The sequence below is a fragment of the Notamacropus eugenii genome, chromosome 1, assembly GCF_028372415.1.
Source record: "Notamacropus eugenii isolate mMacEug1 chromosome 1, mMacEug1.pri_v2, whole genome shotgun sequence".
Lineage (NCBI taxonomy): Eukaryota > Metazoa > Chordata > Mammalia > Diprotodontia > Macropodidae > Notamacropus > Notamacropus eugenii.
Window position 1 is genome coordinate 574,993,201 of NC_092872.1, and position 72,089 is coordinate 575,065,289.

Here is a 72,089-nt window from a genome sequence, read left to right on the forward strand (position 1 = left end):
GTCTTCCTTATTTTTCAGATGAAGAGACTGAAGTACAGAGAGGTTAAATTATTTGCTCAGTATTACATTGTTGTTGTGTTTGTCCTTCATTCTCGAAAGGGACCATGACATCAAGATGATGGCATGACTTGCAGTTGACTTTGATTTGAGTGAGGGAGGGTTGTGCAAGGTCACCAGACTCACTTTCTTCTCCTAAGCCATCTGGGTTCAGTGGCCTGATATTCATCAGGACAACTGGAGATGGCCCAGGATGCAATGTGAGACCCTGGCCCTTTCAGGCTAAGATCTTCTCACATTTTCACTTTGAGTGAGATATATCCATTCATGAATAGGCTTCTTTAAGTAGTTTACTCAAGGGATGGCCCCTTCAATCAAAAAAAAAAAAAAAAAACAAACTGGGAGGGGAAGACCCTCAGGGTTCCTGGATAAAATAGAAACAATTACCATTTAGTAATTTCATTCCCTCTGTGCTAGGTGGGTGGGGACTTGCTGTCCAGTCTATGAGCACCAGAGTAAACTCAGTTTAAGGTTTGATCTTTGAGCAACAAATGTAGCCAGTAAACTCAAAGGAAAAATGGCAGCTATTGGCCTTGGAATATACCTTCCCCTGGGCAGAAAACCAGAGGAGAGGAATGGAGAGGAGAGGAGAGGAGAGAAGAGGAGAGGACAGGTGAGGAGAGAAGAGGAGCTGCTACTCACTCACAGGTTGTGTTTGTCCTTCTTTCTGGAAGAGGACCATGACATCAAGATGATGGCATGACTTGCAGTTGACCTTGATTTGAGCAAGGGAGGGGTGTGCAAGGTCACTAGCCTCATTTTCTTCTCACCCAGTATTAAGCTTCTGAAATAGGATTTGAATCCATGTCTTCATTTCTCCAAGTTCTCTGACTCATCCTTTGTGTCTTATTTCTCTTTGTGGTATCTACAATCCCCTGCTTAATTTCTCAGACCCCTGCCATCCATATCCTGTGCTGTTCTTCCCAGTTCTTATTAGAGTATTAACAGTGTTCGGGACTGCAAAACCTCTCTATTCAGCTACACAGGAAATGGATGGCTGATTATGTCTTGCCTAGAACCCACTCTCCCTACAACTCAACTCACTCCTCCTTAATGCATATTCCACTCTCAAAATTCTGTTTGGATGCTCTTCTCTCAATGACCTTGAATATGGATGTGACTCTGAGAAGTGGCACTGAAGATTGCTTTCTTCTCAGATTCACTTCCTAATATACTACAACTATTTCAGATATACCCAGTAACTGCTCCATCATGTCATCTTCCTTCCCCACCTGCTCTACTTCTCTCACTGAAGAGCCATGTCACACACACATTACGGAAGACATTCTCTTTCCACCCTCCTCCTTCTCCCAACACCAGGTTTCAACCAAAACACAGGGATAAAAAAAAAAACTTCTAACGGATTACACAAATGATATGGCATAAGTCAGTCAAGTTAAGTAGTAACTGTGCTTTTTTAAAATAAAGTAGCCCCTGTTTAGATGAACTACTGCAGTGGAGTGACCTGTGAAGGATCTAATGAGGTTTCATTCTAATTCTGTTCCTCAAACCTCTTTCTTTGCCTATATAAATCATAGATGACAGGGCAAGGCATTCATAGGATCTTAGATTTAGAGAGGGAAGGAACTTCCCGTCTATTCTAAACTGTTTGTTTTACAGATGAAGAAACTTTGTCCTTCCTTTGACTGTGGCATTTTACAGGGTAAGCTCTCTGGGGAATATAACTCATACAGGGAAATCTGATCATATACACCTACTTGAGATATGAACTCTATGTAGATCTCTCATTATCTTAATTTCAACAGCAAGGCAATTTTCTTTCTTTCTTTCTTTTTTTTTTTTTTTTTGGCTATGGATTCTGAATGACACTGGAAGTAGCCAGTAGGGTGTTTTGGTGGATTTTCCTGAAACTTTCCTAGACTAGAAAAGATAATTAAATTAGACATAGATGGTAAGTCACAATGATTAGTGGATAAAGTCTCTGTTGGTCCCTTCTTGTCCCTCTTACCACTATCTCTAAATCAATAGCCCCTAAATATTGTTGTGAGGCAGCTAGGCAGTGCGGTGGATAGTCTTGGAATTACAAAGACCTGAATTCAAATCCTGCCTCAGACATTTACTAACTGTGTGACCTTGGGCAAGTCACTTAACCCTTTTTGCCTTAGCACCTCAACTATAAAATAGGTAAATATTGGAGAATGAAATCTGTATCTTTGCCAAGAAAACCCCATGGGAGAGAAAGTTCATGGGGTCTGGAAAACTCAGACACAACTGAAGAAAAATACTGTTATTTTTTAAAAGTTTGGAAACCCTGACAATTGAAAATTATACCTCCAATATCAGTAAATTAAAAATTGAATATTGTTTAAAAAAATTCAGTTCAATAAAATTCATTTTAGTTTAACAAATATATATTAGATACTAACTATGCTGAATTTGAGTTAGGAAGATAAGACTGAATTCTGCCTCATTCATTCAATAGTTATGTGATTGACTCAAGGCACCTTCTTAGGCTACATATCCTTACTTTCCCCAATGAAAACTACAGCCAAGTGGAACATCTGTTATAATTATCTCTCCGTTTCCTCTGGAAGAGTAACTTGATGAAATTGCAACTGGGGCAAATTTAGTTTGCTGAGCCTAAAGTCAGGAAGACTCCTTTTCCTCAGATGCTTACTAGGTGTGTGACCCTGGGCAAGCCACTTAAACTTGTTTGCCTCATTTTCTCACCTGTAAAATGTGCAGAAGGAACTGGCATACCACTCTAGTATCTTTGCCCAAGAAAACCCCAAATGGGGTCACGGAAGAGTTGGATACAACTGAACAACAAATTTTTTTTATTAGCTTTCAGTCACCTGGCCTCAAGTTTGGTGACAGCGTTATTCACTGACATTATTCCACTCCTGCTGCCCTCAAGCAAGGTTTCTGGAGCAATATAGGGGTATGCAGGTATGCTGGCAAACATTTAACAACTGAGCTCCCAGAAACAAAAAAATGTATTCACACACACTTCAAATTTAATATGCATTGGTTTAAGCCTAGACAATTAATAAAACAATAAGTCAAACTCTGATTTGTAGAGATTGTGATTTCTGTAATGTAATTAACAATTGGCTTTTGTAAGGCAATTAGAGATGGCTCCTCTATATTATTTCCCCCTTTAATATACACTTCTTGGAAGCAGAGATTGTGGATTTTTTGTTTGTTTGTTTTGGCTTTTCTATTTATCTCCAGGGTTTAGTACAGTGCTTGGCACCTAGTAAGCCCTTAATGTTTGTCACTGACCACTTACCACTTGAGGCTCCTTGAGGGTTGGGATTGTTTCACTTTTGCTTTTGTATCCCTTGAGCCTAGTCCAGTGCCTGTTACAAAGTAGGTGTTTAATAAATGCTTGGCTGATTGATTGATGTGGTCTCCTAAAAGGCAGGAGGAACCAAATGTCTTAATAATTATTTAACAATAGCTAAAAATGTATTATAAAAGGCTTTCCATTTTCCATGCCAAATTATAGTTATACAATACAGCCCAAACTACTTAAGCTATCCCATGATGTCTCATGGGTTGGCTCTAATTGTAAATGGTAGGGAGACAAAAGGGTAGATAGACTTTAGAGGTACTTGAAATTGTCTGGAGTAGGTTAATGCTCCTAGATCTAGAAATAGAAAGGTCCTTAGAGGTCCTTTATTCTCCCATTTTACTTATATGGAAGTTGAGGCCAAGAGAGGTTAAAGATTTAACCAAAGGTAGTAAACGAAGAGTCAGGTATAAACCCAGATCCTCTGGTTCTAAGTTCAGCATTCCCTCCACTGTCCCATATAGAGAGAGATCCTTGGCTTCCTCATCTGTGAAATGCGGATGATTATAGCACCTGCTTCATTGTTGTTGGGAGGTAAGAATGAAATAACGCATAAGAATAACTTTGCTACTTCAATTGCTATATAAATACTATCATCATCATTATGATTATTACTATAGCCACTTTGCCAAACTTTCCTCATAGTACCCAATACTGGCAGAGAACCTGGAGGCAGGCTCATAAAGGCAACAGTCTCGTGGGCAGTCAGCATCAGGGGTCCTATCAGACTGTCTGCCTTGCTTTCTGCCTGGCTGTACATGTTAAACATGCTCCTTTGAGTAATAAATATATCCTTCTTTAAGCGAATTAGTCAGAAACAACCACCATAAAATTGAGGGAACCTTATGCTTCTTAAAAGTTGAGTTTGGTTATAGTGTCTCAGGAAATGTTCTTTTCTGGGAATGAGATGGGGAGAGAAGGGTGGAAAATATTGGTACAAAGGAACTAGGACATACCATGTTGGGTGATTATTAGCTTGTCCTTAATGGAGAAATGTCTAATACTTTAAACAACCACAAAAAAAGAAAGGGATGAAGAAACAAAAACACTTTGCTACATCACCAAAGCCAGAACAGGGATTCTGGTGTTATACCTTGGTTTTCAATGAATAAGTCCAAAGTTAAAAATACAACTTCTAAAGTTGCTATTGATACATGTGTTGTATATTTCTTATCAGCCTATAATCATCTTCAATCATGGTCATTACTTCAATATTTCGATGTATCTGCAGTCTCCTCTTCCTTTGATAGTATACATCATAACCCATCAACACCTTCCTGCTCCATTTCCACATCTTCTTCTAAATTTTCCTGAGGACCCATCCAACATACCGGAAGCCTCTTTCTGTTTCTTTGACTGTTCCAGAAATATATTGAAACAAGAGCTTCCATGCCTTCAATCAGAAAAAAGGTTTGTTTCTAGCCTTAACCTTTCCCTCAGACTGTCACTATCTTTTCTGGGTTCTGATTTGGGGGTAGATGTAAAACATGGTTCCTCTGAAGGTCTCTGTTTGCTCCTCATCATGGGCAACCAAGTCCCAACAGAGAGGTAGTGGTTTCCTGGAGCCCTCCAGAGCTCTTGAGGTCCCCCACATCTTGAGCCTGCAGAAGACACCCCTTGCAGACTACATTGATTACTGTCAAAAAGGCCTGTGCTACACCGTAAGTGGTTGGTTGTGCTTGTGCCTAAAATCGGGCTGATGTTTGCCACAGTGACAGGAAATGGTTTTGATGCCAAGTAATTAGAGTCAGACTTGGATTGCTCATCTTTTTCTGTTTCCACTTTCCTGTGGGAGACCTGTGGAGATGTCCTAGGCTCCTTGTGATGGGATGCAGCCCCTTCCATGGTGGCACTGAAGTAGAATGTGGAGTTCTTTTTCCCTCTCCCTGCTCTTCCTATCTGTCCAATGGGACTTTCTGTATCACTCTTCTCTTGCCTCCCTGATACTGTGTTCTGATTTCTGCAACCTTCTTCCTGAGCATCACACTTGTTCAATGAGAAGTCACCTTGCAAAATGGTAGACCCCTTTTCCTTCAGAAGTCCTTCTTGTGTAACAACAGGCATCATTTTCTGGAAGTATGCATGGTCATGCTGGCTACTTGAAAGAGTGATATAACTTGATGTTTCCAAAGGGTTCTCTTTAGTTGCTGGGGCATCTTCAGCCTGAGAATCTTTTTGCCAGAAACTCTGATATGGTCTTGTCACGTGTTGTTTTTGAGGTAAAGGAAATTCTTTCTCTGAAAATGAAAGCTGTATTTGTGGGTCAAAGCATTTAGTTGTTATACAGAAGGGTGGACAAACACAGCCTAGGCCACCATTGCCAAAGGCTGCATTAATCTTAGACATGTTTCCAGTTTTTAAGGCCAGCTTCACGAGCAGCCAATGGTGGTGCCATTTGGTAATGGTCTCATCTTTTACAGCCTGGCTCCTAAGAGAAGTTCCCCAGTCCATGCTAAGGGAATTCCTCTGACATGGTGCTTTGGAGTCTTCCATTGGGTACAAGCTTAGACTCTCTGATCTTTCCTCAACTGGGTTTGCACAATGAAAGGAAGAAGGCTCTTTTTCTGTTTTATCACTGCCACGGAACTTCCTTATAAAACTCTGCCAGATTTCTGTGGATTTGGGGTGTAGCTGGCTGTAATAAATTATGAGTGAAGCACAGCCTGAAAAAGACCAAAAGAACATGAAGTTATTCGTTGGAAGTCCTATCTTCCTGATGGAATGCAGCATCTCACAGTTTAGTTTTGACAAAAGAGGGTTCTTGTGGGAGCCCTCAGACTGGCAGATCCTTCCAGTTTTAATGTTTGTTCCCTCATCAGCTATTGTTGTATTGACTTATCTTTGTGTGGTGAATCAGATTTAGAATGGAAAAGGTTGTCTTTGGAAGGCCACATGGTGCAAAAGAACTGGAGTGGGAGGATGTTGGGTTTGAATCCTGGCTATGTCAGCTATGTGACCTTTGACCAGTTATTTAATTTCTTTGGGCCTCAGCTGCCTCATTTGTAAAAATGAGGGGTTTAGACTATACAACCTCCAAGTTCACTTCCAGCTCTCAGTCTATGATTTTATGTGCTGGTATAAAAGTCCATTCATTTTTACCAATGAAGAAACTGAGATCAGATTTTAAATTATCCAAGGTCATGCAGGTAGCAAGGAATGGATAGAGAATCTGACTCCAGATCTAGTATACTTTCCTATAGACCATACTGCCTTCCCATGTTATATTCCTCAAACAGAAGAGAAACTCCTTGAAGGCAGGGACTGTTTTATTTTTGTATTTGTGCCACCAGTGTGAGATTAACTAACATTTCTATCAATTTAAGATTGGCAAATGCTTAACCTATATTTCCTTTTGATCCTTATAATAATTTAGGTGCTCTTTACCCCCATTTTACAGATGAGGAAATTGAGAATCAGAGAGGTTAAATGATCTGCCTTAGATCAGTTATGTAGCTAGTGAGTGTAGGAAGTATGGTTTGAACTCAAGTCTGCTACTCTATCCACTGTGCTAGTGTAGTGCTTTGCATGTATTAGGTATCTAATAAAATTTTGTTGAACCAAAATGAATTGTACTGAATTGGATTTCTGGTTGTTTAAACAATTTTTAATCTCCTAAAGAAAAGTTTAGTATTAAATTAGAATAGTTTCCAACTTTTAAAAACTCATTGTCTTAGGGCACTTGATTCTGGGATGAATTCTTTGAGAGTGGCTCTAATTAAATAACTGTAACTGTGTGAGTGTGTGTGAATGTGTGTGTGTGTGTGTATGTGTGTGTGTGTGTGTGTGTGTGTGTACAGTTTCTTAAGAGTCATAATTTCATATACAATGTGATGAGTTAGTAACTCCAAAACCATTCACAAACACAAACACAAATAGAATCCCTAAACTGAGAGTAGTCTAAAGGTAGTTTCAGGCAGCTCCTCAGGAGCTCTCCAGGGCATGGAATTTTCACAACCAAAACAATACTTCTGTTGAACAAAAACAACTTAATCACTTTTTGTCAGCTCAATTTATTTTTGTCAGATGTGTTGACTTGGCAATAATTTCTTTAACAGAATATTTTCCAGTAATCGTCCCACACTTCCTGTTATACTGGTTGGAATTCCTTATTTCATGTCTATCATAAGTAGCATGAGTCTTGGGGAAAGACTATGGGGAAGCTGGTGAATCTGAATTTTAGCTAATTCTGAAAGAGTTTAGAGCTTAGCTGGGCCAGCCTTTCCTTTTACTAGTGAAGAAGTTGAAACCCAGGAAACACAATGAACTTGCCCAAGTCACACAGCTATTGGAGCACAGAAAAGTCTTGTATGACCTTGGACAATTCACTTAAGGTTTCTTTATCTTTAAAATGAAGAAGTTGAACTAGGAGAACTCTGAAGTCCGTTTCAGCTCTAATGATCCTTTACAAATACGTGTGTGTGTGTGTGTGTGTGTATTCATTTACATAATAAACATATATCATATATATATATAGAAATATGTTGATTCAATGGATAAAATATTGGCCTCAAAGAAAGGAAGACAAGTGCATATCCAGCTTCAGATACTTATTTAATTTGTCTCTGTCAGCCTGTTTTCTCTTCTGTAACTGGGGATAATAACAGCACTTACCTTTCAGAGTGTGAGGATCAAATGAGAAAAATATGTAAAGCACTTTGCAAACTTTAAAATGCTATATAAATGTTAGCCATTATGATTACATATTGCGGTCCGGACCTGTGATTTTAATGGTCTGTAAATTTCCTCCTGAAACCAGATGGGTAATTAGTTTGCAACTTACAGTCTTAGAGAATTATCTAGAGCATTGAGAGGTTGAGCAGTTTGCCCATGATTATCTATCTATCTGCACACAAATATGAGTATTTTACATGTAAAAATTCATTTCTTTACACTACGAAACACATGCTATAATTAGAAAACTGGAGTGAGGAGAATTGGGGCACATCTCTGACACACAGTTGACAGATACATCACCATCGTGGTAAAGGCCTTGAGACTATGTTATATGAAAATTGGTTGAAGGAAATGGAGATGTTTAGCCTGAAGAAGAAAAGATTTGGAGGAAGGGGGAACATGAAAGCTGTCTTCAAGTATCATAAGAGGGATTATCCTTGTTTTTCATGGTCCCAAAAGGTTGAACTAGGACCAAGGGGAGGAAATTGCTGAGATGTAGATTTTGGCCAATATATGAAAAAAACTTGTTACTAGAGCTCCCAAAAAAATCTGTATCCATATCTCTATATCTTTCTATATCCTGTTCAGGAAATAATGAGAAAAGAAATCTTCTGAACTCCCTTCTGACTGTGACATTCAGTGAGTTTGTAAAAGTTCTTAACATACATAGTCTGGGGTAATGGGCTTGAGAAGCGAAGGCAGAAAATCAGGTCTTGCTCTCTCCCACTATCTCCCAGATTTTTCTTTAAGGAGGAGAAGTCAGGCCACTAACATCCCCTGCCCCCACTCCTCACCTCAATCTCTTTCTTTTTACTGAAGATAGAAGGTTTGAAAGTTCATCACTAACTTTGGGAGAGCCCCCCAAGAAGCTTTCTACACTTCACCATCTCCCTCCTCCTTATCAGAGGTCTTCAGCCCAAAGCTGGATAACCATATATTGAATGCATTGTAACTGGGATTCTTAGTCGGGCATAAGTTACAGAATCACAGTATTTCAGAGTTGGAAGGGACCTCTAGGAATACCTAGTGAGATCAGATCAGAAAAAAGGCCACCTGTTCCCTGAGGTTCCTTCTAACTCTGAGAGTCTGTGGTTATACAAGAGGTATTTTATGACTGGGCAATTCCAGTACAATACAGCTCCACCATATGAACCAAGCAAACAAGAGAAGCAGACCAAGTTCATTCCTCAAATCTAAGGTCAAGTCTGCTTTGCTTTCTCCGTGATGTTACCTCAGGCTGATGCAGGTATCAGGGCAGAGTTCCTTCAGAAGAGTAGGAAAGGCAGATCATGAAAGTCACCCTGTGCTGCCAAACAGTAGTTTATACATGGTACCTACCTGATAGCTTGTTTTCAGACCTAGTGAACTCTGGATCCTTTTGCTCCCTTCCTCATAGTTCCCCTTTCTGGTTCATAACTAATGGCTTAGTTCTCTAATCCTGAGGGATATCTGCCCTGTTACTTTGTTAGACAACCAAAACCTCCCACCTGTCTGTTGTGGAAAATGAAATTGGTGAAACATCTGCACATGAGCAACTAAACTTAACCATATCACAGTGCCCTCACAACTCCACACAAATAAAGTCCTTTTTAACTACACAATCATGCAATTGTATATTTAAAGCTGGAAGGGATTTTAGAAGTCATCGAGTCTAGCCTCCTTGGACAGATAAGAAAACTGAGGCCCATAGGGGTTAAGTGTTTTGCCTAAGCCTTATTGTCACACACCTCTAAGTGGCTGAAGGCAAGATTTCAACTCAGAGAATTCCTGGCTTCAAGCCCTGCAATCATAACCGTATCCATTATACATGACGTTACCTGCACTATTTCACATTTACTCATCTGTGTTCATGTGACCTGACTCCCTGCAATAGCATATTAGATCCTTAAGGACTAACAATCCCTTGAGGGACTATTTTCTTTTTGCCTTTGTATCTCTAGTACCTGGCATAGTGCCTGGCAAACGAAAACACTTGGTGTTTATTGTTGAATGAATGGTAGAACATGCATTGAACTTGGAGTTAAAAGACTAAGAAGGTGTGGGTTTATATCCCAGCTCTGCTATTATTTTTGTAACCCTGGGTACTTTGTAGGCCTTAGTTTCCTTACTGTAAAATCTGGGGATTGGGCTAGAATGTCTTAAGGAATCTGGTTTGAAGTCCTAAAGCTTGCATGACCTTGGGCAAGTCACAAACTCTGGTACGAAATTTCTTCATCTGTTCAATGAAGGGGTTAAGCTGATGACCTTAAAGTTTCCTTCTAGCTCTCTCTATGATCTTATGCTCCTATGAGCCCTCTTGAAAGCAAAGGGAAAAGAAAAGGTGTATCCTTCTGATACCTATTTTTGGATGGAATCTCATAGCCCTACGTAACTATTCACATTTCAGGCTCTTTCAGGATATGACATGGCAAAAGTTGCTCTCTTTCTACATCCTACACTTGAGAATATCCTAGTGACAATTCTCCCTCCTCTTGAAGTTCATTGAAGGAAACAGAAGCCAGTGTGTTGGGAAAGTGACAGGCATTCTTACCAATAATAAATCCAGATACAATGCCTGCTGTCATCCACACAGTGCTCCATGATGCTCCCTGAAGAAAATCTGTGGCCAGCAGCAAAAGAGCTATGTTCTCCATTAGCATTATCTATGAAAATAAACAGAGTCAGCACAGCTCTTTTGGCTCATGCCCCAGCAGACATGGAACCCAACCCTAGCCTATCTTCTTAAACACAAATTGGTGTCCACAGCTGGCAGCATATAAATGCCTGGAAGGACCCTTAGTGATCGCTCATTTCAGGCTCCCTCCTCTGGCCCTCTGTGCTTATGGTAGAGATTGGGGAAAATCAAGGTCCAAATTGATAAGGTGATTTGCCTAAGATCACAGGAATAGGATATAAACTAGGATAAGGCCTTAGAGGACATCTGGTTCACCCCCCTCATTTCTTTTTTATTTTTGAAATTCTGTACATAAACACCAAATGAAATAAACATTTTCATATATACTCTATAATGGAGGAGGATTCCACAGACACCATAGAACAGAAGGAAAAATTACCAGTCTCTATTATGTAGAACCTGTTTTTCTTTTTAAGTATATAATAAATTCAACATGTAACTTTCAAAATTGTCTTGCTTATCTGAAATTCCTTCTAGCCTTTTTTCTGCTCTCTTCCCACATTTTAGTGCAAGCTCTAATTCTTCTCTCCCCCCTCATCTTCCCTTCTCCTCCCCTCTGCCTCACCCCCAACTGAAAAGAAATATTCATGTAACAAATATACGTAGTCAAGCAAAACAAACTGTCATATTGGTAAGGTCCAAAACTGTATGCTCATTCTTAATCCTGAGCCCATCACTTCTCTGTCAGGAGATGGGTAGCATGTTTGATCGTCTATACTCTGGAATCATGGATCAACTACCTTAATTTAAAAATAAGGAAACTAAGGTGGAGGTTGCTTAAGTGTCTTCTCCAAGGTGATTAGAGGTAGTAAGTGGCAGAGCCGGGATTTGATTCCAGGTTTTCTAATGCTAAATCCTGTACTTTTTCCATGATATCATGCCCTCTGTAGGGGCATAGTTGTTTGCATATTGCCTTTCCCATTAAACTGTGAGTTCCTTGGGAGCAGGGATTGTCTTTTGCCATTCTCTGCTTAGCACTTAGCACTATGCCCAGCAACTAGTAGGCATTTAACACATATTTATTAACTGAGTATTAAATCAGTCATTGGCACATAGAGGATTTCCTGTTACTATGTATGGCCCACTAAAGCATCTGTGTCTCAGTGACAAGAAAGTGCAACACCCAGGTGTCTCTCATAGAGTTGCGTCTCATGATGAGTTTTTCAGTTTCACTCTCAAGGCCACGGATCACTTAAGAAATGCCCCTGTGGTTTAGGTATGCCACCACCAGATGGTGGTAAGTCCTAGAGTCATATTGTCTTCTCAGTAAGGCAGATGCTTTTCCAGTTGACGGTTGTCTGCTTGAGCTCACTTTCTGATCCCCAGGGCCTCAGATGTATAACTATTAATTCCAACTATTAATGTAAAAAATATATTTAATTAAAACAACTACATAATAACTTCAAATTTAAAAGTTATAGCTAAGGTCAAAGTTTTAAAAGAAGTTGGAATAGAATGCTATAAAATCAATACAACTTCCTTTCCTGTTTAATTAGAGTCTGTGCTCATTCTCAGTTCTTTCTCCTCTTCTTTCACACTTTAACTCATCTATTTGACTGTGGATTCAAAGAAACCTCTTTCTCTCCTCCTCATTTAGCACTCAGCTCCAACTTAGAAATTCAGCTTTGGAAATCTTTCTTCTTTTTCATGAAGCCTCCTTTTGTATAGCCTGCTTCCGTGGCAAATGTTAGTTTTAGGACACATCAGTGAAATGTCTGCTTTGCTCCATTATCTCTCCATCCATACGCACCCCTCTCGCTGCACCACCCAAAATGAGGAGGGCAAATAAAGCACATGGACCTACATTTCTGTTTTTCTATCAACTGGAAGTTTTTGTTTTTAAAATTTTCTGCCTTAAGTTTCCTCATCCTTTTTTAAAAAGAATAATTCACTTTGCTTTATTTTGCATATAGTTTGTATTGACTTATCTTAGACATATTGGTTTCTCTCCTTTACCCCCAAAACACCTCAGTAGAATGTAAGCTCTTTGCAGGCAGGGATTATTCATTTCTGTCTTCATATCCTCAACATCTAACACATTCACTGTTTGGCACAGAGTAGAGACTTAATAAAAGCTTGCTGAAATAAATTCATTTGAAGAAAAATCATTACTTACCATATAAAATGTGGTCATTCTATTTCTGGAAGGGCTGTCCCAGAAATTGATGTAGCAGAAGACATACAAAGCTCCTACAAGCAAATTGAACAACCTCCAACAACAGGTACTGTCTATGATGTCACTCTGTTGAGCAACAAGCCAGAAGGTCATCACTAACCAATGAGCACCTATAAAAAAGCATCATAACAGGGAATTCAGCCCATGAGAATGGGGGAAAGAAGATAAAACCAGAGACAGAAAAGAGCAGATATCAGAGTTCTGGCAAACAGTAAAAGATTATTGTACCAATTGAGCCAGAGGAGAAATGTGGAACCCAGAAGGGATATGAGGCATAGAAAACAAGTGAGTCAAACACAATAATATTGAAAATAATAGCTAACATTTATATAGTGTTTTAAGGTTTATAAGACATTTAATAAATATTATCTCATGTCATCCTTACAACAACTCTGGGAGGCAGATAATATTACCTCCATCTTACATGAGGAAACTGAGGTAGACAGAAGTTAAGTGTCTTGCCCAGGCTCTCATAGTCAGTAACTGTCTGAGACCATATTTGAACTCATTTCAAGTCTAGTGTTCTCTCCACCATGTCTTTCAGCAAAAATTAATTTTGCAATTGTTTTGGCACTTATCCAAATGTCAGCAACAGCTCTCAAATCTACTGCTTCATATTCATCTGTTGATCAATAAAAGAGGTACAAATTCTGGTGTCCAAGCTAGAGATCTACTTGGATCAGTTGTGGCTTTAATTCCTGTATTTTACATAGAAAAATGAGACCAAAATGGGGTTCACAAAAACTTAAAGAATACCAATAATTTCTCCTCAGGAGTCAAATTTCTTCATGAAACTTTCCTTTAGTAAGTGTACTAACTTTGACTTTTATCCTGGGGTTTAAAAATATTTTTTTCCTCCATTTCCTGCAAAGGGCATTGTTCATGAATGGACCATAATTACCAATGAACTGACAAGACTGTTCCTTAGCAGCAGATACATGCATGTGCACACACACATATTTACACATGCACATGTGCATATACATGTGTGGCACTTTTTGTTCTATGGTTGTTATAAACTTAATTGTGCTCATCTTTTATTCTGTTAGGTGATGAGAAGTTATAATTCTCTTCAGAAATTTTTTTCTTTTATTATTAAGAGAGTGGGATTGTTGTGAGACTATCTTAACTTGGTCTCCTTGGTTACTGTTTGTAAGGGAGGTATTCATATCTGCTAGGCTTCAATATGAGATGAACCATGGAAGATAAATTTTAGAAAAAACCCAATTATTATAATTCCTTGGTTTCCTTTTCCATAGATAGTCAGAGCTGGAAGGGACAAGAGAGAGAATTACAGAGATAGTGTTGGAATGAGCGAAAATGACTTTCCCAAGGTCATATAAGTGGTAAATAACTAGATTTGTTTTGAATTCAAATATCTTGACACTAAAAGCAGTCTTGTTGCTACCCTAGACCCTTTCCCTATATCAAGGATCCATGACTTCCTCAGTATCAGTATGAGGAACTCCTAGGTTGAAAATTCCCTTGCATTGATTGCACAGGTTCAGAAGTTTTGTTTGAATTAATTCATCTAACAATAATCCAGCACTCTATCAATCACACCATCACTGATGCTTAAAAAATATGACAATCAAATTTTTAAAAGTGTGCCAATAGTAACTTGAATTCAGTTCCTCAAGGGAGACTTCTGAGCATGTCTGAATTTCAAGGGAAATTCTTGATCACTGGGGAAAATGTGATCACATAGGTAGGACTCAAGAAACGCACTTTGAATTGAAAAGCCACAACCTAAATGTCAGATCCAAATGAATTTTGCAGATTTTGAAAAGAGAAAAACATGAGAAAAACAAACCAAAAAAGGCAGCATGACTGTATGAGACTGACTCCAACTTCATTTTGAGAACCATGTTGGGGAGGGAAGGGAAACAGAATAGTCTTGAAGGATCCTTTGGAAAGGCTCAAAGAGGGAACTGAGTCTATTTCACTGGAGTTATATCTATGGTTCTATATATGGAATGTACCTACAAGAAGGTAACTCAGAACACGGAAGGGATAGGAAACTATTCTACAGGATTAGCTGAATAAATTGGGGATGTTAACAAGGAGGAGATATGATTTGTGGTGATGGAGTTGAATGGGGAGGTGGTATGTGATACTGTCTCCAATCATGTGTAGGGTTTTCATTTGGAAAAGGGATAAGATTTGAACTACTTGGCTCTAGTTAATAAGTAGCAATGAGAAGATGTTTCAGAGAGTCAAATTTTTCCTTACTGTAAGGAAAAACTTCCTAACAATTAGATGTATCACAAAGTGTAATAGGTTGCTTTGGAAAGTAGTGAGTTCTTCACTATAGAAGGTGTTTAGATGAAGACTAGATGATTACATGTCACAGATGGTAAAAAAGGGGATTTCTACACAGGTAGAGGTTAGGTTAGATGACTTTGAGCTCACTCCAACATTGAAATTCTGTAGGAAGGGTAAAGCTCTTGAGGCCTTCTCTTTACCCCAATAATTTCCTTCTTTTTTTAAATTCACTGGCACATTTGTCCCCAGGGAATGGAATCTAAGTCTGATGTGGAGTGGTTTAGGTGAAGACTGAAAAGTGTGAAGAGTTGTCAGTCTATGATACTGTCTACTGTACCTACGTACAGAATGGTAGCTTCAGGTGTTGCCAACTTTTTTCAAGTGTTTGTAAGGAAATCAATATTCACTTCTGTAGTTTACATTAAAACTACATCCTCAATACCAGGTATCTAGATGATGACCTGTTGTCCATGCTTTGCCAGCCTTATGGCAGACCATAAGTATGTGCATGGTTTGGTTAGGGGCAGGAATAACTTTGCCTGAATTAAATTTGCTAACTATGCAAAAAGGATTTCCTCCATTGAGGAAAATATGGCACCTTTCCATGAACCCTACACAAAAGTTCAACTAAAACTCTATAGTTGTATAAGGTATCTCACATATTGAAAGCATTTGTGGAAAGGAAACCTCAGCTCACCTCCAACAACCAAGACCCAGCAGTGATAGGTTTGGGAAAACAGAACTAGAGTTATGATCCTAGTTCCCAGCATAGTCAATCTCCACAGGAGCTGGCATAGGAGGGCAGCCCATGGCATAGAGAGATGTCCTGGCTTCATCAGGCACATGACACGAGCATAAGAGACCAGAGACAAGGACAGTGATGACCAGGACAGGACTGCACTCACACCTGGAAATGAAGTGGTAGGAAAAAAAATAAAACAGAACCCTTTCGTATACTTTATATTCTTATTCATCCTGCAAATTTCTTCCATTTTATGGGAAAGTTTAGCCCATTAGTATTTAAATTTACTTTTCTATCAAATCCTGTTATATTATCTCTTTTAAAAGAACAACACTAGCTACCCATGGCTTGTTTTGCTTAAAACAGTTTGATACTAGTTTTTTCCTCTTCCCATAAAACATATGGTCACTGCCCTCTGAGCCTTTACTTATTTTGTACTACTTCTAGGTGCCTATAGTTTGTTTTGCTTGTACCAATCTCTCCTTTCCTGTATGCTTTGAAATAAACAACAAAAGAATAAAAGAAACAATAAAAATAAACCATAGTGAAAATAACTTTCAAAACTCATTTCTTTCTTGAGGTAGTGAACTTTTATACAAAAAACAGGACTTCATAAGTATGGTTCCCATCTTATATCCTAATTAATAACATTAATAGCTCACATTGCACCAAATACTTCTCATCACTATTTTGTAAAGTAGCTATGAAATGTATTATTATTCTCATTTTACAGATAAGCAAACAGAGATGAATGACAAACATTTATGAAACTTATATCACTCTAGGGATGCCAGGCTCTAGGGATACAATGACAAAAATGAGACAATCCTTATTTTCATGAAACTTATATGCTGTTAAAGGAAATAACCTGTGCATATAAAAGTCGATTTGCAATATGTCCAAAGTAAACAGGTTATCTGATAAATATCTTGTTTCCAAGATATATAAAGAACTGATCCAAATTTAAAAAACAAAGAGCCATTCCCCAATAGATAAATGTTAAAGGATATGAACAGGAAGTGTTGGAAGGAATAAATTCAAGCTATTAACAATTATATAAAATTCTATAAATCATTAATAATTAGAGAAATGAAAATTAAAGCTACTCTGAGGTTCTGTCTCATACCTACTAGAATGGTAAACATGACAAAATGAGGGAAATGACCAATGTTGGAGGAGCTATGGAAAAGTAGGCACATTGGTTCTCTGTTAGAAGAGCTGTGAATTGGTCCAGTCATTCTAAAAAGTAGTCTGGAATTATGTCCAGAAAGTTACCAAACTGTGCATACCCTTTGACTCAGCTATGCCACTACTAAGCCTATACCTGAAAGAAATCAGAGAAAGAGGAAAAAGTATCTATATGTACAAAATAATTTATAAAATTTCTTTTCGCATTAGATCCAAATTAAAAAGTAAAGAGGGTGTTTTCCTAGGAGATGGCTAAACAAATTGTAATCTATTGATGTAACAGAATATTATTATGCCATAAAAATGATGAAATGGATGCTTTCAGAGGAAACTGGGAAGACTCCAGTGAACCAGTGTAGAGTGAAATGAGTTTAATTGATCACAGGGATAGTCACTGGCAATATCTGAAAAAGGCAAAAAGGCATATGTTCTGATTCCCCATGGAGAAATGGCTTAGTTCATCCTTCACAATCTTTTCTTACCTGGGACAGGATCTTTTAAATCAGCTGCAATGAAAGTATACGTCTGCAGCAGCAGGTGGGGCCCCATTTGGAGCAGGGCTTCAAGTAGTCGAAGCACAAAAAGATCTCCTTGTTGCAGCAACAGTTTCCCCAGTCCAGGAGGCTCCTCTTCCTTTCCCATAGCTGCTAAGAAGGCATCCCAGTGTCTAAGCAGAACAAAACCATTCTATCATTCCTGAAGAGACTAAAAATGCCAGGGGTTGCTGGTTGATCCTAAGATTAATATAAGGCAACAGTATGACATGGCAGTCCAAAAAGCTAATGCTGAGGATATGCTGAGAAAAATACACTATCTAGAATGTCAGTCAGATCACATCTGGAAAATTGTTTCATTCGTAGCATCACATTCTATGGAGGATACTGACAAACTGGAGGCACCTATGTAAGGGAGGACAATGACTAGGACAGTGAGAGGATTGGGGAGGCCATGCTACTTAAGGATCTATGGAAGGAACTAAGGAATTTTAGCCTGGAAAAGAGAAGGAAGAAAGGACACAAGAGAGGAGTGTTTGAATATTTTAAGATCTATCACATGGAAAATGGAGTAGGCTTCTGCTTGGCCCCAGAGGGCACAGCTTGGTATGACGGGTAGAAGCTGCCAAGGCAAATTTAAACTTGGTATAAAGACAAATTTCTTATAAATCAGAACTCCCCAGAAACTGTAATCGCTCCTTTAGGAGATAGTGGGCTCTCCTTTAACAAAAATCTCATAAGATACTCATCTAAGATAAGAGTAAGGGAAAAAACACTTAAATATGCTTATAAATTATAGGTTTATATAATTATATATTAATATCATTTATAAGCTTATATAAGAATTAAGTAACACATATAAGCATTATCATCTCTATACATTGTATCCTTTCTAGTAATCACAGAATAGGGTAGCAGTTTTTAATCTGGAGCATATGGATAAACTTTTGGGCACTCATGAACTTGGATGGGAAAAAAAATTACATTCATATTTTTGGTCACTTAAAAATGAAATTTTAGTATTTCCATCAATTATTTAAAACATTATTCTGAGAAACATCAATTATTTAAAATATTGTTCTGAGAAGAGTTCCTTAGGTTTTCACTGGACTGCCAAAGGGTTCATGACATAAAAAAAGTTAAAGAATCTCTAGAACAGGGTAGATACTAAAACTCAGGGGTAGGGAACCTACAGCCTTGAGGACATATTGGCTTTCTAGGTCCTTGGATGCTGACTTTTGACAGTCCAAGTTTTACAGAACAAATCCTTTTATTAAGGGGATTTGTTCTGTGAAGTTTAGATTCGAAGGGCTACACTTGAGGACCTAGAGGGCCATATGTGACCTTGAGACCATAGGTTCCCCAGGACTGTAACTAGGTGGTAAGCTCTTTGAGTGAAAGGAATACATTGTTTCTTCATCTTTAGTTCCTAAGTTCCCAGCACAGGCACAGGCACAGGCACATAAAAGATACAAATATTTGTTGAATTAAGTAACAGTTCTTATCCCTGAGAATGATCAACAGTATGGCCATCTAGATTCTAACTCCACGTAGGAGGAGTTTTGTCTTATTATAGATTCCCTGGGATCCATGGGATGACAAAAAGTTAAATACACTGAAAAACAGAAGTGTTTAATGTAGATATCAATGTGGATGTCTGAGCTCAGATGGGCTTAGTAGGGGGCTATCAGTTCAATTCAAGGGCAGAACTGGGATGTGGTGTCTTGAGGATATCTAGGCTTACTTTACATAGGATCTAAAAACCTGGTCTGACTCTACTAATAGGATGATTTCCTTAGTGTTCCTTTGGGTTAAGGATAATCTGGAGTTAAGCCAAAAGAATGGATGCCATCAGTCTGGATGATCTCAGAGGTGAACTTCACAGACCCCTCTACTAATCCAGAGGTGGGAAACCTGTGGTCTCGAGTCCACATGTGGCCCTGTAGGTCCCCAAGAGTGGCTCTTTGACTGAATCCCAACTTCACAGAACAAATCCCCTTAATAAAAGGATATGTTCATACCCTTCCTTTTTGTGTCTACTTTGCATTTTTACAATGGTTTTATAATATATTATTGTTTTTTTACCATTACCTCTATGCCTTAACTATCCCTTCTATATTGAGGTCCATCTGGGCAGGAACTGTGTTTCATCTAAACTTCCCATCTTCCCCAGCACTGAAAACAGCACTTTGAATGCAGTGCTCAGTATGGTTGTTGAATGAATGACTGATTGACTGAATGAATGAAAGAATGGGCTGAAGTCAAACCCCAGTAAATGGACAAAGAGATAGGACACTCATCATAAGGTTCCCCCCACAATTGTCCCCTTCCTCTAATCCTCAAATCTCTCCTTATCTACTAGCTTTTTCCTTGCTGGCTACAAATACTCCTTGGTCTTTCCTGTCCTTAAAAATCCTCCCTATTTCCTTACACTAGAACTCTTTTCTTTAATGATCAAGCTTCTAGAAAAAAATTTTCCACTCTCATTGCTACACTTCTCACTTCTCAGTCCCTTGCAAATGGAATTGTAACCTCACCACCTAAATGAAACTGCTCTCTCCAGTTCCACTTCCTTCTCTTCCTGGATAAGTTCTCCTCTGGATAAGTTCATTGCATTGTAGTGCCTTGGTTCTCCTTCTGATGCCTCCTTATTTACATTGTGTCCCCTAATTGTGGGAATATTTCATGGTTCTGTCCTAGGTTGTCTTTTCTTTCAAAACATTCAGTGATTTTATTAAATTCCCGTGGGTTTAATTATCATCTAGATGCAGGTGGCTCCTAGATCTATATATATCCAATCTCATTCTTTCTCCTGAGCTACCTAATATTGAACATTTTGAATTGGATGTCACATATGCCTCTCAAACTCAATGTATCCAAAACAGAACTCATTATCTTTTCATCCAAATCCACTGTTCTTCTGAACTTTCCTATTTTTGTCCAGGATACTGATATTTGTAGTCACCCTGGTGTAACAGCAAGGATCCTGACATACACAGGAGGGCCTGCTATACAGGTTCTTAGATCTGCTTTTCTAAAAGGAAAACAACTTTTAAGGAGTCAATAATTACTTTAATCAAGCACATATATCATTCACTTAGTTCAAGGGGAAAAGTCAGCACCATGAACTTCAAAGAAAATACAGAGAAACAAAGATCAACCAATAGACAGGCCTTCTGACTGTCTGATCATACATACATAGTTACCAGAGAAAGAAGCCCCAACATCTGGGTTTTCAAAGCATAAAGGCTCCTGAGCCACTGCCCAGTCAGGTCACATAAACACTTCCAATGAGTAAGCCTCAAAACAAAAACTCACCTAAGAGTTTTTATATACTTTTCAGAGCCAGAGGGCATCACAACCCTAGAGAGCCAGTGCCTCATTAGAAATTAACAAAAGGTGTGTGCCTTCCAACAAAAATTATATCCCCTAATCAAATTTCCCTTAATAGGCAGGCCCATTAATGAATGGGAAAGATCTTTAATTCTCATTAGCATCACACCAGATTTAGGCCCTTCAATGCTTTCTCAACTCTTCACTCTTACTCCATTTATCTTGTCGTCTACTTCCACAACCATTTTTGCACCTACCGCTTCTCTCCACTAACAGAATTACTTCTGTAGTTCAGCCCTCATAACCTCTAGGTTGGACTATGTCAACAACCTCCTAAAAAGTCCACCTACCTTAAGCTACCAGATTGTTATTTCTTAAAACATAGGTCTGCCCATGCTACTTTCCTACTCAATAAACTCCAGTGGTTCCCTATTATTTTTAGGATCAAGCATCTTTGGCATTAAAAGCCCTTCATAACCTGGCTCCAAACTACCTTTCCAGTTGTATTACATATTACTTTCCTTTCCACACTCTGTGGTCCAGCCAAATTGGCCTTTTTTCTGCTCCGTTTGTATGCCACTTTATACCCTGTAGAGGCAGAAGTTTATTCCTTTGCACAAGCTACTAAGAAGGGTTCACTATCACATAAGAAACTCTACTGTTTCAGGATTTGAGAATGGGGTAGGGGACTGTGATTTCATCATCACAGAGAACTCCCAGTATTTGCAGATGAGCCACTTCTTTGTAACTGATAGTTAAGGCAGTTGCCTAAGGGTACTACAAGTTTAAGTAACTTTGCCCAAGGTCAAACAGTTAGAACCTGTTACAGGCAGAATTTGAACTCAGGTCTTCCTAAATCTGAGGCCAGTTGGCTAGCATTACATAATGTTAAGAAATGAGTTTATGAGACAGTGAATCAATAATCTTTTCTCAAGTGTACAACTAGATTTCCCCCCAAATCTACCTAGAGTAGTTTATCTACTTCTAGAGGGTTAACCCGTCTAGGTCAGGAGTTTTACCCAAGGAATCTGTGGATAGATTTTAGAGAGTCTATGAAGGTGGACAGGGAAAAAAAATTTTTTTTTACTGAATTCTAACTAACATCTAGAATTTCCCTCAATTATCTAAAAAATGATATTCTGAGAAGGGGTTCACAGGACAAAGGGTTCCAGGACACACATACACACACACACACACACACACACACATACACACACACACACACACACACATACACACACGTATAGAATATAGTCAATTAGTATTTTTTTCAGTAGATCAGATTTCCTGAAAGTCATATATTATTTTCCACTATGAGTGCCCCAGATGAGAAGTCCCTGAAAGGAAACCTCAGAGAAGGGGCATCTTCAAGTCATGTCCTTAGTGTTTTTATTATAATAAACTGAATAAAAGGATTATGTTCAATAGAGTAGAACTTCATAAAGACTCAATTATCTGAATCTGTGATTCTTTATAGAGTTTACAAAAGAAATTTCTCTCATCTCCATCTAATAGTAGTAATCATGGGATCACAGATTGGAAGCTCAGAAGCCACTTAGTTCACTCTTATTTTACAGAAAAGGACGTGAAAGCAAGAGAGATTAGGTGATTTGCTTATGGTCAGGTAGGTATTAAGAGACAGAGATGGAATTTGAACTTGAGTCCTCTACTTCCTTTGGTAATCTTTCCACTGTACACAAGTCCTTTTAATAAATCCTGGAGCGCTACCTAATTTGTGCACAAACACAGGACCAACCAGTTCTCTTCTGACTCCAACTCTGGTCATGTATAGACTTTAGAGGTTGTTACTAGAGACCTGCGTTTAAAGCACCCTTCTGTTACGTATTTGCTCTTGGGCAACAACCTATATTCTTTACCCCAAAAACTGGCTGACCTAGCATTCCTGTGCAGACATAGACACCTATAAACAGGTACACACAAATACAATCTTTTACATATAAATATAAAAATGTGTGTATGTGTATTTACACACACGTATATATATATGTATTGTATATATATATTTATATTTATCACAAACTCAGCAAAGCATAAACACAGAAAATAATCTTCAGACTTCTCTTTCTTAGACAACCTATGGTCGTCAATCAGCCTTCAGCTGAAGGCAGTATGGCCCAGGGACCCAGTTCATTTAGATTCAAAGCTGGAAGGAATCTCAGAGATCTTTGAGTTTATTCCTTTCATGAGGTTTTGAAAGATTAAGGGGGTTTGCTGACACAGAGAGTAAATGAGAGGGGCAGGTTTCCGACTCAGGTCTTCAGTTTCCAAACCTACTGCTCTTTCCATGGCTTCTCTAGGTAGTTCATAGAATTCTACTCCAGGAGCACATTTACATGCATACATGCATAAATCATCATTTTATCATACCAAGGAGCTTATGGGCTGCTTGTATATGGACTCTCCAACTTTATTTTCCTTCAAGTCCCAGCACAGGTCCAATCTTCTCCTCAAAACCTCTCCCCACAAAGTGATCTCTGTTACTCATATTTCCTAACTCACTTGGGGTCTATCCTTTGTACTTCTTGCCCTTTCCCTGGGATCTGAATTGTTTTACATACTCCCTCCCCCCTCTCACAACCCAAACCCCCCAGTCAGCACTCTAAGCTCCCTAGATTTCCTAAATTTCATCAGTTTAATTCCAGGGCTATGATTACAAGCCCTCTAATCCACCTTCGTTTTATAGACGAGGAAATGGAAACCTGGAAAATTTAAGTGACTTGCCTAAGGCTGTCTAGGTAAAAGAGTGTGTGTGTGTGTGTGTGTGTGTGTGTGTGTGTGTGTGTGTGTGTCCTTCGTTGCCAAAGAAGACCATGCCATCAGAAATGACGACATGACTTGCATTTGACTTTGTTTTGAGTGAGGGAGGGTTGTGCAGGTCACCAGCCTCACTTCTCCTCCAGAGCTATCTGAATCCAGTGACCAGATATTCATCAGGACGGCTGGAGATGACCCAGGATGAGGCAACTGGGGTTAAGTGATTGCCCAAGGTCACACAGCTAGTGAATGTCAAGCATCTGAGGTGAGATTTGAACTCACGTCCTCCTGACTCCTGCACTGGTGCTCTATCCACTGCACCACCCAGCTGCCCCAGTAAAAAAGTAAAAGACAGTAAAATGTAGAGATGGAATTTGAATTCAGGTCCTCGGCTCTTCCCACTGGGACACATTATTCAGAAATTACCTTGTATTTGTTTTGTATACACTTTGTAGTGTAACATAATGGATAGAGAGCTAGCCTCAGAGTGGGAAGAACTGGAATCAAGTCCTCCCTCTGACATATACAGTGTATATGATCCTGAGCAATCGCTTAACCTCTCCAAGCTCCCAGGCAACTCTCTATGAAAAGGAAGTTCCTCATCAAGAGCTCCCTAAACTGATGAAATCAAAGCTCTGTTCAAAAACAAAAAAAGCATGTATTTAACAGATATTTAAGAACTAACTCAAAAGAACAAGACTCCTCGACTTTGTTTTCCAGTTGGAAGACAGAATTGAGTCAGGCCCTAGAATTTTTAAATCTTTGAGTGACAGACTGGGAAGAAGGAGTGGAAAGGGGAATAAGCATTTAGATAGCACCAATTATATGCCAGGCACTGTGTTAAGCAAGCACTTTTACAAAAATTATCTCATTTGATCCTTACAATAAACCTTCGAGGTAGGTACTTTTATAGATGAGAAAACTGATATAAGCAGAGATTAAGTGACTTGCCCAGCATCAAACAACTAAGTGTCTGAGGTAGGATTTGAAATTGGGTCTTTCTGACTTCAGGCTCAGCATCATCTCCTCTAAGTGTCTCAGGTGAGAAGTCTCAGGCTGAAGCTCTAGTTGTACTAACCTCTTTGAAAATGGAAGGAAGATCCAACAAAAAAGTTTGCTCTTCAATTTGGAACTACGCCCAAAAGGCTACAAAAATGTGCACACCCTTTGACCCAGCAATATCACTTCTAGAGCTGTATCCCAAAGACATCATAGAAATAGGAAAAGGACCCACATGTACAATAGTATTTGTAGCAGCTCTTTTTGTGGTGGTCAAGAACCTGGAAACTGAGAGGAGGCCCATCAAGTGGGGAATGGCTAAACAAATTATGGTATATGAATGTAATGGAATACTATTGTGCTATAAGAAATAATGAGCAGACAGACTTCAGAAAAACCTGGAAAGACTTACAAGAACTGATGCTGAGTGAGGGGAACAGAACCAGGAGAATACTATACACAGTTACAGCCATGTGGCTGTTTTGTTAGACTTAGATCTTCTTAGCAATGCAAGATTCTAAGACAACTCCAAATGTCTTTTGATGGAAGATGCTCTCCACATCCAGAGAAAGAATTACGGAGTCTGAATGCGGATTGAAGCAGACTATTTGCTCTCTCTTTTTTGTTTTGTTTTGTTTCTTTTTTCTCTTGGTTCATTCCATTGGTTACAATTCTTTGCAACATTAATATGGAAATATGTTTAATGTGATGAATGCATGCAGTCTTGGGGAGGGGGATGGAGAGGGAGGTGGAGAAAATTTGGAACTCAAAAGCTTATGGAAAGCTTATGTTGTAAACTAAAAAAAATAAGTAAATTAAAAAAAAATTCGCTCTTTCCTCAACTTCCCTTCCCTGTGCCTCTTCAGTAACAGAGATAAATAGAAGTTTAAATAAGGGGAAGAAAGCAAATCCTCTGCATGAATGTTACAAAGTTTTCTAAACTGGGGACTTTGAGATATAGCAAACTTTTCACTGAAACAGAATCCATAAACAAGAAGAGAGGGTTACCATGTGGACCCGAGGAGCAGTTATGTTGCCCGTAGGCCAAAAAACTGGCTAACTGGTGTAGTAGGGGTTTGGTTGATTAAATCCTCAGGGACAAAGAAGGCAAGGAGGCAAGGGTATTCCTAAATTGTTCCCTTCACTGTTGACACTCACAACCACCAGTGTTACATATATAATAATAATAGCTACATTTATACAGCACTTTAATTATGCAAAGAGCTTTACAAACAGTATCTCATTTTATGCTCACAAAAATCCAGGAAGGTGAGGGCTACATGTATTAATGTATGTACATAATTCTCCTGAGAGAATGCAAGTTCCTTGAGAATAGAGGCTATTTTACTTTTGTCCTTGTATTTCTAGCACCTACCATAATGCCTGGTACATAGAGGTATTTAATAAACGCTTCTTGACTGGTTAATTAATTGAATGACTGTATGTCCAGTTCCTAATGTAGTTCCTTGAATAAGGAGGTATTTCAGAAATGTTTATTGAATGAATGGATGGAGGAATGAACAATGAATGAATGAATACAGGGAATTGAATCCCAAGATATAGGAATTCTGTCTGCCCTTACCGTTTCCATATGCCAAGCTGCAGGAGATGCACAATAACCAAACAATAGCTGCCTTGATGACCATCCGCTAGGAACCACAGATAACTTAGACCCTGAATCAAGCATCCAGGAAGGAGAGCTGAGACAGTGAGCCATGCCCACAGATACTGTTCAGTGTAAAAGTAATAAACCACAGTGCAGAGGCCTATAGGAAGAAAAGGAAAAAGGAGAAGTTAGGGAGTAAAGAGGCCTAGACCTCCCAGCTTCAATGTCTCAAATACTACTTATTCTAATGGGAATCAGATCACTCAATCAGTAAATTAAAAAGCAAAAAGCAAAAACATGCCAACTAATCATGTACTAAGCATTTTTTTCTTTTCTTTTTCTTTTTTTTTTTTTTTTTGCTGTTCATAGAGCCTATTAGGGGCTTGAGGAAACACAAGAATGTATGACATAGCTTCTCAAGGATTCAAAGATATCAAAGAATTATTCAGTGAATCACTACCTGAAGTTTATTATTCCCTACTCAAAGTAACTCCCTCCTACAAGATTAAGGAATTACAGATACTTTAGCTGGTGAACAAAATAGTATCTAGTATTAGCTTCCCTGAAGAGCAAAGCAAATCTGAGATGTCCCAGACACAATGAAATGTTGCTGCAGGGTTGGGAAAGGACTAGATGACATCCTGCCTCCTATCTCCCAAGGAGAAAAAAAACGAACAGTTTTATCTTTAGACATCACAGAACAAACATTAACTTGTACTTTTGATCCAGTGCTCCTCTTTGACAAGCAGGGGGATAAGGCTTCTTTGTCATGTGGGAAACCACTGTGAGGTGCAAAATTATGATGCTAATAACGCTACACATTAAAGTTTATAAAATACTTCAGCAACAACAACCCTTCTAGATTTTTACTGTTATGCTCATTTTCTATATGAGGAAACTAAGGCTCAAAAGGGTATAGTGATTTTCCCAGGGCTACACAGCTAAGAGATAGCAGAGCCAGGACTGAAATTCAAGTTTCTTGATTCCAAATGCACTATGCCATAGTGCAAAGTGGGATAATCATCATCATCATCATAACAACAATTATGATAGCTAAGCAATTTATAAAGCACCTACTATGCACCAGGCATTGTGCTAAGCACTTTACAATTATTGTCTCATTTAATCCTCACAACAGCCCTGGGAGGTAAGTGCTATTATTATCTCCATTTTACAGTTGAAGAAACTGAGGCAAATAGATTGTGACTTGACTTGCCCAAGATTACACATATAGCAAGGCTCTGAAGTAGGACCTGAACTTATATCTTCCTCCCTCCAGGCCCAGTGTTCTACCCACTGTACTGCTTAGCATAGGAATTTTTTTTTTTAATTGTGTAGACAGGCCCCCTTCTCTCTATTCTTATTTGTTTGTGGAGGCCATCTCTGACCCAGTAAGCATTATATGGTATTGGCCAGAAGGCTCATTCCAGGGCATTCCTGGTATGTGATTGATATGTGATTCTCCAGGGACAGGCTGTCATAGGAACCTAGGGGTAGGGGGTCCAAAAACTGGCATCATGGGGAGGAAGGGTCTGACAAGCAGTGGTGTTCAAATCCAGCATATAGTAAGTACTTAATAAATGCTTGTTGATTTGACTTGACTCATCTAATTGATTCCCTATCACACTCCCCACACTCCTTTGAAATTTGGAGTTGTGTAACTCCTTTTGAAGTCAGTCTATGCTATTTACTATATTCCTTCAAGTCTTTGGTCAAGTTATTTCACCCTCAACTTTCTTTTCTGCAAAATAAAGAGACTTCTCCAGATTTGTGTTCCTATAAATTGAACAAAAAGTCCAAATCTCATGGCTTCTTTCTTTTTTACCCTCCGAATTTGTCATCTTGAGTCTTCTCCACTCTACCCTTAGCTGGGAACCCCGGTTTCCTCTGGCAAGATGCTTAGTCTGGGATCTGGGAATTGTTTTTAAAAAAAGTATTCCGGTAACTACACTTCAATATAATTAGCTTCTTCTTGAATCCTATGTATTGCATTATATGCATTTAAAAAAATTTTTTTTTTTCTGAGAAGGAAGCCCATAGACTTCATGACACAAAAAAGGTCAGGAACTCCTGCACCAGAGTCTCTCCATTCTGTATCTGTCATCCTACTAATCATTCCTACTCCATCTCCAAATTTATCTCCCCTCCACTTCCCCATTACAACCTCCCAACCATGCCTTCCCGCCTTCCTCCTAATGGCTACCGGAGTTTGGCAAGCAGAGCTGTGCATTCCAATCCCTTCTCCAGATCGGATGCATCTCTCGGTTTGAACAGCTAACTAATCCTGGGTCTAACAATCCAAAATCCATAAGGCGGAGGAGGGGGAGAGGTGGTGGAAGGGGTGACTTTGCAAAGATCGTACTTGAGAGAGCTGCCGTAGGACCAGTGGCTAATAAGCATGAAAAGGATAGTTATCAGCTGCCTGATTGAGAAAAAGAGCGGGAGTTTGCAAGCGTGCAAAGTTAGAGATTATGCAGAACAAGGGTGTGTAACTTGGAGAAGGAAAGGAGGAAGTTGTTTTGGGGGAGGGGAGCGTGCTTCCAGGCTCAGTGAAATTTGCTGGTTTCCAGGGATTATGCATGGAGAGACTTGAAGAAGAAGGCTTTGAGGAAGGAGTGGACTGGTTCCACTCTGTTGGAGGGGAGGGGGTGAGGGAGAGGCTGAGTGAAAGTGAGAACAGTTATTTTGTGTAAAAAGGCGGGCCCAGTCTGCAGACTGGAGAAACAGGGAAGGGAAGTCTGCGCTCAGTTTTAAAAACCAGCCCGGGAGTGGGTTTGCAACTAACTACAAGAACTAAAGGGGTGCTGGTTACGCGGAAAGAGGAGTAGGTACTTTGCATGCGTGGAAGCCAGAGACTGCCCGCAAGCATTGTTAGACACTACAGGAGCTGGAGGGAAGCTGCAGCCGCTGGGGAGGGGAGAGGAGATGAAGAGCGGGATGCAGAGCCCCGGGGTTAGTCAGTGAGTCCCCCTGCTCCCCGCCCATCTCCGCCGACTCACGCGCGCCCTGCTCCGCCGCCAGCAGCAGAGCGCATAGCACTAGGTATCCCGTGTGCATCTTCAACGCCTTTCCTGAGTTGCAGCTATTCCGGGTGGGACTCCGACACAGTGCGGGCCGGATTCAGGACTACTGGCGCGAACCCCGCCCCCCCAATTCGGAGCCCGCCCAGACCCCCACCCGCCTTCACTCAGGTTTCCATTGGCTGATGGAGACTAGTGATGGAGAAGGGTGAGCAATCCTCAGCCTTGGCCCGGACTGGGCAGAAGGGCTCACACTCCAGTGGGCTTCAGGTCCCCTCCCATTTTGGGGTACGCGATTGCTGTCTGCGGAGAAGAATTAGGTGGTCCTAGGTTCCATTGGAAGGAAGGGTGGGGGAGGGGAGGGCTCTGCAGCCAGTCGGACTCAGGGCTGGAACCTGCAGTTTTTACTGTGATTCCCCGTGCTTACTCTGGCTGTTTCTCAATTCAGTGCAACGGATCATATTTATTGTGCTTAGTATGTAAAAAGTGGAACTGTAGTCAGGAAGATGGGTTCAGATTCTGCCACCGTAAGATGACAGACATGTAAAGTTGTTCATGCATTCTAGTTCTGTCACCTCTAGCTTAATTACAGTTTCTCAAATACAACAGTTTTTAGGGTCTTCGTGTCTTTGCATTGGCTGTTCCCAACTCCCGGAATGCTCTCTCTCCTCTCCTCTGCCTCAGTTTCCTTCAAGACAGTTAAATCCCACCTAACGAAAGAGGCCTTGCCTTTAACTCCCATCTGTCAATGCCTTTCCTACTCAGAATATACATTTTATATGCTGTTTATGCCTTCTCCCCCATCATCATGAAAGCTCTTGGAGGACAGGGACTCTACCTTTCATTGTTTTCCCAGTACTTAATAATCTGGCACTTAGTAAATAGTTAACTGTCTTCTCTCAGGCTGCATGGGTAAGCTTGGACAACTGCCACTTGTTTCTGCCCTGAGTCAACCATCACCAGTTTTTTGTGGAGAGGGAGAAAGAGTATGCAGTCTTCTTTCACCCAGAAAACACCTCTGTTCAACTACATTCTGGCTTTTGAAAGTTGAAAAAGGTGAAAGGGCTGAAACACAGTCTCTTCTACTGTTGTTTGTTCTTCATTCTCGAAAAGGACCATGACATTAGGGAGGTCATGCCATGATATGCAAGTGAACTGGATTTGAGTGAGGAAGAGCTGCGCAAAGTCACCAAGTCACCAGTCTCACTTTCCCCTCCAGAGTTATCTGAGTTCAGTGGCAAGGTATAGATCAGGACAGCTGGAGATGGCCCTAGATGCAGTGGGAGACTTTTGCCTTTTAAAGCTAAGGTCTTTATCTGGTTTCAGTTTGACTGAGGCAATGCCCAATCAGTGATTACGCTAGGTAAGAAATAAGACAGAAAATAACTGCATTTACCTAGTCAAAAAAAAAAAATTAATCTGGGATGGGAAGACCCTTAGGGTTCCTGGCCAAAACAGAAATAATTGCTATTTTTATTCACTCTGAGCCAATCAGGACCCAAACAATGACTAAGTGTGGCTTGACCTGGGACCTGTGGTTGAGTGTTAGTACAGAGAGGTGGAGCCTACTTTATCAGTTCGGAATCCTTCCCACTGAAATCATCCTGGAAGCCATTCCAGTCCAGAAAACCAATTTGGAGAGGACAGGTCCTCTTAACAAGGTGCCAGTGGGCCTGTCCATACTCTTTATGGGGAGGGATATGCACTAATTAATGGGTTAATCTATCAGGTCAGGTTTTATTGCTTTTTGCTAGAGATCATTGTAAGAGTTAAAGAACAGATATTAGTGACTTTAGCCACAGCAATTAAGGTGAGTTTCTGATCACACAAATACAAGATGTTCTAAATATCTGTTAAAGCTTAAAACTGCACTAAAGGTTTTGGAACGTGCTATGTGTGAACATTTCAGAAGAAATTTCATAGAGGGTATCATCGGCCAAACATAGGGCCTCATGTCAGTTTTAGTTATAGTTATCAAAATATCGTAGACTATATGATCTTGGAAAAGTCACTTAACTTGAATTTCTCAAGGAAACTCTAGCATTAGACCTATGGTCCTTTTTTCTTTAATTCTTGATTTTTTTTTTTTTTTTTTTGGTCAGCCATTGTACATGTAAGAAGAAGTCATTGAGTTCTGTGCTGGTATTTTGATGAGACTAACCTGGCAGGGTTCATGGCACTTTGGCTAACCCTTGCCTATTCAGAACTGATGGTACCCATGTGATTCTGCATTTCACATATAGATTTATCTCATTATTTAAATAAATATCATATCCAGTTTTTAGAAAATAGATTTTTATTAGTAATCTTTTGTTTTTACATTGCCTAGATTATTTCCAGGATCTCTCCTCTTTTCCTCCTTATAGAATACCATATGTGATCATTGTTTGATATTATAGTTATAATAATAGGACTGCAGTATGGAGTCACTTTGACAAAGTGGTCCTGGCTATAAGGCAAAGACAGACAGGATTGTACTTTTCCACTGTTCTGATTTATGTTAATCCTATGCAAGAATACTCACAACTTCTGACTGGATACTACCCTTGACCAGCTACCACTGTCTATGAGTCATTCTCCTCCTACTGACTTACATGGTCAACTTAGATCCTCTCTCAGTGTCTGGTCCCCATAAAGAAACTTCCTCTAACAGAGACTCACTAAGTCTCTCATTAATAAGTGACCCTGAGAACTTTACCACATATGGGTCTGATTAGGAATGCCCCCTCCCACATCTGACACATTGCTTTTTCTTAACCAAATCGATATTAAGAATATATAATTTTGTTATGTGAACTCCAGCTTTGAACATATTTCCTTTCTGACACATCTCCCTTCCCCTACAACTGGGTGAGTTCCTTGCATCTGTTGGCATAAACCTCTATTTACACCGTTATACAATGTATGTGTGTTGTGTGTGTGTGTGCCTTATTTTTTGCCTTCTTGCTATGCACCTCTTGTGTATATCAGTGTCGTCAATTTCCTGTAAACCCTTCAATCCAAGTCTTTGCTTTAACCTGAGTGGTGAGGCTGAATAAAGCTCCTTGCCTCATAACACTTTTTTTTTTAAAAACAAAGGAAAGAAAAAGAGGCATGAAGAGAAGACAAAATTCAGCAAAAGCCAATCAATACATCAATGGCCCTTTCCCCAATAAAACAAAGCAAAACAAAACAACAACAAAAACACAATAACTTATTTGCAATGTTTTGCACTCATGGAGCATCCTTTCCACTTCTGCAAAATAGAAGATTGAGGTAACTTCTTGTCTGTATTTTTTGGAGTCAGTTTTTTCCTTCATAATTTCCAAACATTGTTTTTTTCTTATTTTTCAAAACCTCTATTTGACTTTCAGTTCCAAATTATTTCTTTCCCCACCTTTCCCTCCTCTGCCACTGAGAAATTAAGAAAAACAAAACTCATTACAAATATGTAAAGTCAAGCAAAACACATTCCCCTGTTGATCATCATCCCTCCCCCAGATGCTTCAGTCTACACTTGGGGCAGCTAGGTGGTGCAGTGGATAGAGCACCAGTGCAGGAGTCAGGAGGACCTCAGTTCAAATTTCACCTCAGACACTTGATACTCACTAGCTGTGTGGGCAAGTCACTTAACCCCAATTGCCTCATCCTGGGTCATTTCCAGGCATCCTGATGAATATCTGGTCACTGAATTCAGAGGGCTCTGGAGGAGAAGTGAGGTTGGTGACCTGTGCAGCCCTCCCTCAAAACAAAGTCAACTACAAGTCATCTCATTATTTCTCTGATGTCATGGTCTTCTTTGGCAACGAAGGATAAACATCCACGTAGTTTACACTGACAATATCTCCTCTCTATCTGAAAGTGGAGAGCATGTTTCATCATGAGTCCTCTGGAACTGTGACAACATTCATTTTCAGTTTTTTTGAGGTTCTGGTTCTTTCCATTTATGTTCTTGTGATTATGTATATTATTTTCCTGCCTGTGCTTATTTCACCTGGTCTCAGTTCATATGAAAATCTTTCCATACTTCTTTGTATTCGTCATGTTGACTGCTTCTTACTGCACATTAATATTTTATCACAATTTGTTTAGTGTGGTTTTTTTAGTCTACATATATTTACTTTGTTTCCAGTTCTTTCTAACACACACACACACACACACACACACACACACACACACACACACACACAAAATAGGGTGTCATAATTTTTTTGTACTTGTTTTTTGTCAGTTAACTCCTTGGGATATATAGCTAGCAGTGGAATCTCTAGCTAAAAGAAGGTGGACATTTTAGCCACTTTATTTGCAAAATTTCAAATTTTTTTACAGTATGATTGTTTTAATTCACAACTCTACCAATAATGTAGTAGTATGCCTGTCTTTTTATAACTCCTTAACATTTATTATTTCCATCTTTTCTCATCTCTGTCAGTTTGTTGGTGATTGTTTTGATCTGCATTTATTGATAATAATAGAGTTAAAACTTTTAAAATTTGCAAAGAACTTTACAAATATCATGTCATTCTATTTTCACAACAACTATGAGAGGTAGGTACTATTATTATCTTCATTTTACAAATGAAGAAATTGAAGCTGCCAGAGGTGAAGTGATTTGCCCAGGGTCACACAGCTAGTGTCAGAGGCCAGATTTGAAGTTGTATTTTTCTGCTTCTAGGTTCAATATTCTATCCATTATACAACTTAGCTCCTTATTTTTCTTATTATTAATGATCTGGAACATTCTTTCATGTGCTTATTAATATTTTGTAATTTTTATTTATAATAATTATTGTTTAACATTTTGAGGTTTGAAAAATGCTTTTCAAATTTTGTCTCATTTGATCTTCACAATAACCTTATGAGGTAGGTGCTATTATTGTCACCCCCATTTTATAGTTGAGGACCCTGAGGCAAAGAGAGGTTAAAATACTTGCTGAGTTTAACCTTGGGAGATGGGTGCTTTTGTGGTCTCCATTTTTCAAGTGAGGAAACTGAGGCAAAGTGGTTAAGTGACTTTCCCAGAGTCACACACCTGGTATCTGAGGCCAGATTTGGACCCAGGTCATCCAGCACTCTATCCACTATGCCCCCTAATTGCCCACAATTTTGTGGTGAATAGTGTGAAGGTGGTTAGGTGGTACAGACGATGGCATGTTGCATTGAGAATTAAAAAGATCTGAGTTTGAATGTTGCCTCAGACACTAGGTCTGGACCTGGACAAGCCATTTACCTGCTCTTAGCATCAATCTTCTCATCTGTAGAATGGGGATAATAATAGCAAGTACCCCACTGGGTTAATTGAAAAGATCAAATGGGATAATATACTTAAAATACTTTGCAAGTCTTAAAATAAAACTGCTCAGAGTCACATCTAGTGAGAATCTGAAGGCAGATTTGAACTCAGGTCCTGCTGACTCCAGGGCCAGTGGTCTATCCACTGGGCCAACTAGTTATTTGTTCAGATTATTTTGACTATTGGGGAATGGTTTTTGGCCTTCCCGATTTCTGTTAGGTTTTATATATCTACATCTACATCTATATATCTATATCTATATCTATCTATATCTATATCTTGGATAGCAAATCTTTCAGAGATATTCAGTACCAAGATTTTTTCCTATTAGATCACTTTTCTTCCTTTTCTAATGTGTTAATTTGATTTGTCAGTAACTTTTAAATTTTATGGAATCAAAATTTTCTTTTGAAGTTGACTATATTTCCTGGTTTGTTAAGAATTCATCTGCTTAAAGCTGTAAAAAGTATATGATTCTGTTCCAGTTTTTCTATGGTATAATGTTTAGTGTCCAGATAATGTACCTATTTTGAATTTATTGTAGAATATGGAATAAAATGGTAGTCTGAGCCTAATTTCTACCAGACTGCTTTCTGGTTTTCCCCATAGTTCTTAAATGATCAGCTTTAAAATGCAACTACTTCTCTATTTCTCTACTAAAATTTTTCTCTGATCTTGTCTTGTATAAAGCAGAGGTTTCCAACATACTACCTGTGACATGAGCATCTGAGTGTAACTGGAACCAGATTAAAATGAAATTGGGAAATATTTATAAGAATAGATAAAAAAATTCCATAAAACATTGACAACACTATGTTTTAAAAGTAAGTCAACACATGCCCCTTAGAGATCCTTATGTATGGGTTAACGGCCCCCATTTCTATATGAGTTTGACATCATTGATATAGAATATAGAGGCAGCTATCCCAGCAGAGGTTAATGTCTTTCAGTCCTCTCAAGCTGGGAAGGCTTTGGATCTAGACCTGATGATATGTCTTTCTGTTGTTTGAGGACTGGTCTGTCTTGTTCAGAGAAGCTCACCATTACATTGTCCTTATGGTGATGAATTTTTTGGCCACAGAAACCCTCCAAGACCATCTCCTAAGTCATTGAGGGGTGTTATGATCTGTGTGGTTGGAGAGAGGAACCAAATAGATTGAAATATCAAAATAATTCTCTTTTACAAAATAAAGTGGTTCAAAAGATCTAAGGATAGTAGTATGGTGCTTTGGGAGGAGTGCCCAAGTCTGAATCCTGGTTTTCCCATTTACTGCTTGTGGCTGAAGTCAGGAGAAAACTGAATTTAAATCCCATTTCTGATACTGGTTGTGTGACCTTGGGCAAGTGACTTCACCTCTCTGGGCCTCAGTTTCCTGATCTATAAAATGAGGTAGTTAGACTAGATAACCTCTGAAGTCCCTTCCATTACAACAACTATGACCCTATAGTTTCCATTTTGTGACTGAGGAAACTGAGGCTCTGAGAGGCTCTAGTGATTTATTCAAGGTTATATAACTAGCTTCAAAAGTGAGATTTAAATTCAGGTCTCTTCTGACTTCAGGTCCAATGCTCTTTACATTACCTCCTGAGAGGTTTAAAATCATAGAGTGATCTTCTGAGGGATAACATTTCAATACGGTTCCCTTTGTTGTGCTGATTGTGGCCTTTTTTTGTTCTAGTTAGGCTTATTAAAATAAACACTGTAATAATTGAATTTTAGGCATTGGTGCATTAATAATAGCTGACATTTATACACTTTTACAATGTACTTTGTATCCATTATCTCATTTGATAATTTGGTTGATTATTTACTTATAGCCTACTGAAATTTGTTGGGTTTCTTTATTTTAAGTCAAATTCATTTTGGAATAACATATTTAATGATTCTTCTCTGTGATTGTAACAAGTTTGGAAGTGTTTGGGTCTTCCTAGCATTGCTTTCCTCCTTAAGAATGTCCTTTACACTTGGGTCCAATACTCTTGGTGATACCCACTGGAAACTCCTTTTTTTAGATCTAATGATTCACATTATTTAGACTTCATATGATAATAAAATGAGAACAGTTTATTTTAAAAAGCAAACATTGTGAGAGTCACAAAATATATCGATAAAGCCCCTCAGTACCTGTGACCTCAAGCAAACTTCCCTCTCTCCCGCAATTCCTCCTAATGCCCTAGGGATAAAAAAATTGTGAATCCAGTCTTTTGTCAACCTCAAGATCAATATAGAGAAACTGAAAACTGGAAAGTTAGGGTGATAACTTGCCCATTACCTCAGGAACCATCTTCAGAAGCTGGAAGCCAGTATAACACAGAACCATTGCTCTTTAGGAAGTGAGTTCTGCTCAAGGTATGGGAGAGCACAGACAGCATTGAGTCTACAAGCCAGAACTTAGCAGGAGTGATGAAACCTCCCAGAATTGCACCAGTAACTGTGATACCAGTATATAATGCCACCTTTCATAGAAAAAAGGGAGAAATCTCATGCTTTCCTAAATGAATGACGTTTTTCTTCTACCTTCCCTGTCTCTTTTTCCTGGCTATCTTTTTCTTTGAAGGTCCAATTCTGTCACTCCCCTACTCAATGAACCTCAGTGACTATCTATTGCCTCCAAGAAAAAAACACAAAATGATCTGTTTGGCATTCAGAGCTCTTCATGCCAAACATAAAACTATCTTTTCCATCTTCTTACATCTTATTCCCCACTGTAACTCTTTGATCCAGTGACACTAGCCTGTCCCAGGAATAAGATGTTCCATTTCTCAGCTCAGAGCATTTTCTCTGGCTGTCCCTCATTGTATGCTCTCCCTTCTTGTCTCCTACTATTGATCTCCTTGGCTTCCTTGAAGTCCCAACTAGAATCCCTCTGTTAATTATTTATTTATTCTCTATATAGTTTGCTTTTATGTACATGTTTACCTGTTGTTTCCCCCATTAGATCCTAAGTTTCTTGAGATCAGGGAATCATATTTTGGCTCTTTTTGTATCCTGGCTGCTTAGCACAGTGCCTCGCATATAGTAGGTATTTAATAAATGTTCATTGATTGATTGATTGGTACACTTTTTGAGAAACTTTGGTATGTCAAAGGGACCATGTATTTGCCTTTCTCTGCTTCTCCAGCACTTAGTAAGTAAGCACTCAATAAATGCTTGTTGATTTATGTCAGTGAGTTTATCCTGTCAGATTTCATTCTAGGGCTGTCTCTTACATAAAACTGAGTTTGGATAGTAACTAAGACCTATTCATATGATAGAAACATCTCATTGATTCATTTGGGTTTAAGTTTCAAGAGCAGTATCTCATCTCTCTGTTTCCTTGGAAAGTGGGGTTTCCATGCTAAGGACCCTGTTTATATTATTATTTTTTTTGGGTACATGGAATTAAGAAATGGGTTTCAAGGGGTCAGATTAACAGAGGAAGATGCTGCAAAGGACTAGCTCCAGATTATTTTGAGGAGCTTTCTCTCTCTGCCTTACTGGCATAGAAATTCTAGAAGTATAGACCATCATAAATGTATTGGAGATATGAAAGACTGATTGGAAGAGGACTCCTTAAGAGTCTATTGCAGTAATTCAGGTATGGTGAGGGCTTGCCCTAGAGTGATAGTGGAGAGACTTTTAGAAGGAAGTACTGTTACCACTAGATCACTGGCTGGAAGCAGTGACATCAAAGTCACTGAATCTCAAATTTGGAAGAGATTTCAGGACCCATCTAATCCAACTCATCCCTGAGCAGGAATCCTTTTAAGAAGATTCCTGATAAGTAGTCATTTAGTCTCTACTTGATTGTCTCCAAGCATAAGATCTCAACAATTCCCAATGCAGTTCACTCCACTTTTGCATCACTCTAATTACATTGAACCTAAAATATACCTCTGCAACGTCCACTCAGTGTCCTTTAGGTCTAAAAAAACCTCCAAATTTAATTCTTTTTCTGTAAAAAAATGCTTTCAGATATTTGAAGACAACTCTCATCTTCCTGAAGTCTTAAGAAAGGAATGTTGACTCCAGTGTTTCCAGCTTAGGTGACTGAGAAAATGGTGGTATCATGGACTGACACAAAGAAGTCAGAAGAGTCAGTTTCGGGAGAAGATAACTTCATTCTAAAAATACTGAGTTGGGGGTGGGTATTTAATAGCCAGCTCTACATAAAGATTGAGATCAGGTCTAGAGATGCACTTGGCAATATTAGAATTCTCTAAAGGGCCTAGTTAAATGCTGATGTCTCAGAAGGATACTCTTATTCTCGAAACAGTCAAATATCATGGAGGTGGTGGTGGTGGTATCAATAGGCATCACTTTTTCTTGCTTTCTGATGAGGTAGGTAGCTTTGGGACACTTGGTGGAGACATGGAAAGGTTTGCCAATGTAGAATAAGAGTCCCTTAGTCCCAGAAAATGTTTACTTCAGAAAAGCTGACTTATAATCACACCTCAGATGCTAAGGTTACAAACACTTTGGTTAGCAGCTGTATGATACTCTCTCCACTCCCCAGTGAAGGTGTTTTCATTATCTTTACCATCACACTGTGTCCAAGGAGGGAGAACAGCACTGACAGTGGAGGGAACATTAGAGGGAATCATCTAATTATTTCATTACATAGATGCTGAGGCCCAGAGAAATGAAATCGCTTCCTCAAGTCCACACACATCTTTAGTAACAGAGCTAGGATTTGAACCCTGGTCTTCTGCCTCAAAATCCAATGCCCTGCCTGTTGCTAGAGGCTATCAGCACTTGATTATGTGGAAAGAACTTGATCCCTGAACTGAGAATTTTAGCCCATCCATTAGAAGGGCTTTTTCATTACTGAAAATGTCCAGCAGGTGGTACCATTTGCTAATAGTCTCACATTAGCTGTCTTTTGTGCCTTTGCTTTAAGCTCTTCATTCATTTCAGTCATGTCTGACTCTTTGCAACCCCATTTGGGATTTTCTTGGCAAAGATACTGGTCTAGTTTGTCATTTGTTCCTCCAGCTCATTTTTGTTGTTGTTCAGTCATTTCAGTGGGGTCTGCCTCTGCTACCCCATTTGGGGGTTTCTTGCCAGAGATACTGGAGTGGTTTGTCATTTCCTTCTTGGGTTCATTTTACAGATGAGGAAACTGAGGCAAATAGGTATAGTGATTTGTCCAGGGACACATAGCTAAGTGTGAGGCCAGATTTGAACAAACGACTGAAGGCCCACCACTCTATTCACTGTATCATCTACTTGCCCCTGCCTGAAGTACTTTTAAATAAATAACCTTTCCTTTCCACTAGTCCATGGCAGCAAACCAAGAGTCCAGGCATTACTCAAATAGCTTGTGATCAGAACAATTCACAGCCCTGCCTAACATATGCATTTCTGGTGCAACCACATCACTGTTGGCATCGTGAGACAGATAGGGCACTGGATTTTGAGGCAGAAGTTGTTATTTAGTTGACTAGTCTTGTCCTACTCTTTGTGCCCTCATTTGGGGTTTTCTTGACAAAGATAATGGAGTGCTTTGTCATTTTCTTCTACAGCTCATTTTATAGAAGAAGAAACGGATTCAAACAGGAGTAAATGACTTGCCCAGGGTTACACAGCTAGTAAATATCAGAGACCACAATACTCAGCCAATCAGAAAGCAGCGGCACCAGGGTGCCCAAGTGAAATCTGAATCCTAAGGCTGGGGTCTTTCCAGGTCTGCTCCCTTGAACCCAGTCAGTGTTAAGCTGTTTCAGTGACAAACAGTTCCCTTAATCCTAAGAACCACAAAGATCCTCAGATCTGATTGCTGAGAAACACACCTCAGCCCTGACAGGAGAAAGTAGGATTCAACTTTTTCCAATAACCAGAAGTTACAGAACTTTCCTCCAAGTAAAAAACTACATCAGTCAGTGGGAGGACTTGTCTATCTTAGTTCACTTTGATACACTGTAGATGGCGCTAAAAAGCAATAAGATGAACTTCTCCAGCTCATTGCAAAGCAGGGTTCTCGTTTCTCCAAGGAGCTCACAGCAGTCCCAGAGCCAGAACTTGGCTACTTCAGTCCAGAGCAGCTGCTCTTCTTTCCTGAAGCATCTCTGCCCAGCTTTTTTTCCAGCAACACAGAACAGTCTTTGTTGTACTTCTATCTTTAGCATCATCTTCCGTCTTCAGGTGGAAAATGTTTTCTCATTTTTGAATCTTTAGTTTCTAATACTTCATGAACATTAGGGCTTGCTGCTCACTAGTGATCTGCTGACTACGGTTAAACTACAGTTAAACCTTCATATTTAAATTAAATAATTACGTTAAATCTTCATATTTCACAGTGTCATATGCCTTGCCTATAGAAAGAAGAAAAAGCATGTTTCATAATCTTTGTTTATAGCTACATAGAAAAAAAATGTTATGTTATATTCTGGATTATAGTTTAGACAGATTAGCCCTACACATGGTCTTCATTAATCTGATCTAAAAACATTAAATTTTCTATAAATGAGAGTGTAATGTAATGGATAAAACATAGGATTTGTACATATAAGAGACAGATTAAAATCCCTGCATGTACACTTTTTAGGTATATCATCTTGTTAAAATTGTCTCACTTCTCTGAGCTTTAGTTTTAATTTTCTATGAAATAAGAATCATACTTACAATAACCTACCTCATAGGACTGTTGTAAGAATCAAATAAGGATAGGAACTGGGCTTGTGATTTCAATATGTAGCAGCACAGGTCTTACTATGTCTCCTACTTAGTAACCTGTGCTGGCTTCCTACTACTTCTAGGAACAGATAGAAATTCCCTTTTAAAAAGTTATTTAAATCCACTGACATTTCAGTTCCAACATATCTTTCCAGTTTAATTACTCCTCTAAAGGACTCATGTCCTTCCATTGACTCTATAGTACAAACTAACTTTGTTTTTGTTTCTCATAACATGGCACTCTATTTGCCATCTCTGCACCTTTGTGGTATTTATCACTTTTGACTGGAATGGACTCTTTCCACATTTTGAACATCTAGAATCCCTAATTTCCTTCAAGACTCATTTCACATGCTGCCTTCTACATAAAACTTATTGTAGTCCACAAATTTTTGTTTCCCCTCACAAATTCATTGTGATGTATTTCATGTATTTGTATGGATATATATATCCATACATATGTGTACACATATATAATATAGCACACACACATATATATGTATATACTTGTGTATGTATGTATGTCCATGTACACATCACCAATAGAATGTCATTTTCTTGAGGACGGGGACTGTTTTACAATGCTTTAGTTATTCCATCAGAATTCCCTCTGTGTAGGTACACTGGCAAATGCCTAACTCCCCACTCCTTATCCAACATACAGTATAAATGAAAAATTTTCAGAATGATTAATTCCTCTCCTGGGCTCAAATTATACTTCTTAAACCACCTATGGAACCTTGGGTAAATGACTTAAGGTAACTGGACTGAGTTTTCTTATCAATAAAATGAGAGGGCTTTCATTAGAGGGTCTCTCAGTTCTCTTCTACCAGTGTTCTTAAAATCTTGATGTGAAGCTGGAACCATATTGGGGGTGTCCTCTCCTCCCTGCTCTAGTATCCCATGCTACTTAAGGATTAAAAAAACAAAATCTCTCAATGCCACATAATCTCTTCTTTTTGTAGTCACAAATGTGGCAGTTGTTCAGTTAAATTAAATTGCTCTACTAATGAGCTTATCTGAAGAAGGTAGCTTTTCCCTTAATCTTCCTTCCAGTTAGGGAGGTCTGAGTCCTAGTCTCAGGGCCAGTTATTCTAGACAACTGATAAAGACCCAGTTAGAGCCCATTCTCCATATCTACAGCAACATCTTTGTTAATCAGTCTTTACCTTACCTGTGCCAACATAGAAGATACCAAAGAACACCATCAAAATTAGGCAGGAAATCCTTATGGTGATTGGGAGTTATAGGAGAGACTGGGAGTAGACAGCTTATCTTGGCTCAGTTGATCTCTTTAGCATTTAAGGCTGACAAAGGGAAGATTCTGGAGGATTTGATGTAACCCTATATTCTTGGGCTACCCAATAGGACATTGATTATCAAAATTCAGGTGATGGAATCCACAGCGAAATTCTAGATAATCCCACATGTTTTTTAAGTAAGAGAGGCTGTAAGTAATGTGGGCTCCTTTCCCATCCTCCTGATTGCAAGTAGATTGGAATGGTGAGGGCCAAGTGGAATGTTTTAAATAAGTCAGCTTTTGTCACAGGCAGTGCTCTTTTCTGAAGGGAAAGGCTCTGGGGCACAATTCACAGTCTAGGTTCTTAAGCCTAAGAAGAAATCTAAACCAGTCACAAAAATGCTGGTCAAATATTTCGAAAGTCTTTTTATTTTCTCAGTCTCATACAAAAGAATTAGTCTGTTGATTCTAAGCTATTTTAGGGAGGCATATACTGGAAGGAATCTTCCCCAAGAATATCTTAGTCTTTCTTTAAATAGAACTTGTGCTTTGATGTCCAGCCCCCATGCCCACCTACCCTAAAAGGTTATACAACTGGTGAGCAGGATTCTGTGGCAATTTAGAATAGATAAATAACACTTTTTACTGGAGTGGGAGGGGTAGAGGAAGAGGGACCCAAACATGGAGAGAAGGAAGAATACATTTTTACTCTTGCTTATTGCTTGACTGATCTTTGGTGTGCCCAGGCAACATACTCTCAGCAACTCCTAATTTTTCCTATTTGCCAGGCACAAAGATACACCTCTTATTCTCAGGTATTTGCTTATGTATTGAACCTTTTACTTATAAGCACAGGACTGTGGAATGAAACTTTGCTTCTTTGAGAACTTTTAAATGGAGGATTCCCAGGGGTTCTGACACTATTTCTGAAAGATATGGCTTTCCAATGACATATGTCTGAGTTACCATTAGACCATGCTCTCTGCCTTACTGGAGACACTTCAGATAGTATTCTCCCTTGGGATAAAAGATGATATTGGGATGTCCTTTGTGGACTTTAAGCTTCTTCTAGAATAAACCCTTCTGGGGACAATTAAAATTTAGAGGATTGAAGTATTATTGAGTCAGAAAAAATAACGAATACAAAGAATAGTCCTAACTGGCTTGATAATAGCCTCATAATTAGTCTGTACGCTTGTAGGTTTTGAGGGGAGTTTGTTCCAAACAAGGGAAACATCTTGTTTGAATTTATGGAGGTGGACTACCAATTTTGAGGAACAGCCAAGTAGTCTAGTTTAGTTAAAATAGAGCTCATGGAGTCATGTGAAATAATGCCAGAAGTACACTTGGGAGCCCAATGTAGAGAGGGCCTTCAATACCAGGCAAAGGAGTTTATATTTGCTTTAATAGACAAAAGGTTTTGAGCAAGGAAAGGAGGCAGTCATATTTGTATATTAGTAAAATCCCTTTGGCAGCTGTTTGGAGGATAGATTGTAGTGGGAAGATCCTGAAACATGCAGACTAATTATGAAGCTGTTAGGAGATCAGTTAGGAGTATTCTTTGTGTTGGTTATTTGTTTTGATTGCTGTCCTCTAAATTTTTATTGTCTGAGAAAGCTTTATTCTGAAGGAAGCTTACAGTTCATAGATGTTCCCTTACCCCTCCCACTCCAGTGAGAGTTGTTATACATCTATCCTAAATTGCCTCAGAATCTTGCTCATTGGTTGTACAACCTTTAACGGTATGTGGGGTTGGGAGCTGGATATGAAGGTTTCACTTAAAGCAAGACTAAGACCTTCTTGGAGGAGTCACTTTTTGGTGTGTGCCTCCCTAAACTAGCTTAGAATCAACAGATTATTCTTTTGTATAAGACTTTCAAAATATTTGACCTCTGGTCTTGTGACTATGTGAGATTCTCCCTAGGCCATTTAGGAACTCAGGCTGAGAATTCTGGCTCAGAGCCCTCCATCCTGGAAGGAGCATTGCCTGGGACAAAAGCTAACTGAGATAAAACATTTCACCCATCCCAATCCACTTACATCCAGAGGGAGGGAAGAGAACCCACCTGATGTGGACTCTCTTTTGGTTAAATAACAGGTGGAATTAATTAGAATTTCCCTGTGGAACACAACACTTCCATTTTGATGATTGATATCCTGTTGGATAATTCTGCAGCTCTATAAATTCAGGGGTTCACCAAGCCTTTGCAATGCTTCCCTCTGTTAGGCTCAGGTGTATAGAGCCAAACTGAACAGAGGCAAGGTAAGCTGATCTGGCCTGACCTGACCTACCCTGATGTTACTTCTCCTGTCTTCCTTCACATTCTCCTGAGCTGACTTCCTCTCATGTCCCCTATAATTCTCAGGTCCCAACCAATCAGTCATCATGAAGATTCTTGACCTGGTGTTTATTTTGTTCTTTGTGATCTTTTCCTCTGCTGGCACAAGAAAGGTGCAGAATGAGTATCAAAGAGGGGGCAGTGTGGATACAGTGGATGGGCTCTGTCTGGGCTTTATCAGTTATCCAGTGTACATGGCCATGAGTTTAGGGCAATTTTAAAGAAGCAGAAGGGCAAATATGCCTCCTTAAGCTAAGGAGCTCATTAGGAAAACAATTTTTTTTAACTGGATAACTGCCATATTTGTGGCTAGGAAGAAAAGAGATTGTGTGGCTTTGAGAAATATTATATATTTTGAAAATCCTTAAATATCATCGGAAGCCAGAGCAGGAAGGAGGGGAGCATTTCTAACATGGGTTTAGCAATACAGCAAGATTTTAGGATCATAGCTGAAAGAGAATTGAGAAGTCCTCTAATCAAAACCCTCTCATCTTATAGATAAGAAAAGTCAGGTCAAGGAAGTTTAAGTGACTTGCCCAAGGTCCCATGACTAGTTTCAGATGCGTGATTTGAAGCCAGGAGAGGAATAAATTATTGTGAAAATTCACTTATATTGTAAAAACATTTCTACCATCAAAGAAATGACATTCAATTGGGGATGGTCATATAGGCATATACATGAAATATATGGTAATGTGGTTTGTGGAGGGAACCAGGAGCTTGTGAGATTTCAATAAGCTTTATGTAGAGGTCAGCATATGAGATGAATCTTGAAGGAAATTAGGGATTTTAGGAAGTCAGAGTGAGGAAGGAGTCCATTCCAAACATAGGAAAAAGACACTACAAACCACAGAGATGATAAATACAGTGGTATCATGAGATACAAAAACAAAGATAGTTTGACTGGACTGTAGAGTGAAAGAAGAGACATAATATGTAATTAGTCTAGAACAATATGTTGGCACCAGACTGTGAGTATATTTTAAAGAAAACAGCAGTCTACATTTGATCATTATAAGGTAGTAGGGAGCTAGCATAGGTTACTGAATAGGAAACATAGAAAGAACTATGCTATACCATTGAAACCACAAATTCAGTCTCTATCCTTATTCAACTCTCCCAACAAACCTGTGAAGTAATTTACTGCAAGTGTGATTCCAGTTTCATAGATCATTAAATTGAGGCTCATACATAGGAGAAATGATTTTAATAAGACCACATAGCTAAAAAGTGGGCATGCAGAGATTTGAATTCAGTTCTCATATTTCCAAGTTCTTTTTTCTATCTATGTTAGTACCTCATTTACTGGAATATTAGGTAAAAACAATCAAATTAATGAACATCATATGTAAAACAAAATCCTTTCAACTATGATTCAGATTTTAAAATAACATCTCTTTTTCTATGAGGTTATAAACAAAGATTTTGGAACATTCTTTTTCTTCTTTCCGTAGGTTATGGTGAATTACCTGAGAAAAAAAAACCTTGCAATAGGGGACATCTCTGTATCTATATACTCTCTAGCAATGCAGAGAAATAATATAGGAAAAGTGTTAGGAAATGAAGTGCAATAAAATATATGCAAGAAAGCTTGATGAGGGAAGATTTGGGGTACAGAAGGGTAAGAGAGCAGAAAATGGCAGGAGCTGGAATGCATCAAATGTTGCTTATTATTATTTTAATAAAACAAAGATTTCTGTTGAAAGTATGACTTCTGAGGCAGATGTGATTCCTGGGTCTGTTCATTTGCATAGGTGAAGAGTCTACATTATAAACTATAATCACACATTTAAATTCTGGGTCACATGACCTAAAAGACAGAAGACTAGTCATTTCTCTGATCCCCACAACCTCTCAAATCTGAGAGGTTAACGCTTAACTGAAAATTTTCACCACATACAAAGCAACATCAGCTGTTTGGTTGGTCTAGGGCAGGAGTGTGGAATCTGTGGCCTCAAGGTCACAGATAGTCTTCTAGTTTCTTGAGTGTAGTCTTTTGACTGAGTCTAAATTTTTCAAAATACATCCTTTTATTAAGGGGATTTGCTCTGGGAAGTTTGGATTTAGTCAAAGGGCCACACTTGGGGACGTTGAGGGCTACATGTGACCGTAAGGCTACAGGTTTCCTACCCCTAGTCTAGAGACATCCAGCACCTATAGGAATATTAAACACACACACACATACACGCACACACATACACACACACACACACACACACACACACACTAATTAATGTCTCCCCTGAGTTTATTTACAGTGTCAGTGACAATATTACCAAAATTAATTTACATTTCAAAAACCATGAGAAACACATCATTCTCATGAAAGAATTCAGAAACAGAGTGGGTAGAGGAAGGTGATTTATTAACATGTCTGGAGACATGAGTGCTGTTCACAAAGAACATTCACACAGAAGCAAACCCCCTCCCTTCAAATAGTGTCAGAGTGGTTGGACATCCCCTCACAGTCTTGATTGGTCCAGACTCCTAAGGGTTACAACCTTTCTGACACTCCCATTACACACATATTTCCCCTCCCAGATCATGGGATCTGTATTCAGAAAACAGAGGGATAATTTTATGCGGGAAGTGTCAGTTAATACTACTAATGTTCATTAAGGAAGCTTGAGCCTGGTGACTTTTGTTTTAAATGCCCCTTTGCTAACCCCTCCTTTCTTTTTTTTTTAAATTTAATTAATTTACTTGATTTTAGTTTTCAGCAATCACTTCCATAAGTTTAAAATTTTCTTCCCCTCCCTTTCTCTTCCTTCCCCACAAAGGTATTTAATCTTATATAGGTTCTACATATACATTCTTATTAAACATATTAGTCATATGACAAGGAAGAATTAAAACGAATGAGAGAAACCATGAGAAAAACCAAACCAAACCAAAACATAACACAAGAGAAAATAGTGTGCTTCATTCTGCATTCCAGTTCCATAGTTCTTTCTCTGGATGTGGATGGCATTTTGCCTCAAGAGTCTTTTGGGAATGTTTTAGATCCTTGCATTGTTGTGAAGGGTTAAGTCTATCAGAAACAGTCCTCACACACTGTGGCTGTTACTATATATAATGTTCTCCTGGTTCTGCTCATTTCACTCAGCATCAGTTCATATAATTCTTTCCAGGCCTCTCTGAAGTCTGCCTGCTCATCATTTCTTATAGCATAATAGTATTCCATTACATTAATATACCACAGTTTGCTCAGCCATTCCTCAATTGATGGGCATTCCCCAATTTCCAGTTCTTGGCCACCACAAAGAGAGCTGCTATAAATATTTTTATACATGTGGCACCTTTTCTCATTTCAATGATCTCTTTGGTATACAGTCCTAGAAGCTATATTGCTGGGTCAAACGGTATGCACATTTTTGTAGCCCTTTGGACATAGTTCCAAATTGCTCTCCAGAATGGTTGGATCAGCTCATAGCTCCACCAATAATGAATTAGTGTTTCAACTCCCCCACATCTTCTCCATCAATTATCATCTTCCTGTTTTGTCATATTAGCCAATCTGATGGGTGTTCTGTGATACTTTGGAGTTGTTTTGATTTACATCTCTCTAATCAATAATGATTTAGAGTATTTTTTTATATGACTATAGATAGCTTTAATTTATTCCTTTAAAAACTGCCTATTCATATCCTTTGACCATTTATCAACTGGGGAATGACTTGTATTCTTGTAAATTTAATGCAGTTCTCTATATATTTTAGAAATGAGGCCTTTATCACAGATACTAGTGGTAAAAATTCTTTCTCAGTTTTCTGCTTTCCTCCTAATCTTGGTTGCATTGGTTTTGTTTGTGCAAAAACTTTTCAATTTAATGTAATCAAAATTATCCATTTTGTACTTCATAATGTTCTCTGTCTTGTTTGTTCATAAATTTCTCCATTCTCCATAAATCTGATAAATACACTATCCCTTGGGCCCCTAATTTGTTTATAGTATCAGCCTTTATACCTAGATTGTGTACCCATTTGGACTTTCTTCTTGTGTGTGGTGTCAGACATTGGTCTATGCCAAGTTTCCCCCACACTGTTATCTAGTTTTCCCAGCAGTTTTTGTCAAATACTGAGATCTTATCCCAGAAGCTGGGGTCCTTGGGTTTATCAAATAGTAGACTGCTATATTCATGGACTACTGTGTCCTGAGTACCTAACCTATTCCACTGATCAACCCCTCTATTTCTTAGCCAGCACCAAGTGGTTTTGATGATTGCTGCTTTATAATACATTTGAGATCTGGTAGGGCTAGGTCACCTTCCTTAGCATTTCTTTTCATTAATTCCCTTGATATTCTGGACATTTTGTTCTTCCAGATGAATTTTGATATAATTTTTTCTAGCTCTAGAAAATAATTTTCTGGTAGTTTGACTCATATGGCAGTGAATAAGTAAATTAATTTAGGAAGAATTTACCTAAGTGGCTTCTGTAGGCACAGCAGGAAGATGTTGGGTGTCTGCTTTGACACCTGGACAGGTCAGTGAGAAGCCCAGGGCTCTGGGGCAGAGCAACCTGCAGGGCAAGATTCTTAAGTCCCCTTCCTTTGGGTCAGAGTCCATAGCTAAAACATTCAGTCCCAGCTCCCTCAAAATAAAGAAAGAAAGACAGAAAGAAGGGAAGGAGGGAGGAAGGAAAGAAAAATCTAGCTAGTAAACCCAACATTTACCTTCTTTTGGAGAGGAGAGGGAGAGGGAGAAGAGGGGTGGGAAAGGAGAGGATGAGTTGAGTTACCCAATTGGCTGGGTCCCATTCAGGCAGCTCGAACTACTCACAGGTTGTGTTTGTCTTTCCTTTTTGAAGAGGACCATGACATCAGAGAAGTCATGACATGACTTGCAGTTGACTTTGATCAGCAAGTAAATAGCACTTCCAGGTATCAAATCCGGTTTAAAATAGCAGTCATTACAACCCTTTATTGTTGGTTAAAAACTGGAAATGCAAATCAGATGAAGAGAATAGATAAGGGAGAACTGGTAACAATGGAACTCAATAACCCAGTTCTTAATGAAATAGAAAACAAATGACATGGCAAAAAACTCGTTGATTTAAAAAAAAAATTAAGATCTAGAAAGCAGTCTGATAGAAATTAAGCTTTGACTAACACCTTATAGCATATGTTATAATACATTCTAAATGGATATGTGAATTTGACATTAAATTTATAGTATAAAAAATTAAAAGACCCTTGGTTCATAAATCTCTCACATCTATTGCTGAGATATATCCTTAACCAAATAATATATGGATTAAAAAGATAAACTAGCTAACTTTGATTATATGAAACTGAAAAGATTCTATATAGACAAAATTAGATAAGAAAGGATATAGCAAATGACAGAAATATCATAATATCAAATTTCACTCAAAAGGTGTTAGTATCCAAGACATATCAGCAGTCAGCAAATATAAATAAGATTAACACAGGGACAGCTATATTAGATAAGATTTATACTGTTATACATAAATTATGTGATTATGTAATACATGGGGCAGTTAGGTGGCACAGTTGATAGAGTGTCAGGTCTGAAGTCAGGAATATTTGTTTTCTAACTTCAAGTGTGACCTCAGATACTTACTAGCTATGTGACTCTGGGAAAATCACTTAAGCCTGTTTGCCTCAATTTACTCATCTATAAAATGAACTGGAGAAGGAAATGGCAAACCACTCTGGTATCTTTATCAAGAAAACCCTAAATTGGGTAACAAAGAGTTAGACACAACTGAAATGACTGAACAACAAATAAAATATATAATCTTATGTGATATGTATTATGTATAATTATATTAACAAGGAAAGCTATGTGTCACAGTGGACAGCATATTTAGCTTGGAGTTAGGAACACCTGAGTTCAAAATCAGCTTCAAATATTTATTAGCTATATGATTCTGGGCAAGTCACTTAACTCTGCTTGCGTCAGTTTTATCATTTGTAAAATAGGGATAATAATAGCAACTACCTCCCAGTGTTGTGAGGATCAAATAAGATAATGTTTGTCAAATTCCTAGCAGAGTTCCTGGCACAAAGTAAACACTATATAAATGTTAACTATGGTTATTACAGAGCACTGTCACTAGAATCAGGAAGCCTTAGGTTCCAGTCCAGCCTCAGACACTTACTAGCTGTATCATCTGAGCAAGTCACTTAATTGCTATCTGCCTTAGTTTCTACAATTGTAAAATGAAGATAACAGCGTTTTCCTTAACAGAGTTGTAGTGAGAATTAAGTGATATAGGAAGGTGATTGTCACATTGTAGGTACTATACAAATGTTTATTCTCTTTCCTTCCCTTCATTCTCCTGAACAAAAAAAAAAAAACCTATGAGGTAGATACAAAGTAAAGGGTTAAAAGAGGGGAAGAATATGTACTGAGAGCATCAGGAGATCAGGAATGGCTTCAAGTGGGCAACAGTTCAGGTGGTTTTGAAGTAAGTAAGAGAGTTTAAGAAGCAGTGATGGACAAGAGGATCCCCAGCATGGGAGACGGCTTCTCCAAAGGCATGTGGATAGGAAATGGAATGTTCTGTATAAGGATCAGTACATAAGCCAGATTGGCTGATCTGTAGATTACCCAAGGGGAATGAAATGCTGTTGTTATTTGTCCTTCCTGCTCAAAGAGTACCAAAGTGACCTCATGGTGTTAGGGTCAATACATAGTGTGTCTGGCTGTGGCTGTTTATACCAGTAAAAGCTTGGAAGGCTCTACCCCAGGTCTGGAAAAAATAATCTGTTATAACTATTTGGGATGGAGATGTCTCTAAACTAATGTATGTCACATTTCCTTTGAGCTACCACAATTCTGCTTTACTTATAGCACTCAGTGCCTTCTTGATGTAGGCATACCCTGCCGAAAGTCCTGTGCCAGTGTCTTCCATGTCTTACAACTGATACAAAGTTCTTCAGAGAGACCTTCAGAGTGTCCTTGTTTTGCTTCTTCTGACCTCCATTGTGAGTGCCTGCTTTGTGGGAGTTCTCTCTAAAATAGTCTTTTAGACAAAAGTGCATTTGCCATTTGAGCAATGTAGCCACTGCATCAGAGTTGCAGTCTCTGTGCTAGAGTTTGAAGGGACTTCAGTGTCCAATACTTTATCTTGCCAGGTGATTCCTAGAATCTTCCTAAAACAGTTTAAAAGGAAATGATTCAGTTTCCTGGCATGGTACTAGTAGATTGTCTAAGTTTCACAGGCATACAACAATGAGGTCAGGCTCTGTAGACCTTCAGTTTCCCATTCTTTCAGAGCCTCTCAAATGCTGAGCTAGCTCTGGCAATGTGTATGTCAACCTCATCATCAGTGTTGACACCCATGGAAAGTATATGCCAAAGTAAGTGAACTTATCTTCAGCATTCAGAATTTCCCCACTGGTTTTAATTGCAGGTTCCGTATATGGATGGTGCACTGCTGGCTGGTGGAGAAACTGGTTTCTTGGTGTTAATTGTTAGGCCAAAATTAGCACAAACAGCATAGAATTGATTAATATTTCATTGCATTTTAGCTTCCAAGGCTGAATTGAGTGCACAATCATCTACAAACAAAAAGTTAAATGCCAACTCTCCCTCCACTCTCATCTTGGCTTTAGCCGTTTCAAGTTAAGTGTGGTAGCTAACATCCCTGAAAACATCATTAAAAAGCATGGGAGCAAGCACACTGTCCTGATTCATTCTGTTGGTGATGGGGAAGCATGAGAGCAATATCTATTATCCAAAATCTGTGCAAAAATGCCATTATGAAACCAATTTAGAATACTGATGAACTTCCCTAGGCAACTAAATTGTGCCATGATCTTCCACAGGTACTCGTGACTGACATTATCAAAGGCCTTGGTTAGATGGACAAACATTATGGACAGACCTTTGTTCTGTTTCTGACATTTGTTCTGAGGTTGTTGGACAACAAACACCATAGCAACCATTTCTTGGCCCTTTCTGAAGCCACATTATCTCTTGTATAGATGACCATCTTCTACATGAAGGATCAGCTGATTAAGGAGGACTCTGGCAAGAATCTTGCCAGTAATGACTAAGACAGAGACCCTGTTATGGTTGTCACAGGACAACTTTTTTCCCTTTTCTTTATAGAGATGGAAGATAGAGGAATCCTTGATCTCCTGGGGGAACACCTACTCTTGCCATATAACCTAGAAGGTTGCTGTCACCTTTTGTATGAGCACTGGACCCCCTGTCTTGTAGATCTCTACTAGAATGGAAACAGTGCCATAGAAGAGGAGCCTAATGGCATTCAAAATCTCTGAGGTATATGGTCGGTGGCTTCAGCACTAATGATAGTCTGTTTAGAACACTAAGTTGGAAGTGTTCGGCTCATCTCTCCAGGCTCATGTCCTTATCACAAATCAATGTGGCTCCATCAGCACCAAGTAGATGAGATGTATCATAGACCTTTGGCTCATAAATAGCCTTCAGGTCATCAGAAAAGTGCTTTGGATTGTTTCTCTTTCTTTACCCTTCTTTCTGAGTCAAGGTTCTTGCATCTCTCTGAGCTTTGCTTGCACTTTACTTTGATAGAGTTAAGTTTTGCCATTTTAGAGATTGACAACCTATCTTGCTGGATGACCCTGTAGAGTTCTAGTTTTCATTTAGTAGCTTCTCAATTTCCCCATCATTTTCATCAAACCAATCTGGTGTTTGCAAAGTGTTGTGGCTCAGATGAGCAAATGTGATGTTGTTCTCCAAATCTTTGAAAGCTGCCCACTCCTCTTCTGCTCCACTGTTGCAAAGTGTGTGTTGCCTTAGCTTTCTTTCTAATTAGTCATAATTTGTTGATGCTTGGAGAAACACTCTAATCTGTTGAGTTTAAGTCTTCTTGTAGTTGTTGTGCCCTGTGTATGCCATTTTTTTTGATGTGAGTATTTAAGCTTGGAGAGGATAAAGCTGTGGTTATTCCATCACTCTGGGCCACACATTATCTTTATCACTCTCAAATTCTGGCTTTCTTCTCCTTACAATGATGTAGTCTATAAATAATGCCAATTTTTGCTGCAAGGTGCATCCATGAAGTTTGATTTGCATTTAGGTAAATGGAAGATATTGCTGGTAATAAGAAGGTCATGAGATGCACACCATAGTAAGTTACTATTGCTGTTGCTTTTACTGTTTCTGACACTGTTCCTCCCAAGGACTTCCTGCCTTATCTGATGATCTGTGCCTACTTTGGTGTTAAAGTCGCCCAGAATTATAAGCTTGTCCTCTTTTGGCACATTGATGATGAGGATCTCCAGGTCTCTATAAGGTTTTTCGTTTACTTTATTGGGGTTGGTCTTGGTGGGAGCATAGGTACTTATTGTCATTCATTCACATTCATTATTATCTTTCATTCACTCCTTTTGGTAGGCATATAATTTTCCAATTTTGTTTTGGGTTCTGGGTGTTTTTAGACCATGAAGTCAGATGAACTGTTTTATATTTGGTGAATAATTTCTTTTTACAGGGGCTTGAGAGGTTATAGAGATCTGAGAAATGGCTAATCCTTTGTAGGTCTAGACTGGACCATGTAGGTCATGTGATCCAGAATGTAAATTTATGATTATGTTTTATGATACAGACCACTATTAAGGAATCATTTCTGCCATAGAAATCATACTTTCAAAAAAGGGGCTTCCTTTATAAAAATAAAGATAAGCAATATTCCACACATTTCAGATCCTCTGAAATTTCAGATTTTCTACCATTTTTCCTTTCCATACTTCAGATCTTCCCCTTACCAAGCTATCCTGTTTACATCTTAATTAGCCGTAAGTTTTTACAATTGTCTCTTTTAGTAAAGCAGTAGGCTGTACATATAAACCATCCATAACAGCATGTATGGAAAAAACAGTGGCTACCTCTTCAGTGACATATAGAAAAGACATACAGATTGCCATAATCTATGAGAAAAAGAAAATGTTTCAGAATCTTTCTTAATAGCCATATAGAAAAAGCAATGTTATACTGTATCCTAAGTCACAAGAGGGTTTAATCTTATATATGATATTCAACAGTTTGATTTAAAAAATTAATATATGAATAAAAAAGATGGTGTAGTGTAATGGACAGAATATATCACTTGGAAATATGAGAACTAGGTTCCAATCCCTTTATGTCAACATTTTAGCTGTGTGGTCTTATTAAAAGCATCTTTTAGTGTTCATTTAATTATCCATCAAAGGGAAACAATACTTCCAAAACCTATTTAGCAGGGCTGTTGTGAGAATGAAATTAAGTTAGGGACTGGACTTTTGAATTGGTGTAGGACAGGTCTGACTAGTCTCCTTTGTGGTAAGCTGTGGTGGCTTCCTATAACCTCTATGATCATACAGATGTTTTCATCTTCCTTTAAATCTCATCACAACTTGATCCCATTATATATTTGTGGCACAATTACTTAGTGTGTTCCTTTATTCACTAGATAGTCAATATATTAACTTTGTCTTTGTATCTTATAATAGTACTGTATTTACCAAATGTCTGGCTTTGCGGCATCAATTTTCCATGTCTGGAATGGGTTTTTCCTTACTTGACCTTCTAGAATAGCTAATTTCCTTGGAGACTAATCTTGTTTGCAGCCTTCTACATGATGCTTATTATCATTCAATAAGCTCCTAGTTCCCTCCAGAAGCCATATTTCTGTATATTTCATACACACATTTACATATGTGTGTATGTATGTGTGTGTGTATGTGTGTGTATTGGTATATTCACATAGTCATATCCAGTAGAATGTAATTTCTTTGAAATGACTGTTTCACAATGTTTAAGTCACTCCATCAGAATTTCTTCTGGGTATATGCACTGGCCAAATGTCACCCTGTCCAGTTCCCTATCTAACACAGAATATAAATGAAAAGTTTTCCTTTCCTGGGTTCAAATCTCACACATCTTACATGTAGGGCCTTGGCCAAGTAATTTAAGTACCCTGGAATGAGTTTATTTTTCTCTATAAAATGAGAGGTTTTCAATTAGAGGACATCTCAGTTCCCTTCCAGCTATGATCCTAAAATCTTCATGTGTTGCTAAAACTATGGTGGAGGTATGTTCTTCCTCCCTGTTTTGGCTTCCTACAGTAATCAAGGATTTTAAATATGCATAACCATATCTCAATGTTATTCAGTCCCTTGTTTTTACAGCCCTTATTCCTTTTGGCTAAAAATATGTCATTTGTCTAGTTAAATAAGAATGTCTTTTCCTAATGAGGTCCTTTGCCTAAGCAGGCAGATTTCCCGTTAGTCTTCCTTAGAGTTAATTTAGTCTCAGTCAGCTACTCTTATATAACTGCTGAAGGTCCCAAGTGAATCCATTGTCCATATCCACACTCCTCCCCTTTTTGATACTCAACCTGCACCTTACATGTGCCAGCAGAGGAGAAGATCACAAAGAACAACATAAACACCGGGTCAAGAATCCTTGTGGGGACTGGATGGCTGGAACCTGGGAGTAAAAGGAGACATTAGGGAAAGCTAGCTCAGGAGGAGATGAAGAAAGACCAGAGTGTCAATCCAATCTCAGTTTAACTTGTCTCAGTTTAGTTCAGTTCTATACACCTCGGGATGACAGAGGGAAGCTTTGCAAGGGCTTGATGATACTCTGAATTTATAGGACTAGGGCATTATCCAACATGACACTGATTATCAAAATGCAAATGCTGCAATCCACAGTGAACCACAAGTAGCTCTCTTTAGTCATATCTCCACTAGAGCTCTGTATTCCCTCCACCAACCTCCTGTCATTTCTATTTCATACTATCTTTTTCTTTGGCAATCATCACTTGGATAAAAATTCCTTCTTGCTTTTGTCATTTTAAATTTATAGAGTTCAGTGCTAGGGAGGCACTTAATAGTTATATTTTACTAGAAATCTGTTATTTCAAATACGAGGAAGCTGAGATTTATAAGAGGATTCTATAAATTTTTCCAAGAGTATGTAGTCATTGGAAATGTTAGATTAGCCACATGTAAAGGAATTTTGTAAAAAAAATTCCTTGCTTTAGTTACAGGATGGCTTCTGATATCCCTTTAATAGAGGAATTCTATTGTACACCTTGACTTAAATGGCTAATTGCTGGACTTTCCTCATTAGTGGAAACATTATTCAATGCCCCTCCACTGTGTGAGTGGTGAATAAACTGTGTGAGAGCTGGAGTGAAGAGGGATCTGGATCTTTCTGGCTTTTATCTTGAGAGAGAAGACCCAGGATTTCAATTTCCTTTCAGGATTATGAAGGAAGGAAGAATCTGGTAAGAATCTAATTTGTAGAGCTTTGATGGTGTACCTATTTCCAGCTAACTACAGTTTTGGGGAATTTTCCCTTTTATCATGATATAGGACTCTTTTTCTGGGGTGAGGTGTTATTTACCTCTCAATGTGAAAATTCATTCACTCTAGGTATTGTCTAGGACAGCGGTGGAGAACCTGTGGCCTTGAGGCTACTTGTGCCCTTCTAGATCATTAAGGTTGGCTTTTTGATTGAATCCAAATCTTATAGAAAAAATTCAAACTGTTCAGTAAAATTTGGATTCAGTCAGAAGGTCACACTTAACGATCTAGAAGGCCACATGTGGCTTGAAGGCCACAGGTTCCCCACCCCTGGAACCCTAGTATGTACGATTTTATGTCCCCTTTCTCTGATTTCTTTTAGGTATCCTTTAAATAAAATTTGTTATGTATATATGAGTGTGTGTATATACATATATGTATGTGTGTGTATACACACATACACACACATATGCATATTCATTGTTGAGCTGACATTCCTTGTGAACAGAGTCAAGGCTTGAGTACACAATTTGGGCAGCTCCTTACACATTAGAGAATGGGGATCACAAATTGTAGGTTGAACCTGATAGCTGCTTTCCCACTAATGAACAATATTTAAGAAAGTAAATTGATATAGTGTAAGGCTGTTATCCCTTTCTTTCTGAGCAGAGTACAGTGGTCAGCCTCTGCACCAACTTCCTGCTCTTTAGGAGAAGGGTGGGTAGAGGAGACATTTGAGATGTCTATCCTTGTCTCCCTGAGAATCATTTCTAGATAGACTTGTGCGGACATATGTCACCTACTTGGGAAAAAATACAACTCTTCTTATTATACACCCTTACACTAGGACTTATTTTTTTAATACCCAGCTCATTTGTAGCAAAATTTAGTGTACTTTTGCACTGTATCAACAAAAGGGAGAGCTATAAGAGCGATGTTTAGGTACTTGAAGGAGTCTCATTGGTTAAATGGATTAGATTCATTCTCCTTATTCCAAGAAAGCATAATTAAAAGCAATATTTTGAAGTTAAAAATTCTCAAATTTTATTTTCCATTATGAAAGCTGTCTAATGATAAGAGCTTACTCAAAGTAGAATGAATTGTTTTAGGGGGCAATGAGTTCTTCATTGGAGGTTTTCAAGAAAAGATCAAAAAGTTATTTGTGGGGGACATTGTGAAAGGGCTTCTTGTTTGAATCATGAGTAAACCAGAAATCTTCTGAAACATCTTCTAATTCTGAGGTCTATAAGTAAATTCCTTCCCTTTGCCATAATGAAAGAATATGACATGCTTTTTCTAGGAGAAGGGGATGGCCCAGGATGAGAATTCAGGTTACACAGATGCTAGGCCACTACAATTAGGAACCATGCACCACCAAATGGATTTTCCAGATGAAGAGTTCTCATGGTAATGGGAATTCAAATTGAAGAGACCTTCTCTTTTGTTATTAATGCTTAAATATGTCAACTTCAAAGAGGTTTTCAGTTCTAATATAAAGGGAGAAATCACTTTAAAAAGAAAAAGGTGAGAATTTACTTCTATCAGTGAGAATCAGGATTGGGCTCTGTGCTAATAATCATATTAAACTACAAAGAAAACTGAATCTTTAAGCATTTTCTTTAACCTACTTAAAAGACAGCTTTGAATAGTTCGTGAACTTGCTCCATCATTTTCAGTCAAATCAGACTTTTTATGGTCCCATTTGGGGTTTTCTTGGAAAGATACTGGAGCGGTTTCACATGTTCTTCTGTAGCTCATTTTACAGATGAGGAAATAAGGCAAACAAGATAAGTTACTTACCTAGACCCACATAGCATATGTGTCTAAGTTTGATTTGAAGTCATAAAGATGAGTCTTTATAACTTCAGGACTGGCACTCTATCCATTTTGTCACCTCGTTGCCCTAAGTAGATAGAGATTAAGATTGTTATAGTGAGAAAAGTAGTGCATATGGGCTCTGAGAGTTTAAGTTCAGTGGTATCCTCTGTTAACTATTGTCTCTAATCTTGGGCAGGTAAACTGACAGCTTGGCTTCTTTGGACCTCAACTTCTTCTTCTATAAAATGAGGCAGCTTGAACAGGTGTATTTTCAGGTTCCTTCCAGCTATAAATGTCTGATCCTGTGTGTGTGTGTGTGTGTGTGTGAGAGAGTGAGAGAGAGAGAGAGAGAGAGAGAGAGAGAGAGAGAGAGAGCGAGCTGGGCTCACAGTGAAGAAGGTCTGGTTCCAAGTCCTACATTTTGACCAACTGAGACCTAACTTCCCCCTTCACAGGAGACTTCCACCTGTTGTAGAGCCTGTCTGGTTCTCAGCCTCAAGGTGATGAAGACCAACCTTCCTTTCACCATGGGCCTTCATTTCCTGCTATGTACCAATCTCCTTTCTAGCCTTAGGCCTCTCGTGGCTGGTGCTTGAACTTGCTTTCTGCAACAATTTAAGAAAAGTTCCACCTCTTCCTGTACCTGATTGGTTGATCTCCCACCTCCTGAGATCTGAAGTGCCTCAGATGGAAGAGGATTGATCTTCCCTTTAACTTTAGACCTTCCATCTCCAGCTGTGCCTTTCCCCAGAGGGAAGAAGAAAATTAAGGTCAGGGGGAGAGGTTCATCTCCTAACGTGTTCTCTTCTGCCTAATCTCCAGTCCTCAGAGGAATTGCTCACTCATTGAGGGACTATCTTCATTCAAGTTCTGCTTGATCTTTATAAATTTTTAAAATTGTATTTTTTTTTCCTGTTCACTTTGTTGTAGTTACTCTGTATGTAGTTTTCTTACCTCTATTTGCTTCGGTCTAAATCAGGTCATAAAGGTCTTTTCATGCTTTGTCTGCATCTCACACATCATTGCTTACTGTACAGTAATATTCTATTATATTCACCTGATACCATTTGTTTAGCCTTTCCCTGATTGATGAGTATCTCCTTTTCTTCCCATTCTTTGCTATCAAAAATGTGTTCCTAAAAATATTTTGCTGTATATGGGAATTTTTTTCTTATCAGTTGATATCTGAAAGTATCAATTCTGTAACAGAGTGATTCAAAAGCTATTGATCTCTGAGTTATTTTGTTTTCAGGATTTCAAATTTCTTTTCAAAATGGTTCCATTTTATAGGTTCAGCATTAGTGCATTTGTATGCCCATCTCTTCGTAACTCCTCCAGCATTTACTATTACCATTTTTTGTTCTTTTTTGTCTTCTTTGCCAGGTTGTAGGGTGGGAGGTATAACCTCAGGGTTGCTCTGGATTTAATTTTTCTTGGCCTTATACATGATTCCTTTTTTTCCCTTAATAGTGTTTTATCTTTTCCAATTACATATCAAGATAGTTTTCTACAATGATTTTTGCAAAACTTTAATTTCCAAATGTTTCTCCCTCTCTCCCTCCCAAAGACAGTAAATAATGTGATACAGATTATACATGTACAATCATGTTACACATATTTCTCCATTAGTCACATTATGAAAGAAGAATCAGAACAAAAGGGAAAACCCCCCAGAAGGAAAAAAAACCCCAAAACAACAAAAAAGTGAAAATGGTGTGCTTTATTTTGAATTCAGAATCCATAGTTCTTTCTCAGGATGTTGTTAGCATTTTCCATCATGAGTCTTTTGGAATTGTCTTCAGATCATTATATTGCTGAGAAGAGCTAAGTCTATCCTAGGTAATCATTATACAACGTATTTGTTGCTACGTACAGCATTCTCTTGTTTCTGCTTCACTTCACTCAGCATCAATTCATGTAAGTCCCATTTTTCTGAACTTGGCTCGTCATTTATTATCACAAAATAATATTCCATTACATTCATATGCCAGAACTTGTTCAGTCTTTCCCCAATTGATGGGCATCCTCTCAATTTACAATTCTTTGCCCAGAATTTAGAATCCCTTCTAAAGGGATTATTGAACAAGATCTCAGCATTCCAAGTTGTTATTTTTTTCTAGTCATTTTTAGTCATGCATAAATATTTGTGACCCATTTTGGGGTTTTTTGGTTAAGATACTGGAGTAATTTTTCATTTCCTTTTGTCACCCATTTTACAGATGAGGAAACTAATGAAAACAATGTTGGATGACTTTCCCAGGGGCACATAGTAAGTAAGTATCTGAAAATAGATTTCAACTCAGGTCTTCCTGACTCCAGCCCTGGTACTCTTTTCATTGTGCTACCTAGGTAACCTCCACATTTTATGTAGTGGTCATGATGATGGTGACATCTTCTGACTCTATGGCTCTCCTACTTTGTGACATTTTGGAAAAACATAAAGTAATCTGGTATGTAAAATCCTTAACACTTTGGCTTCAGACTACCTTGTATCAGTAAGTAACCCGAGATCCACATCGGGGAGAGGGGGAAGAGGAGGGGAAGGGCTGCTTAGTAGCTTCCCAGAGTTTCATCTGGCACATAAACCTTCTTCCAAAACTAAGCCCCAAAGCAAAACTTCCCCTCAGAGTATTTATACTCTTTTCAGAGTCAGTAGCAGGACCCCTTGTGACGCAGTGCCTCATCAACAATCAGCAAAAGGTGTGGACCTTCATACGAAATAAACCTCCCCTAATCAATAGGCCCATCTGAGGTCTATCAATAGGTGGGGAAGATTTTTAGCTCCCATCACATACCTTTACAGGGCTACTATACTTCATTCTTTTCAGGTAATCTGTAGGCCAGCCAAGTTGCTTTATAACTATTCCTCATATGTGACATTCTACCTCCCATCTGCATGCCTTTGCATAAGCTGCCTCCCATGTCTGGGACACCATCTCCATCTCTGCCTCTTAGAATACCTAGTGTAGGAGATAATAGAACTTCCAGGAGCCAAGATCACAGAGGTCTTTATAAAGGAGTTATGAAATAAGACCCCCCTGCCCATCATTATTTCTTTTCATCAGGAAACCTTATATTCTAAATCTTTTGTTTTTCCAAATGAATTTTGGTGTGTGTTTATGTGTGCATGTGTGCGTGTGTATGTGTGTTTGTGTTTTAATCAATATATCCAAAATATTCTCTTGGCAATTTGATTGGCCAGTATTAAAGGTATCAGTTGACTTTGGTAGTATTATGAGGTTATTATTCTGGCAAAATGTGGGAGCTGAAGGTAGAAGTTAGATAAGGTGTTTTTGTTGATTTTTTATCTTTCTTTGGGTTTTAGGTGTGTTTAAACCATGAAGACAAATGAACTGTATTATATTTGGTGAATAATTTCTGTTTAGAGGGGTTTGAGAGATTGTAGGATTAGAGAAATGACTAGTCCTCCATTTTGTCAGTCATGCAAACCAGATTTCAATCTATTACTGTGCTTTATGATACAGTCTCTACAAAGGAACAAAAATTTAGAAATCATTTCTGCCTTAGAAATCATATTTTCGATAAAAGGGGAATCCTTTATTAAAACAAAAATAAGAAACATTCCAGGCATTTCAGATGCTGACATTTTTTACATCTTTCTCTCCCCTACCTCAGATACTCCCCTTATCAGACTTTACTATTTTTTTGTTGCTTAAAATTTTGCAGCATTGATGATATCGACTCCTGCAGTAGCCTATTTGTATGATATAACTTCCACGACAGGTAAGAAAGACACAGTGGCCCCCTCTTGCGTAACATAGAAGATCAGCATTTGGTTGCTTGTCATATCCTATAAGAAAAAGAAAATGCTTTAGAATCTTTCTTAATAGTCACATAGAAAAATAAATGTTATATTGTATTCTGAGTCACATTTTTGAAGATTTAGCCTTACACATGACTTTCATCGGTTTGATTGCTAAAAAAAAATATTTTTTGAATAAAAGAGGTAGCGTATTATAATGGCCAGTGTCATGGTAATTTAAAATGAGAGATCTTTTACATTCAGTAATAGACCCATGTGCCTTGCCTGGGTCACATGGAACCCTGAGTCCCATGAAGCCTGTGGTGGGAGGAGTTTGCTGAATGGGTGGAACAGGAAGAGGCAGAGCTAGAGCAGAGCTGAAAGGAAGTTAGTCTTGAGAGCAGTAAGACCTGAAGCATGCAGTCAGGCTGAGTGGAATAGATTTAGTGAAGACTTCTCAGATTGTAATTCTTCTCCCAGGGGTGAGGTAAGACTGAGAGGTTCAAGGTTACGATATTTTTAGGGTGGAATAATTCCATATAAGGATATAAAACTGTGTAGTACATTAGGGTCTCAATGACTGGATAAAACTTACATAATTCTTCAGTGTCTTCATTTCAAAAGGGATTGGTTAGATTTCGTGTCTAGAATGTAAGATCATATTCTCAGCTAATGAGGATAATGGTCAGTGGGGGGAGGGGGGACTTGCATTAGGGTCTATATAAATCACTGTCTTTTCTTTGTCTTCAGCTTTTTCCTGCTCCAGGTGAACTGGTACAGGAATTGCCCAATTCTCGAGAATCTAGTAAATATATCTTTCTGTCATCACTTTGAGAGGCCTTTGAGTAATTAATTTAAGTAGGGATCTGAGCCATCCCACACAAGGCCCATAGCTGACAGTGAGTACAAAAGTATTTCCTTTTGTTTAAGGAAAGCTTGTTTGTGATTTGTTTAATGAAGTTGGTTTGTGGGAAGCCTAGAAGGAAGATGGCTTGGAAATGGTGTTGTCTTCTGCACTGGTATTTGTGAGAGACAGCAAAAAGTTAAATTTTCACAGAAATTATTAGTTGATGAAGTCATTGAGAATAAGTCAGTTAATAAGAAAGCTGATTGCAGGTGAACTCAACCAATCAGGAGACACACAGTGGCCTTCAGAAAGTCACAAAATTTTTGATAAGAAGGTCCAGGCCTGAAACCAGCCTGAACCAGTTGGGAAATATGACCAGGAATAACCTGGAGAAAGCTTTCCTTCACCGTACTTGCTTAATGAACCTCATATATAAGCAGGCATATCCCACATAAAATTACCCCTCCATTTTCTGCTCATGGCTCCTATGTTGAAGCATATTTGGGAGGCAGGATCACACCAAGGGTGCTTACATAATGGGCATGTAGAGAAGATGGTGACCTAATGGAGAATGGACCAATCTGTCTCCTGGTGGGAGGATCTGTCTTGAACTAACTGCATATAGCTTATCTTGCTTCTGTATTCAGTGCTCTTCCTTCCTAAGGTGGGGTGGGGGTGGGGGCGGCGCTGAGTCCACTTTTGGCCAAAGGTGTTCAATTCCTCTGAACTTTGCTGTAATAAATTTTCTTTAATACCTATGAGTGTCAAGCATGTTTCAACAAATTTGGTGCCAAACCTGGGGCCCAATCACTGACTTTTGGTGGAGTGAGAGAAGATACCATGAGAAGAGTGGGCTCCTGTTGATTTTAACAATCCATATAAGTTGAACCTGCTCCATTCAGGCATGGCTACCTCGAACCACATTTTGAAGTTCAGAGGATTGGGGGAAGCCCTCCTGGCAGGTTATGGGAAGATCACACAAGTTGGTATACCAGGCAAAGGTAAGAAACACCCTTTGTGGATCAGGAAGCTCCTCAGGAACTATCTAGCAATTCTGAGCAGAGGGCAGTTTCAGCCTTAGTGGACTGCAGATGGAAGGAAAGGGTTCCAGGCCTAGGGTGGGGAGGAATCCCCAGGATGGCTTGTAATAGCTGGGATGACTTTTGATAGTTCGGATACTCCCTACTCAGGGAGGCTGTCAGGATTGGCTATGGGCTGAAGACAGGCTCAAATATGGGAGGGAAGAATTCTGAATACCTAAAGAGGGAGAGAAATCCCTGAAAAGAGTGGGAGGAAAATCTCGGGACAGAGGGGAAGAATAATTGGGTGCTCTTAAGGTAATGGGACCAGGAAGGGGATAAAGCATCCTCTGAACATTACTTTGATAGCCATTTGAAGGAATGTTTGCTATATTCCTTGCCCCTTCTGCTCCCTAAAGTTAGGAGGACAGCAGAGGAGGGAGAATCTAGATTCTGGGAAGGATCCTGTAAAATTGGTTAGAAATCAGTCAGAGTAAATAACAACAAGTTTTTTACTGGTCTGAATCTGAATTTGAAATTGATGTGCATTCTATAATGCTTTGTCAAATGTCTATATATGTTGTGTTGATGTTTCTGTGTGAATGAAAGTCTGTCTGTGTTTTATCTGACACTTTGTAAAGTTGTAAATTTAGCCAGGAAGAGCAAAAGGCTCAGCTGGACTGTCCTTGAAATGCCACCTTACCTCCCTTCTTAACCCTCGTAGATCAGGTTCAGAGGAGCAGAGGGACAGGGAGGGAGAGAAAGGGAAAGATAATAAAAATGAAAATTATTTTACTGTTTAGTTTATATGGTTGATAATAGCAAGTAAAAGAGTGTATGAGAAGTGTCAGGTCAGGAGCAGAAAGAAATAAGTTATGTGCAGTTTTAAAGGGGTTTTAATCAAAGTCCACTGGAGGGAAAAGTGAGAAAATTTAAGGAGGTAGGGATGAGAAGAGCATGGGTACTGTGTGATCAGAAAGCTTGAAAGAAGTGGAAAAAAAAGGAGGGAGGGAATCTCTCTTTTTCCCTCAGACCAAAGAAGGCAGTCTAACCAGCATGTAACCATTTCTTGCCTGACCCAAAGGAAAGGCTTTTGTGTAATGGGATACAACCAAAAGTTAACTGAATTCATTCTGGTCGTATTTGAAATTGTGAAAAGGTGAAATGTGTCACTCTTAATTTAATGTTTAAGATAGGTTAGAATTTATTAAACTCTGGTGAAAGTAAGTGGAAGATTAACAAGTGAGAAAAAAATCTTAAGCAAGCAGCTTAGAAGAAGGGCTGAGAGTTTTGAATTTAGGTTTAATTAGGTCTTGAAGCTAAAGTTGGTACTTTATGTTCAAATTAAATCAATGTATCTGATATCAGACAATGTGTTTAAAGTAGCAGAAAAAATAATAATAATGATAGAGTTTTCTGTCTTTAAAAAGTGATCACTTTAGCATAAGGAAAAAGGGGTTATTATTATTATTATTATTATTATTATTATTGTAAAGGGGGAAGGGAAGAAATGTGGCTTTCTTGGTATGCAAATTGTTTGACATTTAACTACCTCTGGTTTTTAAGGTTTGGAGTAAGACAAAATTGTTAGGTATTTTTTTTTCATTTGGAATATAAAGGAGAATAAAGATAGTCTGGGTAAAGGTAGAAAAGAAAAAGGAATGGTGTAAAGAAAAACGAGAGATAGGGGAGCAACAGGACCATGTGCTTTCATTCACTCCCTCCCTCATATTATTTCAGAAGATTTGGGTATGCTGAAAGAGTACAGAGGAAATGAAAATTTGTAACCTGATTGGAAAACCAAGAGACAAAGTTATAGAAAGTGTTATGAAATTTAAAAATGGGTATTGATATTGATTGTTGTGATTAGTAATTTTACAGTTCAATTAATTATTGTTTCCAAGTTCCCTGCTTGGAGAGGAAGTCAAGCCCATCTAGTTAGTACTGGTTCAAAATCAATAAGATCTGTTTTACCTGGGCTAAAGACAAAATACTAAGTTAAGCTCATTTTAAGTTAACATAATTTTAAACCTTTAAAGAAAAGGAGAAAGGTTGTTCAGATTGAACTTAAATCTCTCTCTCTCTTTCTCTCTCTCTATATGTATGTGTATTTGACTAAATTGCATATATATTGTTATTTGGCATTTATGATTGTAAGGTGCTTAGCATAAATAACTGCAGTATAAGGTAGTTGTTCCACACCTGGTTACTTTGAAATGGGTTCTGAATGCCGAAATTAACAGGATAATTTCTGAAAATGCATTTGATTGGATTGTATTTCTATAAAAATTTGATAGTTCGGAACGGTGACAATTTGTTACAAATAAGCAGTGGTCATGCTGATGTTTGCTATATAATGGTAGACTTTCCATTTGAAATCTTGGCTAAAAAGATTTAATTCCTGAAGTATTTCATTCTTTCAAAGTGAGTATAATTAGAGAAGAATAAACAAGCTTGTGAAATAAGGACAGAAATCCATTGGACTCAAAGGTTAGCTGTTAACCTCTTTGCTTTGTTTAAACTGGGAGGGAAGAGTGTGAGGAAGGATTTTGAAAGGACAGAAAAATTATGTAACTTGATTTTATAATTAATAGCTCAATCAAATTTAAGATAGTACTATCTGAAGGATAAATTTGAGAAAGATACTAAATGGAGTCCCTTATGTATGTGAGTCCTGGTAAATCATTATTGCTTATTGAAGCTCCATCAGAATGAAATTACTGTGTTTGGCTCTAAACTGTGATTGGTGATACTTGATGTTTGAGTTCTTACTCCTGAGTCTGATTATCTAGTCTTATCCTTGCTTTTCCTTTATATGGCATGTTTTCTGAAATGAGCACAAAGCAAACATCTGGAATTTTGCTATTTTCAATCCAATAATTGGATAAATTTGTACTTTTGTATTTTGTAAAGGATAAATTCACTGGAATAGGAACATTCTTTCTGAATGATAACAGGAATGATAGAAAGAAGGAAAGGAAACAAAGGTACAAACACAATGTTGAATCATATCCTATAGACTAAGGCTGGGATTTAAAGTTAACATTAATAAAGGTAGAACTGTATGGAATAAGGTTTTTATATGGTACAAAATGATGTAAGAGCAATTGGGTAGTAGTAGAATTGACTGAATTAACTTCTCAAACTAGAGCAGAGACATCTTCAGTTTGGAAAAAAAGAATTTCATTGTAAGTTTCTTAGAGGCAATCTTTGGTAATATTTTGCATTAACAGAAAAGTTAAATGTTTTGATTTGAATTCATTGCGTGACCTAAACATGAGTTGAAGTTAGTGTTTGAATTTATCATGTGAGTAACTCATTCTCTAGACTGAGCATGGATAGAAAGGAATAGAGAAGTCTGAGAAACAGATGTAAATCTATTAAAGCAATAGCTTATGATTTTAATGGCCAATTTGATTTTTATTGTTATTTATTCAGGAATTAAAACAAGTATAGAAAGGCATACAAGATACTTAAGACTTGCTTTAAAGATGTTCCTCAACCAATGTGAAATTACAGTCATATCTGAAACTGATTTTTGGAGCTTGCTATTTTAAGATTTTAAAGAGTTATTAACTAACTATTCTTCTTAGTCTAACTTTAGGTGTGAATGTAAGAAAAGGCTGTGTGAGCCTGTGATCAATGATGCCAGTGAACCTGTGAGATGCTGGTATAAACTGCAAAAAGGTGATCTCATGGGAAGGTTTGGGAGAATGACTTTTCTACCTGAATTGAGGTAGGATTGTCCTGACTGAATTTTCCCACTGACACTTGGCAAACTTTAAGCCTGGCTAAGTGACAGTTGACAATCTATAAAATTTTAGTCTAGAATTGACATGAAGTTAAGGAAATGTTCCCTTGTTCCACCTATGTCCCTACTCTTAGTGACAAATTCCTATAATCAAAAGTTTTGTAAGCATCTTGTGTTATCCTGATTGTATTTTGCTCTGATTTCTCTTCCCAATTTTTGCTCTGCTTCTCTTTCTTGATTTTCAGAATCCTTTTTGGGCTCTTCCATGACCATAGAATAACTACAAATTTAGATCAAAACAGCAAGATCTCTTCTGCTTTACAGCTAAACTTAACTGTAAATTATTTTGAAAACTTAGTAGACTTTTTAAAAATCACACAATATCTTTTAAAAGATTCCTTCTACAAATATTTCCCCTTCTTTAAAAGGTGTTTAAAATTTATTCCTGTTCTCTAAACTTTTATGAAGAAAATCATTTGGAAACCTTAAAAATGATAGATACTTTTCTTCCTCCTTGAAACAAAAATATTTAAAATTTGAATTCATCAAAACTATGTTGGTGTTAAGTAGCACATACTCAGAAAATATAACGAAACTAAATTCTTAGTTATTACAGAGTTCCTAGATATCACAAAATTCCTCAGTCAAAAAGGTGTTTGTAATGGAGAGTAAATTTAGTTTCTATATGTCAAGAAGGACATATCCAATTAATTTAGCCTTATGCCAATAACAAATTTTCCATAAATATATCCCCAGAAAATAAGTAAATTCTGGCATTCCATATAGATAGTCCAAAAACCTTCAAATTAACATACATAAATACATCTTTTAGATGAAACTGGCTTGAAAATCACGCCCCTATCTTTTTTTTTTAAAGGATTCTCATTTGTTCAATAAAAATTCTACAACACAGAAACTTTTGCAGTTTTTAAGAACTTTAGGTCATTGAATTTCTAAATCACCTTACATGATATGTGGAAACTGTAAATCACCATATATTTTTTTAAATAATAGCCACAGTTTCAAATGGAAATATCTGTTATCATAGTAAATATCAAATTATTTAATTTTATCACATTCTTTTAAAAGCTCAATTCATATACAACAATAACTTCAGATGATATCAATTGCATTTCCAGAAATTGTCGATAGTATTACTTTTGGTAATGAAAACCACTTCAAAGTTATCAGTTACATTAAATTTGTGAGAAATAATAGCAATAATATGTCTAACATACGCCAGTCATTATGTTAGGCATTTTATAATCATTACATCATTTTGATCCCATAACAACCACCATTATTATTTTTCCCTTTACAAATCAAGAAACAGGTTAAAGAGAGATAAAATACATTTTTGCAATTGGAACAGAGAGGTGTGAAGTTTACAAAGTTCAGAGAGGCTGGTGTTTCAGTGGTGATAATTCTTGGAGGCAGGGCTTAGTGAATGTTTGCCACAGGCCTGATCCATCCTCCTATCCCTTCCCCCACAGTTGCAGAATTTACTAAGCCTGGGGCTGTTTGCAGCTGCTGGAACAGGGTGGGCAGAATCTATAGGACCTGCGTGACATTTCCAAGCTTTAGGTGGTCTACCAGGTGCCCAGTCACTGCCAGTCTGTGAATTGCTGCCCCTATACTTCTCCTGCATTCCCTTGTCTATAATTTGATCTGGGATGAGAGGGGTTAATATGAACCCTTGTGGCTGTTGAAAATCCCCATAATGAGATACCCTCTTAACTCTTTGAGGGAGTGGGAAATGCTAAGTCATCAGGTTTAGGAGGGGGTGTTTTAGCAAGGTGAGATGTTAGAGTTACATAGAGTTACAAAAGGGTTTCTTTTCTAGTAATTCCAAATGATCAGTTTCCAAACTTTTTAATGATTAATTCCAGATTCTATGATGTTTTCAACTCTCTCTAATTTTCATTATAATTCCAGGTTGGCCAGACTGGAACAACAAGGAAAAGTCTTAAAGTTCTGTTTGTTTCTCTAGCTGCAACCTTTAGAAGTCTCGTGCTGCCTGCATTGTAAATCTTGCAGTATAACAGACCTATTCACAGCACACATGATACAGACAGACACATGCTAACAGACAAATTGACAATGAATGACCGGACAAATATAAACAGAGCTCACAATTAACAACAGTGAGAGGGAGAATCAGAAGCTTGTTAGAAATCCCCATCATGAATTGGCTATTATTATTCTGAGGAAAGGGGGTTGCAAGGATTGAAAACCTAGCAGAATAAGAGTGGATCCTGAAAACCTTTGCTTGCAGCACCTCTACAGTCATTGTGGGGTGGGGATCCTTGGTGCCCCCAAAGTTAATGACTTTCCATAACCTTGAGACAGGTCCTTCATTTAGATTTCCAATGCCCTGATTTCTTACAATAGTGACAAATACAAAGGTTTGTGGTCCCTTATCATGTTAGAGGTGGGTTGTGGGTTTGGGATAGGAGCTATTTGAAACTCCCTTTTTGCTTTAAGTTCCTCCTTAGCCTGTGTATCTAGTGTTTTGGCAAGCAGGAAGCCCAGCTCAGCTATAATCTGCAAGGAAATCCTTAAGGAGAAAGGGGTGGGGGGGTAGGGGAAGGGAGGAAGCAAGGAATAGTGTAGAGGAGGAGCAGAGTTTGGAGAAGAAAGAGGTGATGGGTTGTTGGGAAAGAGTGGAGAGTAGAGTGAAGGGAATTAGCCAGTATTGGGGTTGGTGCTGAAGCAGCTTTGGGAGCCTCAAGGGAAGAGGCTTCTGCCTTTTGTTCTCCCTCAGTCATTTCAGCAAGCCCAAGATGAAACATTCCCACTCCTGGCTTGATGTTTTGTTGGCCTTTAAAATTAATTTAGTTTTAAGACAAAATAACTTTGACTGGTCCAAAAGAGCCTTATCACGGCCAACATAACATAGGGCTATCTTTAGTTAATTGACACTAGTGCTAGCAATACTCATGATAATTTTTCCTGAGATTGATCTGTACAGGGGATCTATACAAAGCATTTGATAGCAGACTTGATCCCTGCCCCCTGAGTTATCTTTAAAGGGAAATTTCAGACTTCAACCAAACTAGTGGGAGTCCTTTGGAAGCTGGGAACAGGAGAATTTACCCAACCTCGTCAAGGTTAAAACTTCAGGAATAATGAATCCTGAGGTACCTGAGTCTTTTGGCATTGGCAAGGTGGGGAACTGTTCTCTCCTAGTCCTTCAGTTCCATCTGAGTCACAGCACCATAACTGTCGACCTGAGTATTTGGTTAAAAAGGCAAACAGTCTAATTTCATATTGTTGATTTCCTTAAAGCTGGCAGTTACATGATCATGGAGCCAGAAGGAAAGCTCTGACTGACTAATACAAGAATGACCAACCTTAAATCTGTTTTAGGACAATCCTAGGATCTTTGTGTCTCTCAGATTTATGATCTCCATATGTGTTTAATTATACCATGAGAAAGGATTTTTCTTAATTGAATAGGTTGTAAGTACAATAAGATAAGAGAGCTGACAAAGAGTCAATTGAAATTATAACCCAGGATATTTGTGTTTTCTTTACCATTAACACGCCATAACATAGTATATGTTCACAAAATATTAAGACATGGAAAATGTCCCATTATTCAAGATAGTGTCTCAAGTTAAGGATCTCATAAAGTCTGCTAAGTCAGCCCCATCTGTCCTTATTGACATAAGAAGAGATGTGCTCTGAGTTTACTTAAGATTGATTAATTCAAACTCTAACCCTTATTAAAGTCCAAAAATGATGTTAGATGATTATCAGTTCAAATCCTACTCCTGGGACTTGGCCAAGTTATTTACACACCCGGGTATGAATT

General features: G+C 38.4%; 1 protein-coding gene and 1 long non-coding RNA gene across 2 annotated transcripts in view; both read right to left on the reverse strand.

Moving 5' to 3' along the window:
* Window positions 1–3,104: 3,104 nt before the first annotated feature.
* XKR5 (XK related 5) lies at window positions 3,105–29,418 on the reverse strand. The gene is made up of 7 exons (XM_072634382.1): window positions 29,299–29,418; window positions 26,276–26,459; window positions 17,575–17,759; window positions 15,860–16,069; window positions 12,838–13,007; window positions 10,578–10,689; window positions 3,105–6,036 (listed from the first exon to the last, which is right to left on the reverse strand). The coding sequence occupies exons 1-7, from the start codon at window positions 29,354–29,356 to the stop codon at window positions 4,769–4,771; spliced, it is 2,187 nt and encodes a 728-aa protein (XP_072490483.1). The 5' UTR covers window positions 29,357–29,418; the 3' UTR covers window positions 3,105–4,768.
* A 33,010-nt stretch (window positions 29,419–62,428) lies between these two features.
* LOC140520446 (uncharacterized) overlaps window positions 62,429–72,089 on the reverse strand; it is a 10,316-nt gene continuing 655 nt past the window's right edge. Inside the window, exon 3 of the long non-coding RNA XR_011972503.1 lies at window positions 62,429–62,703. This is a non-coding gene — a long non-coding RNA (uncharacterized lncRNA). The remainder of the gene's footprint in view (window positions 62,704–72,089) is intronic.

Coding starts and splice junctions, on each gene's coding strand:
- XKR5 (XM_072634382.1), bottom strand. CDS start 29,356: ATGCACACGGGATACCTAGTGCTATGCGCTCTGCTGCTGGCGGCGGAG. Junction 10,690..12,837: donor GAATGACCACATTTTATATG/GTAAGTAATGAT, acceptor TTATTTTCATAG/ATAATGCTAATGGAGAACAT. Junction 6,037..10,577: donor TGTATCTGGATTTATTATTG/GTAAGAATGCCT, acceptor GGTCTTTTTCAG/GCTGTGCTTCACTCATAATT.